At 37.8% G+C, this 72089-nt stretch overlaps 1 protein-coding gene across 1 annotated transcript; it reads left to right on the forward strand.

Moving 5' to 3' along the window:
* Positions 1–15792: 15792 nt before the first annotated feature.
* On the forward strand, positions 15793–35400 carry LOC140804930 (clathrin heavy chain 1-like). Its single transcript, XM_073161088.1, has 30 exons — positions 15793–16079; positions 16333–16537; positions 23317–23405; positions 23536–23614; positions 23727–23854; positions 24210–24308; positions 24398–24506; positions 24629–24708; positions 27896–28123; positions 28203–28268; positions 28712–28828; positions 28932–29129; positions 29251–29367; positions 29475–29534; positions 29674–29760; positions 29910–29993; positions 30085–30219; positions 30300–30362; positions 30433–30537; positions 30691–30803; positions 30899–31151; positions 31232–31368; positions 31458–31736; positions 31829–32831; positions 32959–33444; positions 33531–33701; positions 33832–34017; positions 34271–34393; positions 34571–34681; positions 34928–35400. Exons 1-30 carry the CDS (start codon positions 16035–16037, stop codon positions 35072–35074), a joined length of 5103 nt encoding a protein of 1700 aa, XP_073017189.1. The 5' UTR covers positions 15793–16034; the 3' UTR covers positions 35075–35400.
* The last annotated feature ends 36689 nt before the right edge of the window (positions 35401–72089 follow it).

A 72089-nucleotide genomic window follows, 5' to 3' on the forward strand; every position in this document is an offset into this window, starting at 1 on the left:
CATGCCAATTTTTAAATCAAAAGTAATCCCCAACTCTTCACCTCCCAAGCATGCAATTTGAGTGGGCTTGTAACAATTACAAGGCCCATGGACTTTAATTTAATTGTCTCAAACATATTTGAGCCCAATTAAACTTTATTTGATTTTACTGAAGCCGACTAGTTAAATAATTATTTACAATTGGGCTCTACAAGGCCCGATGTTATTTAATTAATTCAACACTTGAATTAATTTAATTATTTGGACTCTACTAGGCCCACTAGTGTTAAATTAATTCAACACTTGAATTAATTTAATTTAGTCCATAATAATGTTTATGAAAATCACAATTTTCAAATACATTATTTATTTGGCCAACTTTTAATTTAAGAACACTTCCATCAATTAAAAGTTACATTTCTCTCATAGAAGTCATACTTCTATTTTTCCTTATGCTTATAAACTCATTTATAAGCCGTTCAATACATTGAACTATTTTAACTTCTCAACGAGATCTAGAAAGCTAATACTTGTGTGGCCCTCAATGGTTCATTGATACAACTAGCCGTGGGTTTACGTCTCCATGTGATTCGGACTAAACATGCCCTTATACGAGCATACCCCAATTGCTCCATTATTACTTATCAACTCCTTGATAACAAAAATGTCAGAAATCAAGTCTGATAGTACCCAACCGATCATGTTAAACGCCTAGCAGCATCATTTACATGATTCCCTAGGTATCAAATGATAGCGCCTGCAAGAACCATTCAAATATGGTTAGCGTACCATACAGTCCCTTCAACTCATATATCCCGACCGATTCGACAACCCTTGGTATATCGAGAATTGTCAATGAATCGATACTATGTGTCATGTTGTAGTGCATCGATGGTACAATCTATGAAACTCCTTTCATAAATACCACCATATTCTGATCAGATATTTCATACTACACATACATGAGAACACATAGGATATCCATACCCGAAGGTAAGCGGTGAATCCCCGACTACAATGCATCGACTCCTATATGTTTCGACAGAACACCCAACCTTGCCACCTGATGACCCCATGAGAGTCGGTAAACAAGTCAAAGTGTAATTCTAGCACATAAAGTCTCAATGTTGTCCCGGGTCATAAGGACTAATGGTGTACAATCATAAACTAGGACTTTTCCACTCGATAAGTGAGAACCACTTGGAAAGTCCTTTATGGAGAGTTGTTCAGTGCACTCTACAAGGAGCACCTATCTGCATGCTCGGACATCATAATGTACCCTACCAATGAAACATGATACTCACTTCGCAGATACTAGTCTCGAACTCGAGCGGCTTATATCCTTCTTAGCGGCGGCTGAATCGACTAGGAACTGTTTAGAATATACAATAATCCAAATATGAGTTTCATGATACTCATCATATGAGCATCTCATATTCTTTCTACTATTTGTATATTCAAGGACTTTATCTATGCAACTAACATTAGAATACAGATTAAGAAGTGCCAAAACAATAAATTCAAATATTATTAAAATAAATACTGTTCATACATAGAGTTTAAACATGAAACCTCGGCCAACACTTGGCTCGACGGGCACCTACTCTAAAAATCTCCACTTGCACTAGAGCCAACTACCCATATGCTTCAAACCCATCGATTCGCGATGCTTCTCAAACAATGGTCCAGGTAAAGGCTTAGTTAGCGGATCAGCAACATTATCTGCGGAGCCAACTTTGTCAATCGTGACATCTCCTCTTTCCACGATCTCTCAGAGGATGTGGTACTTTCTCAATACGTGTTTGGACTTCTGATGAGACCTCGGCTCCTTTGCTTCAACAATGGCTCTCGTGTTGTCAAAAAGCACCGGGACAGGAGCAACTCCATTAGGAATGACGCCCAACTCTTGGACGAAATTCCTTATCCAAACAGCCTCCTTTGCTGCAGCTGATGCAGCAATATATTCTGCCTCAGTGGTGGAATCCGCTGTATTGTCTTGCTTGGAATTCTTCCAAGAGACAGCAGCACCATTGAGCATGAATATGAATCCAGAGGTTGACTTCGAGTCATCGATATCACTTTGGAAGCTAGAGTCGGTATAGCCTTCCAATTTCAGTTCTCCACCCCCATATACCAAGAACAATTTATTGGTCCTTCTCAAATACTTGAGGATGTCTTTCATAGCTTTCCAATGTGGAAGACCGGGGTTCGATTGATATCTACTCACTACACTTAGTGTGAAAGCCATGTCAGGATGTGTAGATATCATCCCATAAATGATGCTACCAATCGCAGATGCATACGGAATGCGTGTGATCGCCTCTATCTCTGCATCAGTCTTGGGAGACATAGACTTGGATAGGGACACGCCATGATACATTGGTAGATGTCCTCTCTTGGACTCATCCATTGAGCACCGCTTCACGATGGTATCAATGTATGTGGTCTGGGTGAGACCAAGCAATCTTTTTTATCTATCTCTATAGATCTGTATTCCCAATACAAAAGATGCTTCACCCAAGTCCTGCATCGAGAACTTACTTGCTAACCATGTCTTAGTTAATTGCAACATTCTTACATCATTCCCAATGAGTAGAATGTCATCAACATACATCACCAGGAATTTCACAGCACTCCCACTGACCTTCTTATACACAAAGGGTTTCTCAGGATTCTTAGCAAAACCAAACTCTTTGATTGTACTATCGAATCTAAGGTTCCAACTCCTAGATGCCTGCTTTAAACCATAAATAGATCTTTGAAGTTTGCTTACCATATGCTCACTTCCGATAGATGTAAACCCTTCAGGTTGAGACATGTAAATCTCTTCCTTAATATACCCATTAAGAAAGGCTGTCTTGACATCCATCTGTCATATCTCATAGTCATACCATGCAGCTATGGCTAGCAATATCCTAATGGACTTGAACATTACAACTGGAGAAAAGGTTTCCTCAAAGTCAACTCCTTGTCTTTGAGTATATCCTTTTGCTACCAATCGCGCCTTGAAGGTCAATACCTTCCCATCCGTCCCAAGTTTCCTCTTGTATATCCATTTACACCCTATGGGAACAATTCCCTCATGTGGATCCACGAGATTCCAACTTGATTCGAATGCATGGAATTCATCTCAAATTCCATTGCTTCAAGCCACTTGGATGAATCGGCATCAGATAATGCTTCCTTGAAGGTCCTTGGATCACATCCATGGTTAGGCTTATCATGGCCCTCTTCAAGAAGCAGACCATACCTCATAGGTGGTCTCGAGACTCTCTCGGATCTTCTAGGAGCTTGTATCTCTTCTCTTGGCTCTTCGGGTGTGGGTTCTATAATTGTGGGTGTCTCTCGAACCTCTTCGAGTTTTATCATCTTCCCTTTTCTATACAATAGAAATTCCTTTTCCAAAAAGGTTGCATTCCTATAAACAAACACTTTTGTTTCTTGGGGATGATAGAAGTAGTATCCAACCGAATTCTTTGGATATCCCACAAAGTAACATAAAATGGATCGACTATCTAATTTATCTCCCACTACCTGCTTCACATAAGCAGGGCACCCTAATATTCTAAGATAAGAATATTTGGGTGGCTTACCCATCCATATCTCATATGGTGTCTTGTCAACTGCCTTTGAATGGACATTGTTCAACAACAGTGCCGCTGTCTCAAGCGCATATCCCCAAAAGGATGGCGACAACTCCGTGAACCCCATCATAGACCGAACCATGTCCATCAAAGTCCGGTTACGACGCTCCGAAACACCATTCAACTATGGTGTAGCGGCCGGAGTCCACTGCGAGAGAATCTCATTCTTCCTAAGATACTCTTGGAACTCGGCACTCAAGTACTCACCACCTCGATCCGATCGAAGTGTCTTGATGCTTCATCCCAACTGTTTCTCTACTTCACTTCTGAACTCTTTGAGCCTTTCAAAGGCTTCAGACTTGTATTTCATCAAATACACATACACATACCTCGAAAAGTCATCGGTAAAGGTGATGAAATAAGCATGTCCATGCTTAGTGGTGATGCTAAGCGGACCACACACATAGGTATGGATCAAATCTAATAACCCTTTGGCTCGCACCACATGGCCCTTAAAGGGAATTTTGGTCATCTTTTCTTTCAGACAGGATTCACAAGTCGTGAGAGCATTAATAACAGATATATCAAACATGCCCACTCCCACTAGCTTGTTCGTCCTTCTTAGAGAAATATGTCCTAATCGAGCATGCCATAATTGTGCCGAATTTAGAGTATCTTGTTTTCGCTTGTTTGTTGTTGTTATTGCTTGGACATTGTTCAGTGGAATATCTTTCATTTTAAGTTGTAGATATCGTTTTCAAGTTCTCCAGTACCAATTAAACATTCATTCTTGTAAATGTTGCAAACACCTTTGCTAAATAAACAAGAATATCCATCTTTATCTAGCACAGAAATGGAAACAATGTTTTACACCAATTCATGTACAAACAAAATATCTTTTAAAATTAACTTAAAATATTTGTTCAAAAGCAAGTAAACATCTCCTATGGCCTTGGCAGCAACTCTTGCTCCATTGCCCATCCTCAAGAAGGTCTCACCTTCCCGAAGCCTCCTACTTCTTCCCATCACCTGTAACTCATTACAGAGATGTGAGCCACAACCGGTATCTAATACCCAAGAAGTAGAGTTAATTGAAATGTTTACTTCAATATAGAACATACCGTTTCCAGAACTCTTCTGGGCAAGATATTCCCTACAGTTACGCCTCCAATGTCCAGGCTTCTTGCAGTGATGAAATATGTCAACAGTCTTGTCAGCCGTTACTGGTATGGCTGCCACAACGGGACTCGGAGATTGCCTCTTCAAGGGCACGTTCTTCTTGTTGGAAAGAACGCTTCATTCTCTTCCCATGTGGACCAATCTTCGTATCAGATGAAGATCCCACATAAAGAACCGACTTCTCATCTTTCATAGAAGCCTGCATATAACACTTGGATTTCAAGTCATGGTCACACCATTCCTTGTAAGTCTGCAATTCCTCAGGAGTACAGTCAGTCGGAGCCTCAACAGGGGGCGACTTAGTAAGTGTATACGCTATCCTTTCCGAATTCAAGACGATTTTTAGATTTCTTAGCCAATTGAGGTAATTAGGTCCGGTTAATACGTGTTTGTCGAGTATTACAGATAGCGTATTGCGAATCGAAGACATTGTCAAAAAGTATTGAAAAGTAAAACAGATAAATGTTAATGACTATTTTAAAATATTTAGTAAGATATAAAGTATAGACTTTTACTTTATAAATTTTCGCTCCCACTGTTTTGACATTTCACTACCTTCTAGTGAAAATGGGAAACTCCTTTCCTCGGTAGGTACGCAATGTCCAATTAGCGAATTATGATCCCGAATAATATCAGCCAATCACAATCCCTACAAGGTAGTTTCCAGTTGCATCACCATGCAACCCTTTACGTAAACTTCTGTCTCACGTTTGATTAGGGCCCAATAATATGACGTCGTTCATCTTCACGTGTCAAGCCTTATCCATCGATGTTGAACCTTAATGGACGGTCGCCATGAGTTCCCCCAATAATATGAGCCGAAATCATGGGAGTTCCACGTAGTTCTCATCACCATGTCAATGGATGTCACAGCTTTCCGGCACCTAGGGCCCCCCAATAATATGAGCCGAGCCCCGAGCACGGGTAGCGTTCATCATGCACCCATTGTCGATGGAAGACATGGAAATTATAAACAAATTTATAATTCCCCTTTTCAGGCTTGATATTAATTTTGAATCTTATTCAAAATGAGGGTTTTTAATTTTGAAAGGCCTCATCATTAATTTTATTTAAAAATCGCCATGTTTGATCGTATGTTAGCCGGATTAATGCAACTTTGTTATTATCATAATAATAACACATATACTCATTATTTATAACATATCATACTTATATTATAAATAGTAAACAAAACAAGGATGATAAATCGCCCCAAAACTAATGGCCCGTGTGAGCTAAACACAGGCCTAGGTCTAATCCTAGGGAAATGCATGGAATGCAAATGCAACTATTATATTAGCTTCCAATATTTACATGTCTTCAATCTTCATAATCATCATGGCCACCATCTTCCAATCTTGATCATCCACTATACTAATATTTACAAATAAATATCCATGGCAAATAGGGATACATCTCATGGGGGTGGGAACGGGCCATAAACCAAGCACACTTTATAAATTGATAATTATTACAATTATTCAACACAAAATATCTTAGCATACACCTAGCAAATTGAGCTTGGGCTTTTAATCATCTTTCATGCATAATATCACATATCATACACCATCAATTAATTATCACAATAATTAATTGATCCAATATTATATATCTTGATCCAATCACTAACTGCCACGATTATAAACTAAATTAACAAAGTATACAAACACCTTTGTATACTTTCTAATTAATTTATTTATAACCGAATTTCTTGTAAATCACAATTTACTATAAATAACTAAAGTCCAACTTCAATTATTTATTTCATGAGAAAATATTTGCAACTTTTGTAAATTTAAACTTAAGGGCCCAAAAAATCATTTTTCACCAAAAACATTTTGGCCCACTTAAATTTCACAAATATGTTAGCCATCTCATTGCCCAACAACTTCAAGGCCCATGACACTTTGATAATCCAAAACACTTTTGGAAACCCTAGTCGTCAGCCGTCGCCAGAGCTCCGTCGTCGGATTCCGGCCAACAAAATTTTTTTATTTATTTTTGAGAGGGACGTTCGGGCAGCCCCTCGGGCTGCCCTTGCCCGAAATGGGCCGCCCCTCGGGCTGCCCGAGCTGCCCGAAACAGGCAGCAACATGTTGCCCGAAATTTTCCCCAAAAATGCCTTGAATTTGTTGCAAAAAATTTTATCTCATGCGGTTAGAAATCGACCTCAATATAATATTATGTATATGCTACATAAACTAGTACCCTTAGCTCTGATACCACTTGAAAGGGATCGATTTTAGGTGCCCGAATGCGCAAAGGAAGCTCAAAAATTTTGATTTTTACAAGAAAAATTCGAGCACCTCTTGTACTAGTATGTAACATATACAAAACACAAACTATGACATTCATAGGATGTTGAGAAATCGTTACCTATCAATCTCTTGAGATTGATGATGGCTCCAACTTAGTTGATATACAACTAAGCTCTTCAAGGCAATACATATCTACAAGCTCTTCTTGTTCTTGAGTCCTTCCTTCAAAATCAAGCCCACCACCAACTAGGAAGGTCCCGTCATATTTTGCACTAGAAAAATATGAGGATTTTTCTTTGAGAAGTGCAAGAATTCCTCAACAATTGAAGAACAAAATTGGGAGAAAAATGAGATGCAAATTTCAGCCAAAGTGAGATGAATGGGATGAGTGAATGAGTTGTCTTGGTTGTGGGAAAAGCTAAAGCTAGCAAGTGCATGCCATGCCAATTTTTTAATCAAAAGTAATCCCCAACTCTTCACCTCCCCAGCATGCAATTTGAGTGGGCTTGTAACAATTACAAGGCCCATGGACTTTAATTTAATTGTCTCAAACATATTTGAGCCCAATTAAACTTTATTTGATTTTACTGAAGCCCACTAGTTAAATAATTATTTACAATTGGGCTCTACAAGGTCCGATGTTATTTAATTAATTCAACACTTGAATTAATTTAATTATTTGGACTCTACTAGGCCCACTAGTGTTAAATTAATTCAACACTTGAATTAATTGAATTTAGTCCATAATAATGTTTATGAAAATCACAATTTTCAAATACATTATTTATTTGGCCAACTTTTAATTTAAGAACACCTCCATAAATTAAAAGTTACATTTCCCTCATAGAAGTCATACTTCTATTTTTCCTTATGCTTATAAACTCATTTATAAGTCGTTCAACACATTGTACTATTTTAACTTCTCAACGGGATCTAGAAAGCTAATACTTGTTTGGCCCTCAATGGTTAATTGATACAACTAGCCGTGGGTTCACATCTCCATGTGATTCGGATTAAACATGCCCTTATACGAGCATACCCCAATTGCTCCATTCTTACTTATCAACTCCTTGATAACAAGAATGTCAGAACTCAAGACTGATAGTACCCAACCAATCATGTTAAACGACTAGCAGCATCACTTACATGATTCCCTAGGTATCAAATGATAGTGACCTGCAAGAACCATTCAATTACGGTTAGCATACCATACAGTCCCTTCAACTCATATATCCCGACCGATTCGACAACTATTGGTATATCGAGAGTTGTCAATGAATCGATACTATGTGTCATGTTGTAGTTGCATCGATGGTGTAATCTATGAAACCCCTTTCATAAATACCACCATACTATGATCAGAGATTTCATACTACACATACATGAGAAAACATAGGATATCCATACCCGAAGGTAAGCGGTGAATCACCGACTACAATGCATCGACTCCTATATGTTTCGACAGAACACCCAACCTTGCCACCTGATGACCCCATGAGAGTCGGTAAACAAGTCAAAGTATAATTCTAGCACATAGAGTCTCAATGTTGTCCCGGGTCATAAGGACTAATGGTGTACAATCATAAACTAGGACTTTTCCACTCGATAAGTGAGAACCACTTGGAAAGTTCTTTATGGAGAGTTGTTCAGTGCACTCTACAAGGAGCACCTATCTGCATGCTCGGACATCACAATGTCCCTTACCATTGAAACATGGTACTCATATCGCAGATATTAGTCTCGAACTCGAGCGGCCTATATCCTTCTTAGCGGCGGCTGAATCGATTAGGAACTGTTTAGAACATACAGTATTCCAAATATGAGTTTCATGATACTCATCATATGAGCATCTCATATTCTTTCTACTATTTTTATATTCAAGAACTTTATCTATGCAACTAACATGGGTATATAGATAAAGAAGTGTCAAAACAATAAATTCAAATATTATTAAAAGAAAATGTCTAAGTTTATGTTGATACGATGAGCTGTTTTGTTACGTATATGATGACATGAAATGACATGCTTTAATACGATATGATTTTACACGACACGTTTACAAATATGATGACATGCTTTGACACGATATTATTTTACACAACACGTTTACGTTATTTTTTTAAGTTCATGAAATATATGTTGAGTATGATATTTTTCATTGTTGTGTGATATGTATATGTACTTGTTATTCCTCGTACAGGTTTGTTGAGTCCTTAGACTCACTAGGCGTGTTTGATGCATGTGAGCTTAATGATAAGGAGACTGGAGGTGCCGTACTCAGAGTAGGCAGACCTGGTGCGGTTACACGACCCGAGGACCACATGTTTTCCGCATTATGTTTTATGTATTTGAGAGGAGATAAACATTTTATATACGCCGAGGATATTACGATATTACTCATTTACTTTTACGTTTGATGTTGGTCATTTTAAACTTTGAGATTTTTATTGTCAAATAAAGACGATTATTTTAAATGTTATTTTGTAATTATGAGCTTCGAAAAAAAATTCTGCACTTTTAAAACAGTAGATGTCACAGGCGCAATATCAGAACATGGCATAAAGGACTATGACATAACAACGACGACATCTGCTTTTGGAAACAAATATATTTTGAAAATATTACCGTCGCAGATTAAAATTATAAATAAATCAGTTGAACATTCTCTGAAGGTTCCATCTATCTTTGAATTACAAAAACAAACTGATCTTTTCTGAAAAAGCTTTCCGTGAGCCAAACTGAAATAGTCAGCACACATTGATAAATCGTTATTCGATCATTTTGAAGATCAAATTTATACTTAGAATTTCTTTGTGAAATATGTGTAATTGAGAGTAAGAAGTCTTATTCATCAAAGTATTTATATCGAGGTTTTACTAAGAGTTTAAGTTAACCATTGTTAAGTCCTACTGAAGTTAGCGATTTCAAAGTATTTGTAATTATCAAAGTCTTTTAGTGTAAACATTCTGTGAGAAAAAAAGGTGAAGTAGGAGTTTTGAAATCTTTGAACATCCAAAAACTATTTTGTGTTTATTTACTTTTCAGTCTACCTACCTTTTTACATTTCAGCAAACTCCAACTGATCTTCTTGATAAGTCATTGTTCAACTGGTTTCATTAAGTCTACTTTCCATAGTTCACAATGATTTACTTACTGAAAACAAAGACTGACAAGAACAAAATTTTAGTTTTGTTAATCCCAACCGAAATATTTTTGAGCTAAATTTATTCACCTATCTAAATTTTAGTTTCGATCTTAACAATTTTATATTTTTTTGTTTAGAAAAATGAACATTATTTTGATTTTCTTACCAAAACCTGGCATAAAATATAAATACATTACATTTTAAAATAGATATATTTTTTGTTATTTTATATATTTTTATATGTGATAAAATATTATGAAATTTTTTAATAAAAAATTTAGTTGCTAACATAAAAAACAAAAATAGTGTATTTGAACTTTCTAAGGCAACAAATTTTTTATTATATATACAAGCAAATATATTATGAGGGCAATCATGTCTAATAATAAATTAATTAAGGTGAAGTGTTATTTACACTCCACTCCCCGGTGTTTTTCATTATTTTCTATGCTTTATGAGCATGTGCTAATTAACATATATTACATTTCCTAATGGTAATAATTATGCACCATTAGTGTAGTCTTAATCCATACAATAGAACAGGAGGAAAATATTATATGGACATACTAATTAATATGGTAAAAATTTTAAGTTAGGCGTGCTAAAACCCCAACGAATGGAGCAGTGTTTGCAGTTTCAGCGTCAGCTTGCTGATAATTCTCCCTCACGTCTCTGTACTCGTCGCTTTGAACTTGTCCTCCGACAATCGCTCCATCAATAACATTTAAAGGTACAGCTGGCTAGAGAATTTGATACGAAGGACTTGGGACCAACAAAAAAGATGATGCAAGCTCACCGAGACAGAAGTAACAGAAAAATTTGGCTTTTTTAGAAACATTATTTGAAGAAAATATTGCAACGCTTTAACATGAAAGATAGTAAGCCAATTTCGACCCCTCTTCCTGTTCACTTTAAGTTATCCTCCAAGATGTGTCATAGCAGTGAAGCAGAGAGGAAGGAGATATTTCGAGTACCATATGCATCAGCAGTGAGAAGTTTGATGTTCATTATGATCTGTACAAGACCAGACATTACTCAAACAATGGGAGCAGTTAGTCGGTATATGGAGAATCCTAGAAGAAAGCAATGGAGCACGGTTAAGAATATACTTAGATACATTAAGGGTACCTCAAATACTGCATTATGTCATGAGGATCAGATTTTACACTCAAAGGTTATGTCGATTCAGATTATGCAAGTGATTCTGATAAGAGGAAATCTACTACTGGTTATGTGTTTATACTCGTAAGGGGAGCAGTAATGTGAGTTTCATACTGCAAATAGTTGCGGCATTATCTACAACGGAGGCAGAATACATGACAGCTATAATGACATGATGTTTATAGTGTTTAGTGTATTGATGTCTGTGGGGACCCGGACGCTAATCATCTTCTTAATCATCTTTGGGATTTAATTATCAATTAAGATAAACAGGGTCTAAATTTTTTTTTTTAAATGCGGAAGGTAATGGAATCATTCTATTATACAAACCAGTATAATAATACAAATCTTGTACAACATGCATCTAGTTCAAACTAAGGTTCAACTACTACAATCAAGTAATGAAACCTATCTATATCCAAGTCCAGAATCACCACTCTAATCTCGATACCTCATCATCTTCTTGACCCTGATCTTGTCCCACCTGTTGTCATGCACACATACAAAACAAGACAACAGCCGGATACTCCGGTGAGATATAAATATCCCAGTATAAATAATGTATACATGCAATTAACTGAATTAACATAAAAGCATGAATTATATCTTTCACATGTATCATAATCAAACAACATGTATCAATATTAATCTGTAAATAAAACATGAATCGTAATCTACGACACATAAATCAATACGAATCTGTACATAAATCAATACGGATCTGTAAATCAAATTCTAGTCTCAATATCTAAGACTTAACTCATCTCTCATTATAATCTAGGGATCCCGATCTAAGTTAGACTTTTGGTATGCTGTATCGAGTGTCTACAATAGACGTCGATCTACATCTAAGCTCATCGATACACCGTAAGTCTAGGGTCTGAGCAGTTCTGACAAAGACTTAGACTTGGGCATGCTATATCGAGTGTCTACAATAGACGTCGATCTACATCTAAGCTCATCGATACACCGTAAGTCTAGGGTCTGAGCAGTTCTGACAAAGACTTAGACTTGGGCATGCTATATCGAGTGTCTACAATAGAAGTCGATCTACATCTAAGCTCATCGATATACCACAAGTCTAGGGTCTTAGCAGTTCTGTCCAAGACTTGGCGTTTCTGCCCTAGCTAGGCTGATCTGCCCTAGACTCAACCTCTGGCTCGGCTATAATTCAATAGACTAAACATATCAATCTGATAATCTGTAAATATCAATGCAATAAAATAAAGTATGTGATTTAGGGAAACTCAAGTCAAACCTGACTCGAGTTGTGCAATCCCGAATCAACATTTATTTATACCTTTGTCTTCCCGGTCTGATGAAGACGAAGTCTTGTATTCTGATCTGTCCATACCCAATCTGGCAATGACAATCGTATAATTATAATATCAGTAGATAACTCCATTCAAAACCTGTTCTGATCAATACTCAAATCAGGATATAATCTGATCTGTATCTGAATGAGGTACAATCTAATTCATATCAACGATATCACGATACAATCGAAATCATTACTGAATCTGATCAATCTAAATCAACTGATATTTCGACGGTATAATAATACAGTCTCGGTAACCCCGTCAATCTCAACATCACAGATATAATACCAGAATTCATAATCAGTATCATTACAATTCATAATCTGAATAATAACACAACTCTGATATCACATCTCAACTAAATCAATTCTGAAATTCATAACAATTTCATAAACAGTCTGTTCTTTAATCTGACTTCAATTGTACAATATTTACGGTAGCAAAACATCATATCTGATTCATATTCAATTCTGACAATATCATAAATTCAAATCTTGTCTAAACGTAATAAAACTTACGTCCAGTTATAGCTTGCGTTGATAGGAACACAGTACTGAAGTCGGATTTAAAATCGGATGGGCGGATTTTGTGAAATCTTGATTTAGAATTTCACGAAGAAATTCCTCAAAGTTTCCTTCGATTCTACCTTTTTCCTTCTGAATAAGGCTTGTCTTATATATATATATATATATATATATATATATATATATATATATATATATATATATATATATATATATACACACACACACGTAGCATGAGAGAAGCCAAATGTCAAATGCTTGTTCCGCATGCCTCGCGCATATGCGCGCACAAAGCCGCGCATATGCACCGGTAGTTCTGCTCGGCTGCCTGCTGCATTTCTGCCTCTCGCGCATATGCGCGTATCTACTCGCGCATATACGCCGAAGCTTCTGGCCATGTCGCGCATATGCGCGTGTCTACTCGCGCATATGCGCCGCAGCTACTGTCTTTTTCGCGCATGTGCGCCCATACATGTCGCACATGTGCGCGCATGGTTCTGTCCTCCTCGCGCATGTGCGCCCATACATGTCGCGCATGTGCGCGGGGACTTCTTTTTGCACATCTTTTGATTTTCTTTCGTCTTTTCCCAGTCCGATCCGTTCAGTCTATAATCATATCAATTATCACCAATAGATTATAATAATAATCGCAAAATCATTTCGGATTAACAGGATAAATTTCTCGGCCCTTACAATGTCAGTCACCAACCTTAATATATATTTAATTCTTTAATTTTTGAGAATTTATCTATGATTATTTTTTAACATGTGATTTTTTTTTTAAAATCACATTCAATAAAATTAATGAGAATTTTTTTAAAAAATTCAGTAATTTCGTCTAAATCTACATTCACAAACAATTTGTGACATTACACGTGTTTGACACATTTGAATGATAACAATAATTGTTTCATCAATATCTTTATCCAAATGAGTTGTGATTTTATTTACAAAATCTTTTCATATTATACAGCCTATTATTCCGAAAGAAAAATGAAACATGTAATCATGAGTAAATTATGTATAAATCAGAAAGGTTATTTAATTACATTTATTATGTGTATTCCAAAACAATGTCAATAAATTTTATAAGGTGTCTTCTAATAAGATGTTTACTTTGTTTAGAATTGATTTAATCATTTCCATTACGGTAAATTTTATAATATCATGTATTCGTGAAATTTGTAATATAGAAGAAAATTATCATATTAATAATACGTAATAATTAAAATTTTGTACAAATAGATGAATAATATTTTTTAATTCTGATCATAAAAGACAGATTTCAAAGTGTCTTGTCATAACAACGAACAAATCTAAATTTAAACGAACATTGCATCTTGGAAGGATTCAACTCATATATGATGCTGAAAAGAGGAATCATTTTAGAATTCAATTTTGGAGTACATAAATTTAGTAAGATAAATAGAATAAAAAAAGGTTTCTAATATAATATGAAATATTGCATTATTTATTTAAATTCAAATAAGACATCCCAAGGGATAAAAATATACATTGATTGCTTTTGACAGAATTATATCATACATTCACTATTTCAAATTATGGAAATCTCGAATTGCATGCATTGGGTGTCAAACATTCTGATTATTGAAGGTCATATAAATGTTTATTGAGAATAATTTAATATCGATTTGAAACTCTTTTGAATCTATCTATTTTAATTTTTTTGTGTTATCTTATTTGAATTTCTAAGAAGACAATTCAAGATATACAATATACATATGATTTTTGAAGAAAACTACAACACAATAATTCTTTTAAATTAAGGTAATTTCGAAATAATATGTATTTGACATAAAAAAATTTATGATTATTAAATGGTAAATTAATGTTCATTTGGAAAACCTTTTTGTAGTGATAACTTTTAACACTCAACCAATTTTATTTTCAGAAAAATTAAATAAACTAATTAAATATTATATTTATTTTTTAGTAAATAATTTGGATAGGAAATTACCTAAAATAGAATAATTTATTTTATTTATCTCATGAGTGATACTGAGCGTTGCAATCATTTGTATTTTAAATTTATTTACACGGTTTTTAATTAAACTGACTGATATAATCAATGCAAATTTTTTAATATAGTTTGTGTTTTCAATAGAGTTTAGTTTTAATTTGAGTAAAAAAAAACATATGATACATAAATTACATTAAAATTGAATTAAATGAATTGATATAATCAATGCAAAGAATAATTAAAGTGATCATTTATTATAGTAAATATATGTCAATATTCGCGGTAAATATTTCTTTTTTTAGAAATGACATTTTGACGGGAAATTACTATTTTTGGCAAAAACTCTACTTTTATATATATATATATATATATATATATATATATATATATATATATATATATATATATATATATATATAGATTTATCGGTAACAGAAAAACATAACAAATTGAATACTCGTATCCAGTCTATTAATATCGATTATCTAAAAGGTTAATACTTTATTAAATAATAATGTGTCCTCAAATGTATATTTTTGAATGTTTTTCATAAACATTTTTTGGATAATATACATTTTTTGAAATTTCAATAATTTAATTTAGACCAAGAATGGATGGCACGAGCAAGTGAAAATAGCTTTCCTAGTGTATGAAGAGGTTCTTGCTGATTGTTATGCACTATATAGAAAAGAAGGCGACTGAATTGTGGCTTCCATTTTCGAAGGTCTTATACATATATCTGTATCCGCTCTGTCTCTTTCTAGTTTCTCTTCGCTTCTCCTAGGGCTCGAGGATTTCCCTAGCTACTCCAGATCTCGGAAGTTCTAGCTGAACCGTTGTTTTTATCCTCGATTGTTTGCCAGAACCCGAGCTCCGATCTCGAAGCTTTGAGTTGTCGCCAGTCATGGCGGCCGCTAATGCTCCGATCACCATGAAAGAAGCCCTCACGGTATCAATTAGGCTAAAGCTCTTGCAATTTTTTCGAATCGAACTCTTGGACTGCTTAATCTAATAGTTTATTTCATTATGGATCGTTGATTGCCTGATTTGATTCGCTGAATGTGTTGTGAGTTGCAGGGGGAATTGTATGATGAAATTCTTGATTGGACTTGTCTATTCCAATTTTAGATATGTTTATTGTGTTCTGAAGTTTTTTGTTACTGGAATTGTATTTTGATTGCCTGATGATTTGGTGGTTGCAGTTGACTAGCATAGGGATCAGTCCTCAGTTCATTACGTTCACGAATGTGACTATGGAATCTGATAAGTTCATATGTGTTCGTGAGACAGCACCTCAGAACAGCGTGGTGATTATTGACATGAGCATGCCGAATCAGCCGTTGAGGCGGCCCATCACTGCAGATTCTGCTCTAATGAACCCGCATACTAGAATTTTGGCGCTGAAAGGTAAGATGCATTTCTAACACATTTCTCGTTGTTGACTTTTTTTCAGTGATTTTGGGCCTCAAGAGTTTAGATAAATTTGTAGTTAGGATGCTCGCTCAATGGTCCTGATAAGTTGTAGGTTATAAAAACACGTTCCTCACAAATTCCCTGACTTGAGTGCATGTAGATGTGGGTTACTGGTTACTGCAAGAAGATGTATTTTTGGCCATTTCAGGTTATCCAAAAAAATTAGATATCTCATTGAAACAGGAAAATAACTTCTCGAAGGACAGAGTAAAAATAATATGAGCAGAGTTCCAAATTATAAAGGATTTAAATATGAAGGGTAGACCTTAATTATATCAAAATTTGCTCCCACATGATTGTTACTTTGAGAAAATTTTCTTCCAGAAGTGTAGGAAGGTTATTTGTATGAGAAATGTCACAGTTAAGTTCCCATGCGCATGCTCGAACCCTTTTTAGGGAAAGACCTATGTTCTTGGCTGACAAATGTGCCTTTCTCCCGGGTGCAAGCACACTGAAAGTTGCTCCTTAATCAACGAGACCGACCCCCCCCAACCCCATACATCTATCTCTTATTTTTCAGTGACATTCTTCTGTTTTTATCTTATTCTCCCTTTTCTTCATAGACACGAGGATATTTCTTCACAAATCTTATATTTTTCTTCAGCTTGCATATGTTGAAATTAGTCACATATACCTCAAATTTCTGAAATCCAACATAAAGTTGCTGAAAATACCGTTAGCAAGTCTTGCTGTTAATTGATTTTATGTATTACGAATATGCTAAAATTAACTATGATTTACTGAAACATTTTGGACGGTTTTGTGAATTTGAAAACATTGAAGTATTATTTTTCTCTATCATTGCTATTTGCTGTGTGGGTAAGTGCAAAAATCTAAGTGCTTGTATGAATAAGGTTTGATATTTTCTTCAATGGTTTTTCTCTCTGAGCCTCTGCTCACCAAAGGTTACAATTTCTATCTGGTGCCTTCCTTATTTTTTTTATTTATGTCTTGCATTTTTTAAAATTTTCAGACATTATTATGATCTGTTTGAAAACCATCCTTTAAGTGCCTATGCTTGATGAGTCAATCACATGTTGTTTACACCTAGCGCTCAAGTCACTTTTTTGGATTGGGGAAACTTATGGGAATAATCAGGTTGTGAATGCAAGGATACAATGATTGGCCATTATAGCTGTTAAGGAAGCAATGAAACTTACACAGAATTCCAATCTTATTAATGATATAAGCTTATGAAGATCATGGGGCCATCCTAGTTTCTTTTTAAGCTATCTCAAAGGCGTGCTTTTATCGAAAACAATGAAATAATATAGAGGAGGATGATGGGTCAGTAATTTCAGATGATGTGCAGATTGAGTCTACAATAATACAGTTCTTCAGTAACTTATATACAAGGTTGTAAATGGCGGGAGGCGGTGGCGGGGCGGTCGGTGACCGCCTACCACCTCGGCCGCCTATACGGTGCCTAGGCGGTTGAATTTTTTAAGTAATTTTTTTATAGAAAATCATGTAATATAATCACAAATAGTCATCATTTTTATGTAAAATATGCAATTAAATAATATTTAAGCACAAAAAAGTTTAATACAATATAATATCATCTAGATAATGTGCAATTAATAAAGATTTATCATCATATTAATGATATTATGCTAACAAAGTAATATAATTACTTTTACCAAAAAACTAAGTTTAAATTTGAAAGTTTCAATCGATTATCCATTATTAGAACAAGTAGTCTCTTAATATTTTTTTGTCCTCATCGGATGCTTTAAGACATGCTTCAACTTGTCCTACAATACCCGCAATATGATGCTTCATTCTATAAACTCCTCCTTTAATAAGCCTCTTACACAACTTGCATGTGATCCAATCCCTTTTCTCTTTATTATACAACACCCCATATTTCCAAACAATATCATTATACTTTAGCTTAAATTCCAACTCCAGTTGTTTATCTTTTTCCGCCATTAATCTTCAACAATAAAAAAATAATAATAGGAAAAAAAATTTAATTTTTGAAATCACAAAATCTGAAATATTATAAAAAAAGTATGATAAGTGTGCAACGCCTAACCTAAATATTCTGACTGCTGGCATGCAGTGCCTAACCAAAATATTCTGACTGCTAGCTATGTGTGGTGGTTGAGACTTGAGAGTGAAAAAACTAAAAATAAAGTACAGAAAGTGAGGTATGCTAGGGTTTTGATATTTAAAATCAGTTGACTTTGACTAGGTTTTTAAAATTGTTGACTACAACTTCAAAATCTTGACTGCCCGCCTCGCCGGCTTGCTTGCCTCCTTGCCTGCCTAGCTCGCCTGCTCGCCGCCTCGCCCGCCTGCTAACCGCCTCGACCCGCCTCCCCAACGCCATATAGCTTGGCCCGCCTAAAACACCCGCCTCATGTATAGGCGGTGCGGTCGAGGGCCGCCTACTGCCTAGGCGGCGGCCGCATCGACGCCATTTAGAACACTGCTTATTTAGAAATCTGATGTATGGGGTTGAGGCATAGAAGGAATGGATTGAAGTCTTATTGATGGTGAGTCTGGATTAAACTGGAGAGACCTTTTTCAGAGGATGAGATAAAAATCAATGTTTGAGAGTGATGGATCGAATGCTTCTAGCCCAGATGATTTTACAGTGACATTTTATCAGAAATGTTGGGATACTGGCAAAGGAGATTTGCTGAAGGTGTTCAATGAATTTTTTGAGGGGGTATTCCATAGTTGTCAAAGGCGAGTGCCTCTCGCCACCAGGCGAGGAGGGTGCAGCGATTCACTAATGTGAGCCCAGACGCTCGCCTGGACTATCTTTAGAAGTTCACTTAGGCGCGCTTAGTGATATTTTTTTAATCTCGCCTGGACCAGCTTTGGAAGTTCATTCAGGTGCACTTAAAGCACCTTAGTGAATTTTTTTAATCACTTGTTTAAAACAAACGCTCAAATCCAAACCCTAGCAACCCAATGCTCCAACGTTGGAATCAAAAGAAGACAGCGCTGAACAAAAGAACGAGGTGAGGGCATCTATATGTAAAAAAACCAGAAAAAGACTGATTTCACATCTTTTGGATGAAGAGAGAAGAAATTGATGTTGATAAAAAAATTATGAAAACCAAGAAGAATACAAGTCCGAAAGTTCCGGGGACTCTGATAATTCGATGGAAGACTATGAACTTAGATAATTGAAATTTTTTAATCATGTTAATAATTACTATAAACTTTTATTATTTTTTTTGTTTTGAGTGACACTGTAACTTAATTATTTCATATTTAATATACTTATTCTAACATAAATATATATTTTAAAAATTTAAAAACGCACGCTCTGCTTTGGTGAGACGTGCACTTCGCCTTGCACCTTGCGCCTCAGGCTCCATGGCGTTGTGCGCCTCAGTGCACCTTGCGCCCTTGACAACTATAGGGTTTTGTAAATGTATCACCAATCAGGCATAGAAACAAGTTGCTGCTAACGTAAAAGACTTTAGGCCTATCGGTTTGATAATCAATTTGTCGAAGATTATTGCTAAAGTTTTGTCAATGAGATTGAAGAAAGTTTTAAACACCACCATCGCAGAGGCTCAATGTGCTTTTATCGGAGGGTGACATATTTTTCATTGTTGTCTTATAGCCAATGAAGTGGTGGAGGAGATGATATGTAATAAAAAGAAATGGTGGGTGTTTAAAGTCGATTTTTGAGAAGCATATGATAATTTGGATTGGAGCTTTTTGGAGTTTGTTCTACAAAAATAAGGGTTCGGAGAGAAATGGAGAGCATGGTTTAAGGGATGTGTTTCGAATGTTTCATTCTCAATCCTTATCAATGGTAGACCAAGGGGTAAATTCAAGGGAAAGCAAGGCCTAAGGCAAGGGGATCTACTTTCCGTCTTTCTGCTTAATATGGTAATAGATGAGTTGGGTAGATTGATGGATAAGGCCAAAGCAATGAACCATAAAGTGGACTGGAAGTTGGTAGAGAGAAAGTTGAGATTTCACACATTCAATTTGTGAATGATACGTTGTTTTTTTTAAGAATGAGAGTCATCAGTGTTTTTTGGTGGAGAAATTGAATTCATTTTGCCGAATGTCAAGACTAAAGACCAATATGTACAAGGTTCGCATTGTTGGGCATCAATTGTGGAAAGGTAAAAATGGAAAGGTTAGCTTGAGAGATTGGGTATCGGAGGGAGAATTGGCATATTAGATATTTAAGGGTTCCACTAGGTGAAATTATTTGAAAACTCCGTTATGGGAACCTGTTTTGTCCAAGACGTCGAAAAAGTTAGCGAGTTGGAGGAAAATATTTTTGTCCAGGGGAGGGGGGAAAGAATAAGTGTGATTTCGACAGTGATGAATGCTTTTCCAATGTACGTCATGTCTCTTTTTAGGGTACCAAGAGTTGTAGCAGTGGTTATGGAGAAGATTAGGAGGGATTTTTATGGGAAAAAGATGACATAGATTTATATTGTCATTTGGTTGTGTGGGAGCATGCCTGTAAGTCGAAGAAAAACGGGGTTTGGATATTGGGAATATTTGTCTGAGGAATAAGGTCCTCTTGGGTAAATGGTGGTGGAGATGTTCTGGCGAGGAGGAGCCGTTATGGAAAAAAGGTTATTGTTAGCAAATATGGGATGCAAGATAATGGTTGAGACGTGGGTTTACCAAGTAATGTTACATTTGAAGCTCATGGAAGTTTATTTCTTGAACATCTGGCTTTTCACCAGTTAGTGAGGACCGTGGCTAAAAAGGGTAACAAAATCAGATTTTGGGAGGTTAGGTGGTGGGATATTCGTTTTTAAAGATCTTTATCCTTATTTATTTCCGATTTCTTCGCTTCACAACAAGCCTATTTCTCACTTTATTCTGTCGGTAGAATCTTCTATTCCTTTCTCTTTATCTTGGTTTTTTCACTTTCGGAGGGACCTCAGGGATGAATGATGAAGTGAATGATTTGAGTTTTTTGATAGGGTCTTTAGAGAGGGTCAATTGGATGAGGAATGTGTATATTTTAGGTTTTGGGAAGGCGATTCTTTAGGGTTTTTTGTTAATTCTTTCTATGAGTCACTCTTTCGTATCTATGATTTTCCTCTCTTCTTCTTTTCATGTTATTTGGAAATCACCGATCCCACCAAAGGTTCAAATATTCTCGTGGACTGCGGTTTTGGGTAAGTTGCCAACTTGTGATATGTTGCAAAAGAGATGACCTACACGTGCTCTTTCTCCGAACTGGTCTGTATTCTGTCGGAAAGAGGTGGAGACTTAGGATCACATACTCATGTGTTGTTTTTTCATGAGATGTCTTTGGTACAAAGCTTCGAAGGAGTTGGGTCTGCTTTGGGTAGTTCCAAGATCTTCACACAACCTGTTTGCTTCAGATCTTGGACGCTATCTTGGCAGGTGGATGGAGCAAAATAGAAGGATTTTTGACAATATAGAATAGCCAGCTGAGGATTGTTGGGAAACATTTAAGTTTTGGGCATCTGGTTGGATTGAGAAGCATTCAAAGTTTAAGAATTTCTTGATTTCAGATTCAGTGCGATACTGAAGTTTTATTTGTTGTTATGATTAGTTATTTTACTTTTCTCCCTCATGGATCTCTTGTCCGCTTTTTGTAATTATTAAATTTAATATTATAATATATTATCGTTTCTTATAAAAAAAGATAGAGGAGGATGATTATGCGAAGACCTCCTTGTTGGCTAGAACAACGAAAAGAAGATTACAGGTAGAATAAATTTTAGAGAACAAGCTCCTTAGATTCTTGACTTGACTTCAAGCTGCCTTGTATTTGCCACCTCGAATTATTAACAAGATTTTCTAGAATAGCTTCTTGACTTGGCTTCAATTTACCCTGCAGTTACTGCCTTGACTTTTAGAAACATAAGAACCATATTCCGTGAGGTTATCCAATGATACACTCCTGCTCAATCTTGGTCGACAGAAAGATTCAGGTTTTCTAGGTTCACATTTGGACTAAATTGAGGACCATCTGCATGTCTTGTTCCATTTCCTTAATTTCTTCAGCCAACAACTTTTTCCTTTTTCCTTGACTAACTTGGCAATACTCCCCGAATCACTAGATTATTTCTTTGTGGACAGAGATGAACTAGGAAGCGAGGGGACTTGAAAAAGGAATTGCTGTTGATTTACTAGATTGATTATCGACCACTAGTTTATCTGAAGATAAAACATGAGCACCATTCAATAGCACTTGAACGTCCATGGAACATATTGAAGAATCCCCATCTTCCCCTTTAGTTTAAAACTGGTTAGAAGAATTAGCCATAGAAGATTGCTCTTGGGCTGAGAGAATCAATGAGGCCCAGGTCAGAATTTGTAATTTGGGCCGATGCACTAGGGAAAAGTACATGGGCTGTGGGTTGAACCGATTCTGAGAGTTTATGTTGGACTGGCTGTTCCATGTTTCTAGGTGATTTGGGCCACACAAAGCAAGCCTGGAATCACCCTTTCCAACAGCCGTGGCAATCATTTCTTTCAAAGTTTTGGGATGAGGAGTCGTGCGCCAAATGCCGTTCCTAGTTGTGTTAAGGGTCTTACAAGTTTTCATCTCATGGAAAATCTCACCTTTTTGTCCGTTGATAATACGACCACGAGAAGTGTTAGCCTTAGCAATTTGGTTCAGAACATATTCAGTAATTATTATTAACGTGTATTGCTGAAGTTAGTGAACTTGCTGGTATGGGATCCTACGTTCTTTTAGTCTTCACCAAAATATTGATGTTTATTTGATGAAGCTCAACTTCCTGGAACCACTCAAGATCACTTGCAAATTTTCAACATTGAGGCCAAAGCAAAGATGAAGTCTCATCAGATGCCGGAGCAGGCAAGTATATCAATACCTGTTGATTGTTTTATGCTTTGATACTTCAGGTTGTGGACATATAAATTAATATTATATACAGCATTCAAGTCTTCTGAAGTTGGTTGTTCTGCACGTTATACTTCTATGGCAGGTTGTATTTTGGAAGTGGATTTCTCCCAAGATGTTAGGTTTAGTGACCCAATCCTCGGTTTATCACTGGTCAATTGAAGGCAAGATCAAAACCATTTGGATTCTCTCTTATGTTTAGTACATTTTCTGCATTTCATTTTCTTCAAGGAGATGCACTGTCTTTCCTTAATAATTTCCTCTCTTCCTGAGTAGGTGACTCTGAACCTGTAAAGATGTTTGAAAGAACTGCTAATTTAGCAAACAATCAAATCATCAATTATAAATGCGACCCTTCTGAAAAGTGGTTGGTTTTGATCGGGATTGCTCCTGGTTCACCCGAGGTGAGTGGATGGCAATTTTTCCTTTTCAAATTTAAAATAAAGATTTTGGCCAGAATCAGAGTAATTCACATTGTTAACGATAGAAAATAATTGTTGTCCACAAGTTTTTTCTTTCGGGATCACCTTCCTTAACAAATCTATTTTTATATCTTGCAAAGTTTCCTTGCCTTTGTCAATATTCTTCAACAATGTCACACTTATATTTTTTGGTCAAAATTTTATGATGGTGATAATGATGATAGATCATATGCAGATATTTTGTGTTTACTAGTTTTTGGAGACATTATTTTTACTTTCATAGTTCTGCGTTTTGTGTTTCATTGCCAACAATTGTACTGAGATGTTCCTTCTTTAGCGGCCACAACTCGTCAAAGGAAATATGCAACTGTTTTCTGTAGACCAACAACGCAGTCAATCTCTTGAAGCACATGCTGCATCTTTTGCCTCTTTCCGGGTACTTTGCTCCTTGCTTTTGATTTCTATGCTCTATATACTGTTTCTGTGGGCAAAGCTGTTGCTAACTCTTCATATATTCTTATGCAGGTTGCAGGAAATGATAAAGACTCCATTCTTATTTCTTTTGCAACAAAGTCCTCTAATTCTGGTCAGATTTCATCGAAGTTGCATGTTATTGAGCTTGGTGCTCAGCCAGGTGCATGTCTTTCATGGTTTTTTGATTTTGATCTCCTTAGTCATATTAAACAAAATTACCGGTTTTGATGTCATGTTCAGGATATATTTATTTATTGGCCTAACGCTTGCACGTCTTTACAGGGAAACCAACTTTCACCAAAAAGCAGGCGGATTTGTTCTTCCCTCCAGATTTTGCTGATGACTTCCCAGTGGCTATGCAGGTATTTCTTCTTGAAATATCTTTCCCCCTCTTGCAAATGGGTTAGTCTTTGCTAAATTTAGAAGGCGTATGTGTAACGTACCATACTTTTACAACTAAAAAAAATTTGCGGAAAAATTTAAAAATTTTCTTAAACATAAAATAATTTTCAACGTTTGCCATAAAATAACACAACCAAGTCTCCTATAAGATATGGTTGTTCAAAACATCAACTAGTAAAATTTGCTTCACAAAATAATTGCTCAAAGTAATTCCCATCAAACATAAAAATCCGAGTAATTTAACATTTGCATAAAAACGTAAACATGGCGGTCCTCGGGTTTAGCCTTCCGCTCAGTCCAAGCCTGCCCCTCGGTCGCCACCTCCTGTCTCCTCATAAACGTCCTCACCTGCATCGATCAAGTCTAGTGAATCTAAAGACTCAACACGTAAAAACTGGGAGTAACAAGTACTACATAAATAAAATCACATGCAACTTTAAAATAGATCATACATACTTAAACTTGAACTTGCATACTTGAACATCATGAACTTAAATTAGACGTGCCATCAACATAAAGCTTTTCTTAAACATACTTGCATCATAAACTTGAGCGTACGTAACGTTATTTTGCGTGGAGGCATGTTTCAAAGCGAGTGACCTATAACATAATAAAGCCTGATCAGACACACCACAGTACTGGGCTGACAGGGACGTATCCACTGCCGCATACATAAGATCCTCGTTCATAAGTTTAACGGGTGGATTGGTCCCTGGTCATAAGTTTACCGCTTCCCAATCCTGATCTGAACCCGTTCATAAGTTTAACGGGGCAGGAGAGGTCCTTGGTCACGTTCACCGACTTCCAAACCCATTCATACATTTGGTCACAAGACAATTAGCATACCTCAAAACTTGAAATATTTTCTTTTGCGCGTCGTCATACTTACTTGGCGTTGAGGGATTCGTTGGACTTCGATTGGGGCCGTTGCTGTACAAACTAACATGAATTTTAAATACTTAACTTGCATGTCTTAGACGTAGGTACTTGAGCTCACCACCAAAGTGAATAAGTAGCTTATGACATTCTAGCTCTCTCCGGACTTTATCTCGTATAATCATCGTACTAAACCATGACATAAAACCACAAAACAAATCCTATATTTTTACATAAATAAATTTTAACCATGGTGCTAAACCATGATATAGAACCCCGAAGCAAATCCTAAAAAAAATTTTTTTTTTAATTTTTTTTTTTAAAGCTACACGGGGTCCGTGTACGAGTCCGGATAAGTTCTGGAATTTCGTATTTTTGAAGGAAAACGGACACGGACTCCGTGTAGGGGTCCGGAAGGGGTCCGGGTAGGCACTGGACTTGTAAACTCACGAAAATTCACTAACTTATTCATTCACCCTTTCAATCCAAGACTAAGGACCATGAACCAACACCTCAAAACTCATCCTAGGATGTTATTACATTGATTCAAACTCATACAAACACCCGAATGTTCCCAAACATCGACAAGTAACTTCAATTCAACAATAACCCGTAATTCGGCATCGTTTCGCTTCCTACGATTTCTTTTACATCCCAAGCCAATCCCGACCCAAACGAACCACCAATTAACACCTAAATACATCCCATAACATATCTAGACGCAGCAACGATCACCCGTCGATTCCCAACGAAGCCTGCAACAATAAAATTTCGAAAACGCATCAACACATAATTTTCTGAAAAACGAAGTTTGAGCAGTCCCACGAAAAACATCATAACTCACCCAATTTTTATCCAAATATTTCGAATTTTATATCAAATCGAAGGTATTAAAAAGTTCTACAATTTTCGTATTACAAGTTTTCTCAGAATCTCGACCGAAAAATCGCAGTTTTCCAAAGAACTGAAAAAAACGGTACTTGAGATCTAACACTTACTTCAAAACTGATCCAAATCGTTTTCTGCTCAAGCGACGAACATCATACATAAAATTTTACGCATAAAAATAACACGACACATAATATGACGAGATCGATGCAGAAATAACAGAATATACGTGCCTTGGATAATTTGAAATACCGTAACGGCGATACCGAAGCGGAGACGGAGTGAGGGTCGATCCGGGACGAGCGTGGCACGATTTTCTTTGAATAAAATCCAACAAAATCTTGCTAGAACCGAAAGGTAGGGGCGGCTGCACACTTGGGAAGGAGACCCTAGGTTTTGCTCTTTTTTTTTAAAATAAAAGAAGTGGAAATCTGAATGTGTGTGTGTTTAGGACGTTTATTAGTGTGTGTAAAAGTGTGTGTGTGTGTGACTAGTAAATTAGGAAAAATTGCTTAATTAAATAATAAATAAAACTATTTAAAATACTAACACTCTTTAAACTTTAATAAATCTCTCAATTAAAATAATGCACACAGAAATACTAATTTTAAAAGTTTTAAACTCTTAAATAACTAAACACCTAAATAAAGCTTTAAAATGCTAAACTAAATAAATTATATAAAATGTCCCTTCCTAACTTTTAAAATAAAATACCGCATTTTAAAATTGCCAAGAATCGTCCCCGATCTTTTCTTCGATCTCGCCTCGAATCATCGCCTGAAACATGAAACTCGAAAAACATTTTAATGTGCATCGTATAAACATAATTAATTTAAAATAATGCATTTAAATAAATCATGCACTACTAAGACTCGTTTTAAAATTAAATAAATGCTTTAATAATTAAATAAATGCATGGGTTATACGTGTACTGAATTTGGGCACTACAATATGTTGAATTTAACCAGCTTACTAGTCTGTTGAACTCAAGGTCAAGTTCAAATTTATTTAGTCAAATATGAGCATTTTATCTATTTATATTTTTATTAAAAGATAGAATATATTAATCAATATTGTTTTTAAATATTTATTGGTAAAATATCATCATTATTCTAAAATGTTATTATTAATTCTACATACAAAGCTCGTGAATATAATAATTAATGGAGTTAGTGTGCCAAATTCGTTATTTGAGTGCATGCGATGGTCAGAGATCCAAACTTGTGAGCTAAGCCCATGAACCAAATTTACTAGAATAAACTTGAGCTCCAACTCGGACGAGTTTGAGAGTTAGCTATCGAATTTTACAAGTTTGTTATGTTTAGCTCTCTATGTTTGAATTTTTATGTCTATTTAACAGGCTAATTGTATGGTTTTGCGCAGATATCCCATAAGTTTAGTCTTATTTATGTTATCACGAAGCTTGGGCTGCTCTTTGTGTATGATCTGGAATCTGCTGCTGCCGTATACAGAAATAGAATCAGTCCAGATCCCATTTTTCTGACATCAGAGGCTTCATCAGTTGGAGGTTTCTATGCTATTAACAGGCGAGGTCAAGTTTTACTTGCAACTGTTAATGAAGCAACTATAGTGCCTTTTGTCAGCGGCCAGGTATGCTAAGCTTCTGCAGTTTCTGTAATATTCATGCTTCTTTTTAACAGATATTTAGAGTCTTAATGATTATTGCTAGTTGAACAATCTGGAGCTTGCTGTCAACCTTGCAAAAAGAGGAAACCTTCCTGGTGCTGAGAATTTGGTAGGTTAAATTTGGCTTTTGATGGTCTAAATGTTTTAATGTAGCTGTGTGGAGAAAGAAATTTACATTTATTCCTATGCTTGGTGTGCATGAATGCTTTTTACAAAATTGTTTTGACGCTGAATGGTTTCCCTGGGGTGGAATAGAATTAGGCTTGGGCTGTTTCCTGATTAAAAGCTGGACTAGATTTTTGTCGTGCCAAAATTTTGATCGGGTCTTTTTGTTTATGACAAGAAAAGCATGTGTTTGATTGCACGTTCCTATATCATTTCCGAGTAAAGTCTAGAATATTTTACTGAGCTGTCAAATCGAACTTTTTAATCGGCTTTTTGCAGTTGTTTTTCTGGGTGATCAAAGCAGATGCTTGCTTATGTTTTTGTTTAATAATTGTGTTCTTATTGGATGCAGACGATGTAACTTTTTGCCATCTGAAAATGTGTTAGGTTGTTCAACGTTTTCAAGAATTGTTTGCTCAGACAAAGTATAAAGAGGCTGCCGAGCTTGCTGCAGAATCTCCTCAAGGCATACTAAGGACTCCTGATACTGTTGCTAAATTTCAGGTGCCTGTTATTCATTAGCTTTCATGTTTAGAAATCTGATTTGGAATCCTGTGTATTTTCTTTTGTTGGGATGAGAGTTTGATCAGATAACATGTATTTTCAGAGTGTACCTGTTCAAGCTGGGCAGACACCGCCGTTGTTGCAGTACTTTGGGACATTGTTAACTAAAGGAAAGCTTAATGCGTTTGAGTCTCTGGAGTTATCACGGCTAGTTGTTAACCAGAACAAAAAGAATTTATTGGAGAACTGGTTGGCTGAAGATAAACTTGAATGCAGTGAGGAACTTGGAGACCTGGTGAAGGTAATTCATTCAGTTTGGAACTTCCACCACTTTCAGATTGTTTATTGTTTCAAATCTGATTTTTAATGTGTCCCATTTTATTGTGCAATTTTTATTTTCAGTTTCCTTTTTTATCTTGTAGACTGTTGACAATGACCTTGCACTGAAAATATATATCAAAGCTAGAGCTACACCAAAAGTCGTGGCAGCTTTTGCTGAGCGTCGGGAGTTTGACAAAATCTTGATATATTCAAAGCAGGTCAATGACGCTAGTTTATAACGGAGTTGTTGCCTTTTCACTTGTTATCGTTTTTAACATTCTGTAATACTTGATTCCAATGAAAAATCATGTTTAACTTGAAACAGGTGGGATATACACCAGATTATCTGTTTCTTTTGCAAACCATTCTCCGGTCAGATCCTCAGGTATACAGGGATTGACATAAAACTAATTTTTGAAGTCTTCTACAATGTTATCTATTATGCTTGAGTTGCTTGTTATGTTGAATTATGATGGAACCTGATATTTGGAGGCACATTTTAATGATTTCATCTGGTTATACAGGGAGCAGTTAATTTTGCTCTTATGATGTCTCAAATGGAAGGAGGTTGTCCTGTTGACTACAATACTATTACTGATCTCTTCCTTCAGGTATGTATGTTTTCTTGTATGTTTGAATATTCTGATTTTATGGTCATTGTTCTTATGTGTTTTTCCGATTTCATCTTTGAAAACCTTATCATCTTATGTTTTTTAGATGATTAAATTTAAAGTCTTTCTATTTTGATAATTTTCATCAGAGGAACATGATCCGTGAAGCAACAGCGTTTCTGTTGGATGTCCTGAAACCAAATCTACCAGAGCATGCGTTCCTGCAAACTAAGGTCAATATTGATTCATGCTAATCCTCTTGTAACTCAACATCAATCTTTTATTTGTCCACAGAGGCATCATGTATTTGTTCTTTTTTTTCAGGTCCTGGAGATCAATCTTGTGACCTTTCCCAATGTAGCAGACGCTATTTTGGCTAATGGAATGTTTAGTCACTATGACAGGCCTAGGATTGCCCAACTCTGCGAGAAAGCTGGCCTTTATGTTCGAGCTCTACAGGTTACATCCCACCCATTTATGTACCCAAGACTTACATGTTACTTCTAATTTTTAATCAAACATTTTACTTGTGTCTGCAGCATTACTCTGAGCTGCCTGATATCAAGCGTGTTATTGTCAACACTCATGCAATTGAGCCACAGGTTACTAAAAGTAGTATTGTTTCTCCATTCAACTGGTCAATATCAGTGCTTAATGATGCGATAATTTCAGGCACTTGTGGAGTTCTTTGGTACACTTTCCCCAGAATGGGCTCTGGAGTGTATGAAGGATCTTTTGGTAGTCAATTTAAGAGGAAACCTTCAGATAATTGTCCAGGTAGGGTGAAGGCATAAAGATTTAGATGTTGAATTCATTGAAAGATGCCTTTCTGAAACCAAGGCCCCACAATTGTGAAGTATATTGTTTTCATTTAATTGAAGTGACTTTATAATTCATATATTGGTTACAAATTTTTTCTAAAATACGTAGGTTGCTAAAGAATATTGCGAACAATTGGGTGTTGCGACTTGTATTAAGCTCTTTGAGCAGTTCAAGTCATATGAAGGATTATATTTCTTCTTGGGATCATATTTGAGCTCCAGGTAATTTGCTAGGAAAGGAATGGATTTCTAATTGCTGTCCAATGACCTGGTGATTTTGTATTTTATCTATCTGTATGATTATTGGTTTCTGGCAGTGAGGATCCTGATATTCACTTCAAGTACATTGAGGCTGCTGCCAAGACTGGACAAATTAAAGAGGTTGAGCGTGTAACCAGAGAATCAAATTTCTATGACCCTGAAAAGACAAAGAATTTTTTAATGGAAGCAAAACTTCCAGATGCCCGACCATTAATCAATGTTTGTGACCGCTTTGGTTTTGTTCCAGACCTCACCCATTACTTGTACTCGAACAACATGCTTCGCTATATTGAAGGTTATGTGCAGAAGGTATGATGATCTTTTGAAAAGTTTCTTGCCTATAGGGTAAAGCTTGTCTTTCATGCAAGTGATTGTTATTTGCTTTATAGGTCAATCCTGGAAATGCTCCATTAGTTGTTGGTCAACTCCTAGATGACGAGTGTCCTGAAGATTTTATTAAAGGCCTGATTCTATCTGTTCGTTCTCTGCTTCCAGTCGAGCCACTGGTGGATGAGTGCGAGAAAAGGTACCTTTTATACACCATGCCCTCTAGCTTAGCTTTGCATCGAGCAAGCTTCTTCCTTGATATCTTTACTTGTGATACGTGGTTTGCAGGAATCGTCTTCGCCTGCTCACTCAGTTTCTGGAACATCTTGTGAGTGAAGGAAGCCAAGATGTGCATGTCCACAATGCTTTGGGTAAAATAATAATAGATAGCAACAACAATCCGGAACATTTTCTCACCACCAACCCATATTATGATTCTCGTGTTGTTGGTAAATATTGTGAAAAGCGTGATCCTACCCTTGCCGTTGTGGCTTACCGGAGAGGACAGTGTGATGATGAACTTATTAATGTGACAAATAAGAATTCTTTGTTCAAGCTGCAAGCAAGGTTTGTGATGTGTAGTTCTATTGAATGTTACACATTAGTTAATTAATTTCATGTGTATCAGAAGTTGATCCGCTTTTTGTTTATAATTTCAGATATGTAGTTGAAAGAATGGATGCTGATCTCTGGGGAAAAGTTCTTGATCCTGAAAATGAATTCAGAAGGCTGCTTATTGATCAAGTCGTATCTACTGCGTTGCCTGAAAGCAAGAGCCCAGAGCAAGTTTCTGCTGCTGTTAAAGCTTTTATGACTGCTGATCTCCCTCACGAACTAATTGAATTGCTTGAAAAGATTGTTCTTCAGAACTCTGCCTTTAGTGGAAACTTTAACCTGCAAAACTTACTTATCTTGACAGCAATCAAGGCAGACCCTTCTAGAGTTATGGACTATATTAATAGACTTGATAACTTTGATGGCCCTGCAGTTGGAGAAGTGGCTGTGGAAGCTCAATTGTATGAAGAAGCTTTTGCTATTTTCAAGAAATTTAATTTGAATGTCCAGGCTGTTGATGTTTTGCTGGATAATATTCGAGATATTAATCGAGCTGTAGAATTTGCTTTCCGTGTTGAAGAAGATTTTGTTTGGAGCCATGTTGCTAAATCTCAACTCAGGGAAGGACTGGTGAGCGATGCAATTGAGTCATTTATTCGTGCAGATGATGCTACTCAATTCCTGGAGGTCATCCGAGCTGCCGAGGATGCAAATGTTTATCATGACCTGGTGAAGTACCTTCTCATGGTCAAGCTGAAAACTAAGGAACCAAAAGTCGACAGCGAGCTCATTTATGCATATGCTAAGATTGATAGATTGGGTGACATCGAAGAATTTATTCTTATGCCAAATGTTGCTAATCTGCCGAATGTTGGTGATCGCTTGTATGATGAAGCTTTGTACGAGGCTGCAAAGATTATTTTTGCTTTTATCTCTAACTGGGGCAAATTGGCAATCACACTAGTGAAGTTGAAGCAATTTCAAGGTGCTGTTGATGCAGCAAGAAAAGCCAACAGTGCAAAGACATGGAAAGAAGTCTGCTTTGCTTGTGTTCATGCTGAGGAGTTCCGCTTGGCTCAGATATGTGGTCTGAACATCATTGTACAGGTATTTCACAGATTTTCATTTTTCAAGTGTAGTATTTTACTCTACTACAATCAAGTGATTTGATTTCATAATCCAAGATTTCTGAACTAAAATTATATTGTGGCACATTATTTTGGGATTCTTGTAGGTGGATGACCTGGAAGAGGTTAGCGAGTATTATCAAAACAGAGGATGCTTTAATGAGCTTATATCTCTCATGGAAAGTGGTTTAGGATTGGAACGTGCACATATGGGGATTTTTACCGAGTTGGGTGTCCTGTATGCTAGATACCGTCATGAAAAGCTTATGGAGCACATCAAATTGTTTTCTACACGTCTGAATATTCCCAAGCTTATCAGAGCATGTGACGAACAACAGCATTGGCAAGAATTAACTTATCTATACGTTCAGTATGATGAGTTTGATAATGCTGCTACAACTGTGATGAATCATTCCCCAGAAGCTTGGGAGCACATGCAATTTAAAGATATTATTGTCAAAGTTGCCAATGTGGAGCTATATTACAAAGCTGTGCATTTCTATTTGCAAGAACATCCTGACCTCATCAATGATGTCCTGAATGTTCTTGCCCTTCGCGTTGATCACACTCGTGTTGTGGACATAATGAGAAAGGTTGACACTTCTGCTTGATATGTTTTTTCTTATTAGCGTTCACAATTGTTTGTAAGTTTTTAATTGTTTTATGTTAATATGTGTAGGCGGGTCATCTACGTCTTGTTAAGCCTTATATGGTTGCAGTTCAGAGCAATAATGTGTCTGCAGTGAATGAAGCTCTCAATGACATCTATGTAGAGGAGGAGGATTATGACAGACTTCGCGAATCAATTGACTTGCATGATAACTTTGATCAAATTGGTCTCGCTCAAAGGGTACGCTGAAGTTACTGCAGTTTCTGTTCCTTTTCTTCATTTCTTTCTTTCTTTTTCTTTTTCTTCTTTTCTTTTTTCTTTTTCTTTTTTTTTAGAAAGTTTAGAATTACTGATTAACGTGCTTGAGTAGGTTGAGAAACATGAGCTTCTGGAGATGAGGCGTGTTTCAGCCTACATTTACAAGAAAGCAGGCAGATGGAAGCAATCAATTGCATTATCAAAGAAAGACAACCTCTACAAAGATGCGATGGAGACAGCTTCACAATCTGGTGATCGTGAACTTGCTGAAGAGTTACTTGTTTACTTCGTTGAACAGGTTCGCTATATTAACAAACAATATCTAATCTAATATTATTTCCCTTAAGAAAATATATGGTCTTTCTTTTCAAATCCAATCGAAGTCCTTTTCATATTGCAAACGACGTTAACTATTTTTTAGTAAGGTGGTGTCTATTTTGCATTTATAATAACATTAATATCACTATGCTTTCAGAGGAGTATGAGTATTATGATTACATCAATATTTAATGGTTGACTAGGGTATCTAATTGGTTTTTTCTTCTTTTTAGGGCAAGAAGGAATGCTTTGCTTCATGCCTCTTTGTTTGTTATGACTTGATTCGCCCAGACGTTGCGCTTGAACTTGCCTGGATGAATAACATGATTGACTTTGCCTTCCCGTATCTATTACAGGTGATTTCTCTATATCTTTCCTTTCCTTCCTCTCCTGTCATCGTGTACTTGTCTTTGGGGTCCTTATTTTGTATTTTCTGGTCAAATAAAAAGTAAATTCTAGAATAGTTCTTGGGACCTTTTACTTTCATTTGCTCTGTTTCATAACAAGCATATGCGTCTTTGTTTCTCGCTCAGTTTATACGTGAATATACCGGCAAAGTGGATGAACTAATAAAGGACAAGATTGAGGCTATGAAGGAAGTGAAGGCTAAAGCTGAGGAGGAGAAAGATGTTATCATGCAGCAGGTATATATGATGCCCGAAACAAATTTTTTTCTCTCAAGTAATTAGACATTTTTATTCATTTAATTTAGCTAAGCATGTTTCAGTTTACAAATTGATATACTTGGTACGTCCTTTCTGGACCAAAATTTGATGAATTCACATTGCAGAAAAAGTACTTTCAACAGCTGACTATGACTCGTCATTATTTTCCAAACCATATCTTAAATTACTGGGATCTCTAACTGCTAATTACGACTAATTCTGCAGAATTTGTATGCCCAATTGTTGCCTCTTGCTTTGCCAGCGCCGCCTATGCCGGGTATGGGAGGGGGTTACCCTGTACCGCCGCCAATGGGTGGCATGGGCATGCCGCCGATGCCACCATTTGGCATGCCACCAATGGGTTCCTATTGATTTTTTTATGGTTACCTTGTCAACATTTGCTACAAGTAGTCACATACTGAGTATGCACCCAAGGTTTGGCAGCGACAATGCAATGTAGTTTCTTGTTTGTATCATATTCGCTTCTCAGTTCTGGAAGATGGCTAGCTGAGGCATGAGACGATCTAGCCTGTAATACGGTAAAAATTTATATAAATATTTTCTTGTAATATTCTTTTGTAGCTGAGGCATTTTTTTTGCAGCTCTAGGCAGCAAGAATATGACAATTTTACAAATAATGATGCTGTAAAAAATGTGTTTTGTTTTATATTGATTCTTGGGTGTTGTTTTCTTGTTTAGTTTCACTTGAGAATTTTACAATCGTCTCACGTTGGTATATATAAGAGTTTTGGATTCTGCATTGAGTCTAAATTTCCTCTCTTCTTTTGGATTCCGATTCCCTTTCTCCCTTCTGCATTGGGAACGCTCAACTGGAGGGGAAATTTTGAAAGATGATCTTCTTTCCATATCTATTTAAAAGAATGACCTTCAATTATAAAAATAACATAATGTAATTGGTTACATTACCTGTTTTTAGAATGAGATTGATTTTAAAAATAAATGTGTCCGGAGGGTACCTCAACGGAGAGAAATATTGGATGTGAAGCCATTTAAATCTCATGTAATAGAAGTTGAGAATAACATAATTACTTTTTTACTCCTCCAATTCTAAAACTTAAATATGTATTGACAAAACATGTAAAATCTAACACTTTTCTGTGTGTGATCTCAGTCTACGAGTCTACACCAACGCACCACTTTGACGTATAAATTTTAATCGGGCTGGACATTATATTCTAAATTTAGCAATTTTCTTCGAATAACATTTGTTTTTTTTTTCCTCATTTACTGTCTTTGTATTTAATATCTACCCTCTTTATCAAGTCGAAAAATGATAATATATAAAAGATATTATCGAATACATTAATTACCTCCTAGAAAATGAAAAAATTCAATAAAAATAGTTAAATATTATTAGAATTAAAGATTTCGGAGTTTGACAAATAAAGAATTGATATTTGAAGAACAACTAAAGCTAAACTGAAATTACATATAACAGATCATATAACATGGAAAATGAAGTAATCCGAACTGAAGATTACTTAGATAAATGAACGGATGTGGTCGGACATAATAAAGTTAACTGAATCAGTAAAATCAACTGAACTATCAGTTAGAATTGACCAGGACGTTTAAAATCAGTTCAACTCATCAGTTGAATAGTCTAACTTCAGATCAGTTCGACATGTCATCAGTTAAGACAGCTTTAAACCGACAAGTCATACTAAGCAGACTGCAACTAACAGAAGGAATGCCGCACAGCAGTCTGAAACATCGTATTATTGTCAGAAGAATTTTGACACGCTTTGAAAGGACGAATCAACAGATATGTATTAATTAATGCATTCAATGTTCCCGTTGGAAGCAAAGCCTATAAATAATTGAGGAGTTCAGTAAGAAGAGGTGATTGAAATTTTTTGAAAGAGAGAACACTTGAAAGATCCAGTTACTCAAGATCAGTTGCGATATTTACACAGACAAAAGGCTCACATTTCAAAGTCATATTCATAGCAGTCAAGCTATTATTTGAGCAAAAAAACATAGCACATTGCATTATTGTATTCGATCTTTTGAGATCAGTTGATCTATGCTACGAAAGATAATCAGTTTGTGTACTGATAAGTTGTTAGAAACTAAGAGTTTCAGTTTGACAGTGTTTAGGTCCAACCTGAATTAGGATATTACAGTTTCTGTAATCAATCAAAGTCTTTTAGTGAAAACCTATCCTTGTGATAGAAGAGGTAACGTAGAAGCCTTTGAAGTCGCGGAAAAAATTTTTGTGTTCATTGTTTCATTTATTCCTCGAGTATTCAATCTATCATTTAGTTTATTTCCGCACTTCAAACTAGTTAACTGACTGATATCGACAACAAGATTCTTAAATTCAGTTTATCACCAAATTGATTCATATTTTGAAAAGAGCCAAAAATCACCAAGTGTTTATTCGACCCACCTTCTAAACACTTTGACCTATCAAACCGATCATAACAAGTGGTATTAGTGTGGTTTCAATCTTGTTTCTGAATAATTTCTGTCTATACACCTGATCACCATGTCATCAGTAAACAAAATCCCTATGTTCTCAAGAGAGGAATTTGATGACTGGAAAATCAGAATGCATGCTCATTTAGCTGCACAAGATAACGATATGTGGTACATTATAATTGACGGACCTATGAAAATCATGAAAGCTAACACAACTATTTCTATAACTGAAAGGATCGGTTAATCGAATAAAGAGTGTTTAGAAGGGGGGGGGGGGAGGGTTTGAATAAACATTGCTCGAATTTAAATATTCTTCGACAATATGAGTTCAGTTTTGTTACAAACTGAAACTAGATATCCCGTCGGTCAATAACAATCAGTTAAACTGAATAAAACAGTTGCGGAAAATGAACTAACTGAAAGATAGAGTATCTAACTGAAAATAACAGCTGAAGTAATGACACAATATGTTTCTGGATGTTCGGAGACTTGAATAACTCCTACGTCTCCCCTTCTATCACGAAGATAGGATATCCACTAAAAGACTTTGATCAAATACACGACACTGTACTGACCCAATTCAGTTTGGACTTATCACTTTGCCAAAACTGAAACTCTTAGTATACAACACTTTTATAGATCGTAACTGATCTTAGCACAACTTAGAAAATCTATGAACGATTACAAAGTGTTATTTAAGCTCGAGAATGTAGTCTTGAATACTACTGATATGACTGATAAGCGTGAGCTTTGATTTCTGAATGCAAGTAAATATTTCTGCAGCGTAACATCAAGTAGAATGATATAACTGAAAGTCGGGGTTGTATCTTCAGTTGCTGTCTTCGACTATTTATAGGCTCTCCTCTCAACGGTAACATTAAAGAATGTTTGAATATTCTAACCGTTGATAGCCACGTCGATATATTCTGACAATCGTACTCTGTTCATTCTGTAATGCGGCGTTCCACTATTAGTTGCAGGTATATGTACTATTTTGTCGGTTGTCGCTTTCAACTGATGACGTGTATTGCTGAGAGATCAGCTGGTAAGGAATCAGTTGACGAGAATGAACTTCATTTGTATCGATCAGTTAACTAAGTTCAGCAGATGATGTGTTCAGTTGATGATCAGTTCAGTTGCTTAGTTCAGTTGGTAAGTCTTTTTGTCAAAACACCGGAATTAAGTTTCCAACAATTTCCCTCTTTATGGTGTTTGACAAAACTTAGAGTAAAATATAACTGAATAACTGAACTCTTGTAGATAAAATAAGATATATATTCAACTGAACTCATATTCTTCACAAATACAAGAATTTAAGATTCTTCTGCTTTTCTAAAATCAGTTTAAGGCTCTTCCCCATTTTTGTCAAACAGCTCCATCTTAGTAGATAATTTCCGAACGTCAACTGATAGGAGCTTAACAGAGTCGGAAATATTGCTGATAGCAGTAGTCATTGCGACTTGAAGCAAATCTATCTTTCTTGAGACAAGAGACTCCACACTGTCAACTCGTTTGTCGATAGAGTCTTGAGTGGCAGTGAGACTGGAAAATATCCCTCTGTTTTTCTGTATATCTTCAACTGCGAATGTCAAAGAGGTAACAGCAGTTTGTATGGCGTTCAGTTTTTCTAAGTTGAACTGATGAGAATGGTCCAACTTCAGAGTGTGTGACAACTGAGTGTTCTGAATCTTTGAAATGGCAGTAATCATTTGTTGCATACTGTTCTGCATATTCTGAACTTCTTCAAAAATGAGATCAAAATCTGATGAAGATGGAGGAGGAGACTGATGAGAGGTTCCTGGTTCTCCTGAGTTGTGTTCAGAAATGACTAAAGCTTGTTCAGTTGAGACGGTAACAGCAACATTCCGAACTGGAATATCAGTTTCAATGATTTCTCCTTGAACGGGAGGCGGTGATGGTGGATTCTAATCAGCAGATGAGCTGGCTTGATGAATAGCAGATGGTGATGGAACCAAAACTCGTGCCTCTAAAGGATGAACTTGAGAATCAATCGGCACATCAGTTGAAATAGCTTGTTCAGCAGATAGATCTTGCTGAACTGGTTCTTCTGAAGAGATGGTGACCTCTGGATGGATTTGATCAGCAGATTGATCAACTTTGTCAGAAGTAGGTTCGATCAAATGGGATTCTTGTACCACTGCTTGTATGATTTCATCAATATGTGCGAAAGAAAGCTCAGCTTCAGTGTACAATTGCTGTTCAGCAGGAGGTGGTTGAGGTATATCCTGAACTGGCTCTTCAGTTGGAACAAGAGCCTGTACTGAGGATGATTTTTCAACTATATCCTCTTCATCATTATCTGAATCTCCTTGATGAAGAACCAACTCCTGATCCATTTCCCAAAATTTTATCTGAGATAGCAACCGAACCAAGTCAGTGTCTAGCTGAGTAATTACTGCTTGATCTGCATAGGCAGTTGGATTTGTGGGTACGTAGTTGGCCTTCAGTTTATTAAGAATTTGTGCCAGCTTCTTTGCTCTCATCTGATCAAATAAATAAGTTTTTCTTTCCATGGCCTGAGCAATTGTGGCAGCTTTTACCGTTCTCAGGACAAATGCTTCCAGTTTGATGAAGGTGTTCAGCTGTGATTTCTTCTTCAGTTGCTTGGCAAAAACTTGTGTACGAAAAACTGTCCAAGCATCATAGGACTGAACTTTTGAAGCCGCAAAACTATTTACCTTTGCCCAAACAAGGTCAATATGTGTCTGAATGACATTGGAAGGTCTGGGCTCTTCAATCAGCTTACCCTTGCCTTTATCAGTACTCAGAATGTGAGGGATTTCCAATCCTGTTCAAGTTGATTCCACCACCTCTATGAATTTTATGCCTTTGGGTCGAGCAGGTGCCACATCAGTAGGACGAGTGATTTGAAGCAGAGGAGCTTTGGTCCTAACTGATTATTTTTTGGCACCAACTGAAGCTTCTGGTGGAATGATTTTCAAAGGGACTGCTTCTATTGGTTGATGAGCATCTGAAGAAATAATCGCATCAGTAGGAATGGATACCTCGGCAGTTGTTGATTTAACCCTTTGGGTTCTTGGTTTCTTGGCAATCTGTGGAGATGGAGTTTTCTCTGAGTCAGATGTACTCAAAACTAATTTCCTCTTTGCTACCTTCAGTTGAGCCAAAGTTTTGGCCTTCTTTACTGATTTTGGGGCCGCTTTATCAGTCCCAATCTCCTGTTTGATCTTGAAAAACTGAGCAGGAGAGATGTCCAGTTTGGTCCTCAGTGGCATAGTGTTCTTCGCATTAAAAACTTCAAACTTTGATGATCTTTCTGAGTCATCAGCCACTAACCCTTTCATTTTCAGCAGATAACTGAGTTGCACAGCAAAACCCTTTGACTGTTTGGAAGACAGAAACATATTCTTCAGAATATTAAATATAAGATGCTTCCAGTTGAGTGGACGATCAGCCATAATAACATAAATGGCTTGAAATTTCTCCAAAGTAAGGGCAGTAAATGATCCAGCTTTTTCCAAAAGCCCTTTGGCTACAACATCAGCAAGTAATTGAACTTCATACTTCAGTTCTTTCTTTGGATCGGAGACTTTGATCTTCCGTCCATCAGCAGAGAGTTCGGTTTGCATTTCTTCAATATCAGAGGCTTTAACATCCGAGAGTTGTGCCAATCCATCAGAGGGTAGAGAGAAAATTTTCAAAGGATTCTTCAAAGATGGTCAGAGACTGATTATTGACAGTAGAAACTATGTTGCCATCAGAGTTGACCATACCGGTGGAGTAGAAATCCTGAAGTTCTTGTCGGTAGATATTTTGAGATGATTTTCCCAAGAACGTCCGTAATCCAGCAGTCTCAAGTTTTTGAAAAACTTTCTTGACATCAACATCACCGAAGGATAGGATTGACCCAAAATTGATAGCCATAGCATTTAGCATATAAACGGGAATTTGAGTTGCCATTTTAGAACTGAATAAATTCCTGAGAAAAAAGTTGAAGGATGAAATTTGTTCTTGCTCTCAAAAGATTGTGGATAAGCGTAAAGAAAAACTGAAATGGAGCGGGTAAAATCCTTTTGTAAGTGGCTGTTCGAATTTTTGGACACGTGTCAGTCCAAGAAAATTTTAAACAAATTCGTGTGTACGTGTGTCAAATGCGTGTGTATTTGAACGGTTTCAAAGGTGTCCACGTTGACACTAATCATTTACTGAAACGCGACATTTAATGCTTGAAAGACAGTCACGTCGCTTGATTTAGAATATAATAGGTATAATTAGTTAACTTATACGAGAAGATTAGTGAGAAGCTCAACTGAATGATCAGTTGTTACTGTGTCCTTTCAGTTGAGAACTGACTAATCAGTTGTCTTCTCAGTTAACCTCTTAAAACCAATATTCTCCCTAAATAAATGCATTAAGGAAAATGACGATAATATAAGCAAGATTAATTAAAGGAAATCCTGATGCTTGGTAGAGTAATCGTCATTTTAAAAAGACATTGTCCTTTCATCTTCCTCATCTTGTTCTATAAAAAGAGTTAAACAGTTAGTCACAAGTATATCTGCAGATAACATTCAGCAATATAAAATGGCAGGTGCCAGTGGTTCAAAATCTCCAGACATGGCAGAGGAGTTTATGAATGCAGCACTGGAGAACAGAAAGATTGAGATGGAAGATGATGTTTTCCATCAAATACTTCGATACTGGGAGAGTCTCCAAAATCTCCACTTTCTTTGGGAGAATGAGATGGCCACTACTCCCACTTTGGTGGCAAAGCTGAAGAAATACCGGGAGCGTTTGCACGAAACCCATGCTGGGTACATTTTCAAACCAGATAACATCTACGAACTGATGCTTCACAAGGAGAAGAAGATCCTGGAGGGCATAGCTGAGTCTACCAGATTCTCCAAGACTAGTTCTGGAGAGTTAGGAAAGATTAACTGACAGCAGTTGAAACCAAAAGGAAACTGATTAGGATAAATCAATTAATCCAAGTATATTGCGAAAATGAGAAAACTTAGTCTCGCCCAATGGTTTGGTGAAGATATCAGCAGCTTGCTGCTCAGTTGATACGTATTCCAGTCTGATGTTCTTCTTCAGGGCATGATCTCTGATGAAGTGATATCTGACATCTATGTGCTTAGTCCTGGAGTGAAGAACTGGATTATAGGTAATAGAAATTGTGCTTGTGTTGTCACAGAATATAGGAGATTCCTTTGCATCAACACCATAATCTTTCAGTTGTTGCTGAATCCAGAGCAGTTGAGCACAACAGCTTCCAGCAGCAAGATATTCTGCTTCAGTTGTGGAAGTTGCTATGGATGTTTGCTTCTTACTGAACCAAGAGATCAGTCTGTCTCCTAGAAACTGACATGATCCACTTGTACTTTTTCGATCAAGCTTGCATCCTGCATAATCTGCATCTGAATAACCAACTAAATTGAAAGATCAGTCTTTAGGATACCATAATCCAACATTTTGTGTGCCCTTAAGATATTTCAAAATACGCTTGGCATCAGTAAAATGTGATTGCATAGGATTTGATTGAAATCTAGCACACATGCATACAGCAAATACAATATCAGGACGACTAACAGTTAGGTACAATAATGAACCTATTAAACCTCTGTAAAGTGTCGTCTCAACTGATATTCCCCCTTGATCAGTGTCTAATTTAACTGATGAGCTCATGGGAGTGCTTGCAGCTGAACATGATTCCATACCAAATTTCTTCAGCAATTCCTTAGTGTATTTGGTTTGACTGATAAAAGTTCCTGAATCCAGTTGCTTCACTTGTAAACCATGGAAGAATGTCAGTTCACCCATCATGCTCATTTCGAACTTATCCTGCATTAACTTGGCAAATTTCTCGCATAATTTGGGGTTAGTTGACCCAAAAATAATGTCATCAACATAAATTTGAACAAGTAGAATATGATCATTCTTAGACAAGGTCTTATCAACTGATCCAACCAGGAAATCATGATCAGTTAGAAATTTTGAAAGAGCTTCGTACCAAGCTCTTGGAGCTTGTTTAAGACCATATAAGGCTTTGTTCAAATGATATACATGATCAGGAAGGTGATAATTGATAAAACTTGGAGGTTGTTCAACGTAGACTTCTTCTTGCAACTGGCCATTCAGAAATGCACTCTTTACATCCATTTGATAGACTTTGAAGTTTTTGAATGAAGCATAGGCAAGGAATATTCTGATTGCTTCCAGTCTTGCAACTGGTGCATATGTCTCATCATAGTCAATTCCTTCTTCCTGCCTATATCCTTGTGCTACTAGCCTAGCTTTGTTGCGCACAACTGAACCATCTTCGTTCAGTTTGTTCCCCTATAACAGTTTTCGAAATTGGTCTTGGAACTAAGTTCCAGACATTTTTATGGATAAACTGATTTAGCTCCTCTTGCATTGCATTTATCCAGTTTGGATCAGCAAGAGCTTCATCAGTCTTCTTGGGTTCTAGTTGTGATACGAAAGCTGAATGAATAAATAGATTGAGCATCTGATTCTTGTTCTTACTGGATCAGATGGTTTACCTATTACCAACTCTGGAGGATGTGATTTCTTCCATCTGAGTTCAGCATTTATTGCTTCTGAATCAGCAACTGCTTTTGTGGGTAACTGAACATTTTCAGTTTCAGTTGGAGCAGTTTCAGTTGGTAACTGAATGTCATTTGGTTGCTCTATTAATTGATCATTAGGAACAGCTTCTGCTTCTTCTGGTTGATCCAATACTTCTGGTTCAGGTGTTTGGAGGTTGCTTTGATTGATATGGACGTCTTCTTCATCATCATCATCCAAGCTTATATCTGTAAATCTATCAGCTAGCTCAACTTGATCAGTTGACTTATCAGTTAGTACAGTTTCATCAAAACATGGATAGATTTCTCAACATTTAAATAATTTTTGTTGAAGACTCTATAAGCTTTACTCACTGAAGAATAACCAAGAAATATTCCTTCTGCAGATTTAGCATCAAAGGCTTTTAAATGAGTTTTACCTATTGACAAGTATAAAACATCTGCAGCCGAATATTTTGAAGTAGGAAACCACACTTTTTCTTCCATGCCAGATCTCATAAGGTGTTTTCATATGATTCTTATTAATCATTGATCTGTTTTGAGTGTAACACGCAGTGTTCACTGCTTCTGCCCAAAACCTTTGAGAGATACCAGAATCAGCAAGCATTGTTCTAGCAGCCTCTTTGAGGGTCCGATTTCTCCTTTCAGCTACACCATTTTGCTGAGGAGTTATAGCTGCTGAAAGCTCATGCTTGATTCCGGCATTCTCTAAATAATTTGAAAGAATTTGATTGATAAACTCAGTTCCTCGATCGGATATGATTCTATCAATTCCAACTGATTTTTCATTTAATAATCTTTTGAAAAGCTTAATCAGTTGAGCAGCAGTTTGTTCTTTGGACTTGAGAAATATAACCCAAGTGAATCTTGAAAAATCATCTACAACCACCAAGGTGTATTTCATTCCCCCTAAGCTCATGACTGGTATTGGACCAAATAGATCCATATGTAACAGCTCTAAGCATCGGGAAGAAGATTTACGACCCTTGTTCTTAAAAGAAGATTTGATTTGTTTACCAAACTGACATGCTGAGCAAATTTTGTCTTTGATAAAATCCATTTTGGGCAGTCCAGTAACAAGATCGTGGTTACTCAAATATGCAATAGACTTGAAATTCAGGTGGTTTAATTTCTTATGCCACAACCAGTTTTTAGAAGATTTTGAAGCAATAAAACATATTGGTGCATAAGGTTGATCATTCCAACTGACTTTGTAAGTGTTTCCACACCTTTTGCCAGTTAGGATGATCTCTTCAGTTGAGTTTTTGACTGAACAGGAATGTTTGTCAAACTAAACTGAGAATCCATTATCGCATAACTGAATGATGCTAATCAGATTATACTTGAGATTCTCAACTAATAATACATCATTAGTAGTGAAGTTACCATGGATAATCTTACCCTTACCCACAGTTTTACCTTTAGAATTATCTCCATAACTGATGTTTGGTCCAGTGTAATTGACCAGTTGAGATAATAAATTTGAATCTCCTGTCATGTGGCGTGAACATCCACTATCCAAGTACCATATAGATTCAATGCTTGTACCTGTTACCTGCAATTACACACAAGATAAGATTCTGGTAACCTTTTTCTATTTGGGTCCAAAGTTGATTAGTCCTTTGGGAATCCAGACTTGGATCAGTCTAACTGACCGTCCAGTTGCTGTATTCCAGATGATCTTTCCCTGTTTTTGTGTGCTTGGTGTATGGTGTGTAGAGATACAATATGTGATTTGCCCTTTTTCAACTGATTGTTCAGCCAGTATCTTTTCTGAACTGGCTTACTGTTGTAGTAATTTGAGTAGCCATTTGAGTAATTTTTGCTGAAAATTTTTGGTTGCTGACTTCGAGAGTCAGTCACAACTTTTGAGCTATAACCAATTCCACATCTTTTGCCCTTGTTCATACTTTGAGTTGGATATTCAATCAGTTATTCGGCTCAGCTTGTTCTTGTACCATAACTTATTTTACAAAGTGAATGTATTTCCCTTTGTTTATATTCAATTTTGGCTGAGTATCTTTGGAAGACGAATCATCTTTACTACAGAATCCTAAACCAGTTTTATCAGTAACTGATTTATGAGAATTCTGTAAATCAGTTAAAGCATCAGACGATTTGTTCCAAGCCTGAATAAGCTCAGTGTGCTTTGAATTTTCAAGCAACAACTTTTGAATCATTAATTGATCCCTGCTTCTTTCATTTCTGAGCTCAGCAATTTCCCTTCTCAGACTCAACATATCAACTGATTCATCAGTTTTTGTTTTATCGTCTTTGGGATCATTTTGCTTTGCTCTGGCTTTTTCAAAAGATAAAGCGAGCTTTTGATACTCATTAACCATGTCATGAAGAGTTGAGATAAGTTCTTCTCTTGTAAAATCAGTTGAGCTAAAGTCAAATACTTGTTGACTGCTTGATTGATCTTCTGTGTCATCAGCCATCAGGCACTTACTTCTTCCTCATCTTCATTAGAGCTGCAAGAGGTTTTTGGTTCTGACTCTTCGATGTCACTCTCTGCCCATATGGCTTTGCTATCTTCAGCTAGGAGTACTTCATGTTTCTTTCTGTAAGGTTTCTTGTCGTCCTTAGATCTCCTCTTGTGCTCATACACTTTCTTCTTTCTTTCAGTTGAAACTTGACTGTCCTTCTTAGGCTTGGGACAGTCAGCAATATAATGATCTGGTTTGCCACAGTTGTAGCAAGCATTTGACTCTTCTATGGAGTTGTTTCTTTGATATTGCTTCTGAAAATTCCCTTGATTTTTCCTCATAAATCTTCCAAATTTCTTAATGAACAATGACATGGCGTCATTGCTTAGTTGATCAGCAGCTTTCTCAACTGAACCAGTTGGTTCTGTTCTTACAGCAATTAAGGCAGTAGTAGCTGTTGGAGTAGATGGTTCTCCTTCTCGAGTTTGTAGTTCGAACTCGTATGCTTTCAAATCAGCAAATAGATCATGAAGCTCAACTTTGTTCAGATCCTTTGATTCCCTCATGGCCATGGTCTTCACATCCCACTCCTTGGGAAGACCTCTGATTATCTTCAATGCAACTTCTTTGTTTGAGTACACTTTTCCAAGTGCATTTAGTTCATTGATGATGCAGCTGGTTCTTTCATCATAATCATGCATCGTTTCACCAACTTTCATTGTGATGTTGTCGAACTTCTACATGGCAAAAGAAAGTTTGTTTTCTTTGGTTTGTTCGTTGCCTTCGCAAAGCTGAATTAACTTCTCCCAAATCTCTTTGGCTGTCTTGCACATCTTGATTTTACTGAACGTTACTTTGTCCAGTGTTTTATACATTATGTCCTTTGCTACATTGTCTAGATTTGCTTTCCTCTTGTCCTCAGTAGTCCACTCATCTCTGGGCTCTTCTATACGTTGAGGTGCCCCATCAGTAATGGCAACAGCTGTATTGGCTTTCAAAATCTTCATGGGTCCGTCAGTTATAACATACCACATATCATCATCTTGTGCAGCTAGGTGAGCCTGCATCCTGATCTTCCAATCGTCAAAGTATTCTCTTGAGAACATAGGAATCTTGTTGAATCAAGACATAGTGAACAATATGAGAGTAGATAATCTCTGATAGGATATAACTTGCTCTGATACCACTTGAAAGGATCGGTTAATCGAATAAAGAGTGTTTAGAAGGGGGAGTTGAATAAACACTGCTCGAATTTAAATATTCTTCGACAATATGAGTTCAGTTTTGTTACAAACTGAAACTAGATATCCCGTCGGTCAATAACAATCAGTTAAACTAAATAAAACAGTTGCATAAAATGAACTGACTGAAAGATAGAGTATCTAACTGAAAATAACAGCTGAAGTAATGACACAATATGTTTCTGGATGTTTGGAGACTTGAATAACTCCTACGTCACACCTTCTATCACGAAGATAGGATATCCACTAAAAGACTTTGATCAAATACACGACACTGTACTGACCCACTTCAGTTTGGACTTATCACTCTGCCAAAACCGAAACTCTTAGTATACAATACTTTTACAGATCACAACTGATCTTAGCACAAATTAGAAAATCAATTAACGATTACAAAGTGCTATTTAAGCTCGAGAATGTAGTCTTGAATACTACTGATATGACTGATAAGCGTGAGCTTTGATTTCTGAATGCAAGTAAATATTTCTGCAGCGTAACAGCAAGTAAAATGATATAACTTAAAGTCGGGGTTGTATCTTCAGTTGATGTCTTCGACTATTTATAGTCTCTCCTCTCAACGGTAACATTAAAGAATGTTTGAATATTCTAACCGTTGATTGCCACGTCGATATATTCTGACAATCGTACTCTGTTCATTCTATAATGCGGCATTCCACTACTAGTTGCAGGTATATGTACTATTTTGTCAGTTGTCGCTTTCAACTAATGACGTGTACTGCTGAGAGATCTGTAATGCCTGAGATTCTTGTAGATAGTTGAATACGAAACGTAAGAACAGACGGGGCGAAACGATGTGATAAGATATGAAATTTGGAATGTGCAACACCGCACCCGCGGTAGAATTAGACCGCACCTGCGGTGCATGGACAGTAGGGTGCCCAAATTTGAGTTTGCAAGACCGCACCCGCGGTCCTAACCATACCGCACCCGCGGTGCTGAGACCGCACCCGCGGTGTTTACATGACCGCACCCGCGGTCGACTATTTTGGAAAATGCTAGGGCTGCCGAAGGCACAGCGCACCCGCGCTCTTGCTGATACCGCACCCGCGGTAATGCGTGTTATGCAAAGACATTGTACATGTGTTCGAACCATGCAAGATATATATAGATTGCTTCGATTCTTTCTTCATTTCAGCAGAGAGAGGGTCGAAATTCAGAAAGAAAGCTACCATTTCTTTTGATCTTTGGCTTGCGATTTTGTAGGAGTTAGTTATCCAAATTTGAATCTGACTTCGGTTTTGAGCTCCTCTCGTTATTGGCTACGAAGTGATGTAAGTTTTGTTCAGTTCTATCATGTTTCAAGAACTTCATGTAAGGGAAATGCTATTATGATGGTATTTAGTTGTTCTAGTGAAGATTATGAGTTTATAATCGTAAACGGAACGAAGAAATGATATCATATGCAATTCCTATGAGTTTCAGTATGTTTGATGAATAGTTGGGGCAGAATTATTGTGTTTTAGATTGATATTGTAATGTTTATGAGTTGAGGATGGTATATGTTGTTATCTGTTGAGATTTGGACTGACCGGTGTTAAGAATATACGTCGTTATGCCGTCAAATTGTATCGAGATCACGTAGTGACTTGGATATGTGTTGATTAGATAAGAGATTGATAGATTTTGTATCAACATTTCCATTTCAGATTCGTATTGTCAACCGTGACAGCAACTGTGCGACGAAAGGTATAGTACATGTTTTGTTTGGGGAATTACGACTCAAGTGAGATCACATTTGAGTTTCCCAACCAAAATCACATACTTGTTTTATTGTTTATATCGAGATATGATTATGATTGTTTATAGATTTGTTTATAGAACGTGTATACAAATCTTGCTATGCTTTGTTTACAGATCATGTGGCATTGCATTAGAATGATTATGCTTGTTTACAGATTGTGTATTCATGCATTAAGATAGGACAGTCTGGAGATCAGGCAGACTACTAGACGTTCGGCGATATCACAGCTTAGGGGAAGATCACCGCCCCTATTGTAGACGCGGATACAGATCAGGCCGAAGTCTAGGAATAAGACGGTCAGCACCTCGATTGGTAGGGTAGGTGACAGACAGTGCCATCTTATTCACAACGGGATCCCTAGAGTTCTAGTCGAGTCGCGTCTAGACATGATTAGACTCGCATTGCATGATTATATATGAATGACATTCATATTAGCATGTTTCATGTTTTAGATTGTTTTAATGCATATATACATGTTTATACTGAGGTTGTTCTCACCGGTTTTCCGGCTGTTGTTATGTCTGTATGTGTGCATAACAACAGGTGGGGCAGGATCTGGTCGAGACAGAGATGATCGGGTTAGCGTGGAGATCACGGGCGTAGCAGATGAACCAGTAGTTGTCTTTTATTATGTACTGTATTTTAATACTGGTTAGTTGAGGACATACAGAGCAAGACATGTATTTTGTGTTTGTATGTTGTAAATTTAATAAAGAATTTATGCTTGTTTAGTTACATTTGATTTAATGTAAAAAGCGAAAAATTGACCCACATGTTAGAATAATGATCCATTTAATCCCAAGAAAAAGAATTAGAGCCCGGGTCCCCACAACAGGTGGTATCAGAGCAAGAGTTCCTTTAGACTGAGATAAGATAGAATGAGCGGGGTAGATTGAGTCTTCTTCCTTGCTTTATGATGTGCTAGCATGATTAGTGCTTTCCTTATTGCGTGTGTGTTATCTGATTTGATTATGACATGTGCTTAACTGAATCAGAACAGATTCTAGATCAGAGGTAACTGACTAGAGGAGGGCTGAGACGGTCGTATATTTGGTATACTAATCAGTTGGATTATTAGATACATGCCTCCTCGAAGAGCAGCAGTGCCTCTACGACCCACAGCACCAGAACAGGGTAGCACATCCGGAGATCCAATGGACGTTACTGCTACGCCAATGGAGACGCTGCTTAAAAGATTTCAATCCTTTCGACCGCCAACCTTGAAAGGTACAAAACTGGCAGTGGATTGTGAAAGTTGGCTTGAAGACATTGAGATGTTATTCGAGTCCTTGGAGTATGGTGACGAGAAAAGAATAAAGCTTATTGGCCATCAACTCCAGGATGTAGCTAAGAACTGGTGGTTCAACATGAAGAGAGCACTAGAGCAACGTGGTACCGAAATTACATGGAAAGTGTTCAAGACGGAATTCTATCTGCGTTTCTTTCCTGTATCCTATCGTAAAGATAAAGGCGCTGAATTTGCAAACTTGAGGCAAGGGCAACTGAATATTGAAGAGTATGTTGCTAAATTTTCTTCTTTGCTTCGCTTTGCACCTCACGTTTCAGGTAATGATGAGGCCATGGCGGATCAATTTATAAATGGCCTAAATCCAGATATCTTTACGTTGGTAAACACGGGGAGACCGAATAATTTCGCAGATGCGTTAAATCGGGCCAAAGGAGAAGAAGCAGGATTGATAAGACAGCGGAGTGCTCCATATGTGAAAGCGGACCGGTTACGGAGGCCAGTAAACGCAATGGAAGCAAAAATTTTCAAAAATAAGCATGAAATTTTCGGCCCCCTTTGATAATGTGCAATATTTACAAAATAAAACATACATAGGATGTTTTAGAATTTACCTATCAATCTCAAGAGATTGATGAGTTGCACCAACTTTGTTGTAAACAACAAAGCTCTTCTTTGGCAAGATAAATCTACAAGCTTCCTTCCCCTTCAAGAATTAGGCCCACTACTCAACAAGGTAAATCCCCTCAAGTTTTGCACTAGAAAAACTTGAGGATTTTTCAAAGAGAAGGGTTTTATTCTCCAAGAAAATGAAGAACAAAACAAGAAAAATATTTGAGAGAGAGGACCTTGAGATTTCGGCCAAGTGAGATGAAAAATGAGGGAGTGAAGTCTAGTCTTGGTTGTGGGAAAAGTTGGGAGAAAAGGTGCATGCCCTTTTGAATTTTTTTAATCAAAAGTAATCAAGACTCTTCACCTCCCAAGCATGCAAACCCTAGCATGTCTCACATATATTATATGGTTTTTAACACATTAAAAACCATAGACTAAATTTTAATTATCTCAAACACATTTGAGATTAATTAAATACTACTTGAATTTATTCAAGTCCCACTAGTTAAATAATTATTTTAATTGAGCTCTACAAGACTCAATATAATTTAATTAATTCAACACTTGAATTAATTTAATTATTTAGACTCTACTAGGTCCACTAGTGTTTAATTAATTCAACACTTGAATTAATTTAATTTAGTCTACAATAATGTTTATGAAAATCACAATTTTCAACTACATTATTTACTTGGCCAAATTTTAATCTTAGGAACACTTCCATAAATTAAAATTTATATTTCTCTCTTAGAAGTCATACTTCTATTTTCTTTACGCTTATAAACACATTTATAAGCCGTTCAACACCTTGAACTATTTTTACTTCTCTTCGGGATTTACAAAGCAAGTACTTGTGTGGCCCTCAATAGTTCATTGATACAACTAGCCGTGGGTTCACATCTCCATGTGATTCGGACTAAACATGTCCTTATTCGAGCATACCCCAATTGCTCCATTCTTACTTATCAACTCCTTGATAGTAAGAACGTCAGAACTCAAGTCTGATAGCACCCAACCAATCACGTTAAACGCCTAGCAGCATCGCTTACGTGATTCCCTAGGTATCACATGATAGTGCCTGCAAGAACCATTCAATTATGGTTAGCGTACAGTACGGTCCCTTCAACTCATATATCCCGACCGATTCGACAACTATTGGTCTATCGAGAGTTGTCAATGAATCGATACTATGTGTCATGTTGTGGTTGCATCGATGGTGTAATCTATGAAACCCCTTTCATAATTACCACCATACTCTGATCAGAGATTTCAACCCACATATACATGAAAAACACATAGGATATCCATACCCGTAGGTAAGCGGTGAATCCCCGACTACAATGCATCGACTCCTATATGTTTCGCCGTAACACCCAACCTTGCCACCTAATGACCCCATAAGAGTCGGTAAACAAGTCAAAGTGAAACGCTAGCACATAGAGTCTCAATGTTGTCCCGGGTCATAAGGACTAATTCTGTACAACCATAAACCAGGACTTTTCCACTCGATAAGTGAGAACCACTTGGAAAGTCCTTTTATGGAGGGTTGTTCAGTGCACTCTACCAGGAGCACCTATCTGCATGCTCGGACATCACAATGTCCCCTACCAATGAAACATGGTACTCACATCGCAGATACTAGTCTCTAACTCGAGCGACCTTTATCCTTCTTAGTGGCGGCTGTATCGACTAGGAACGGTTTAGAACATACAGTATTCCAAATATGAGTTTCATGATACTCATCATATGAGCATCTCATATTCTTTCTACTATTTGTATATTCAAGGACTTTATCTATGCAACTAGCATGGGTATAGAGATAAAGATGCGCCAAATTAATAAATTCAAATATTATTAAAATAAAGATCGTTTATACAAAGAGTTTCATCGTGAACAGTCGGCCAACATTTGGCTCGACGTGCACCTACTCTAACAATCTCCCACTTGCACTAGAGCCAACTACCTATATTCTTTAGACCCATTGATTCGCGATGCTTCTCGAATGATTGGTCCTGGTAAAGGCTTAGTTAGTGGATCAGCATCATTATCTGCGGAGCCGACTTTGTCAATCACGACATCTCCTCTTTCCACGATCTCTCTGAGGATGTGGTACTTTCTCAATACGTGTTTGGACTTCTGATGAGACCTTGGCTCCTTCGCCTGAGCTATGGCTCCCGTGTTGTCGCACATCACCGGGATAGGAGCAACTCCATTTGGAATGACGCCCAACTCTTGGACGAAATTCCTAATCCAAACAGCCTCCTTTGCTGCAGCCGATGCAGCAATGTATTCTGCCTCAGTGGTGGAATCCGCAGTACTGTCTTGCTTGGAACTCTTCCAAGAGACAGCACCACCATTGAGCATGAATATGAATCCGGAGGTTGACTTCGAGTCATCAATATCGCTTTGGAAGCTAGAGTCGGTATAGCCTTCCAATTTTAGTTCTCCACCCCCATAGACCAAAAACAACTTATTGGTCCTTCTCAAATACTTGAGGATGTCTTTCACAGCTTTCCAGTGTGGAAGACCAGGGTTGGATTGATATCTACTCACTACACTTAGTGCAAATGCCACGTCAGGACGTGTAGATATCATCCCATACATGATACTACCAATAGCCGAAGCATACGGAATTCGTGTCATCGCCGCTAATCTCTGCATCAGTCTTGGGAGACATAGACTTGGATAGGGACACGCCATGACACATTGGTAGATGTCCTCTCTTGGACTCATCCATCGAGAACCGCTTCACGATGGTATCAATGTATGTGGACTGGGTGAGACCAAGCAATCTTCTTGATCTATCTCTATAGATCTGTATTCCCAATACAAAAGATGCTTCACCCAAGTCCTGCATTGAGAACTTACTTGCTAACCATATCTTTGTTGATTGCAACATTCCTACATCATTCCCAATGAGTAGAATGTCATCAACATAAAGAACAAGGAATGTCACAGCACTCCCACTGACCTTCTTATACACACAGGGTTCCTCAGGATTCTTAGTAAAACCAAACTCTTTGATTGTACTATCGAATCTGAGGTTCCAGCTCCTCGATGCCTGCTTAAGACCATAAATAGATCTTTGAAGTTTGCATACCATATGCTCACTTCCGATGGATGTAAACCCTTCAGGTTGAGACATGTAAATTTCTTCCTTAATATCCCCATTAAGGAAGGCTGTCTTCACATCCATCTGCCATATCTCATAGTCAAACCATGCAGCTATGGCTAGCAATATCCTAATGGACTTGAACATCGCAACTGGAGAAAAGGTTTCCTCATAGTCAACACCTTGTCTTTGAGTATACCCTTTTGCTACCAATCGCGCTTTGAAGGTCAATACCTTCCCATCCGCCCCAAGTTTCCTCTTGTAAATCCATTTACACCCTATGGGAACAGTTCCCTCAGGTGGATCCACAAGATTCCACACTTGGTTCGAATGCATGGAATTCATCTCAGATTCCATTGCTTCAAGCCACTTGGATGAATCAGCATCCGATAACGCTTCCTTGAAGGTCCTTGGATCACATCCAAGATTAGGCTCATCATGGCCCTCTTCAAGAAGTAGACCATACCTCATAGGTGGTCTCGAGATCCTCTCGGATCTCCTAGGAGCTTGTATCTCCTCACTTAGCTCATTGGGTGTGGGTTCTACAACTGTGGGTGCCTCTCGAACCTCTTCGAGTTCTATCATCTCGCCTTTTCTATCTAATAGAAATTCTTTTTCCAAAAAGGTTGCGTTCCTAGAAACAAACACCTTTGTTTCTTGGGGATGATAGAAATAATATCCAATGGAATTTCTTGGATATCCCACAAAGTAGCATAAAATGGATCGACTATCCAATTTATCTCCCACTGTCTGCTTCACATAAGCAGGACACCCCCATATTCTTAGATAAGAATACTTGGGAGGCTTACCCATCCATATCTCATATGGAGTCTTGTCAACTGCCTTTGTATGGACATTGTTCAACAACAGTGCCGCTGTTTCAAGCGCATATCCCCAAAAGGATGGCGGCAACTCCGTGAACCCCATCATAGACCGAACCATGTCCATCAAAGTCCGGTTACGATGCTCCGAAACACCATTCAACTGCGGTGTAGCGGGCGGAGTCCACTGCGAGAGAATCCCATTCTCTCTAAGATACTCTTGGAACTCGGCACTCATGTACTCACCACCTCGATCCGATCGAAGTGTCTTGATGCTTCGTCCCAATTGCTTCTCTACTTCACTTCTGAATTCTTTGAACCTTTCAAAGGCTTCAGACTTGTATTTCATCAAATACACATACCCATACCTCGAATGGTCATCGGTAAAGGTGATGAAGTAGGCATGTCCATGCTTAGTGGTGATGCTAAGCGGACCGCACACATCGGTATGGATCAAATCCAATAACCCTTTGGCTCGCTCCGCATGGCCCTTAAAGGGAATTTTGGTCATCTTTCCTTTCAGACAGGATTCACAAGTCGTGAAAGCGTTAATATCAGACATATCAAACATGCCAACTCCCACTAGCTTGTTCATCCTTCTTGAGGAAATATGACCTAATCGAGCATGCCATAATTGTGCCGAATTAAGAGTATCTTGTTTGCGCTTATTTGTTGTTGTTATCGTTTGGACATTGTTAAGTGGAATATCTTTTAATTTTAAGGTGTAGAGATTGTTTTCAAGTTCACCCGTACCAACTAAACATTCATTCTTGTAAATATTGCAAACACCTTTGCTAAATAAACAAGAAAATCCATCAATATCAAGCATAGGAATGGAAATAATGTTTTTGATCAAGTCTGGTACAAATAAAACATCTCTTAAAACCAAATTAAAATCATTGTTCAAACATAAATAAACATCTCCCACAGCCTTGGCAGCAACCCTTGCTCCATTGCCCAACCTCAAGAAGGTCTCACCTTCCCTGAGCTTCCTACTTCTTCCCATCACCTGCAAATCATTACAGAGATGTGAGCCACAGCCGGTATCTAATACCCAAGAAGTAGAGTTAATGGAGATATTCACTTCAATGTAGAACATACCTTTGCCAGAACCCTTCTGCGCAAGATATTCCCTGCAGTTACGCCTCCAATGTCCAGGCTTCTTGCAGTGGTGACAGATGTCAACAGTCTTCTCAGCCTTGGCTGGCACGGCTGCCACTACGGGACTCGGAGTCTGCCTCTTCAAGGGCTCGCTCTTCTTGGGGCGCTGGAAAGAACGCTTCTTTCCCTTCCCATGTGGACCGGTCTTCGTGCCAGATGAAGAGCCCACATAAAGAACTGACTTCTCCTTCTTGATGGTGGACTCAAAGGTCACAAGCATGTTCACCAACTCTTCAAGGCTGGGCTCGAGCTTGTTCATATTGAAGTTCACAACGAAAGGATCGAAAGAGCTAGGTAGCGACAGCAGCAACACATCAGTGGTCAACTCCGAAGGCAACACCAAATCCATGCCTACGAGCTTGTCCACGAGCCCAATCAACTTTAGGCCATGCTCATGGACCGAAGTCCCATCTCGCATGCGTAAAGTGATGAGCTCCTTTACTGTGGCATGCCTCAAAGGCCGAGTCTGCTCACCGAAGAGCTCCTTGAGGTGCATATGAATGTCAGCAGCATTCTTTGCATCCTCGAATCGCCTTTGCAGCTCATCGTTCATCGAAGCTTGCATGTAACACTTGGCCTTCAAGTCATGGTCGCACCAATCCTTGTAGGTCTGCAGTTCCTCGGGACTGCAGTCAGTCGGAGCCTCATCAGGGGGCGACTCAGTCAGTGTGTATGCGATTTTCTCCGAGTTTAGGACGATCTTTAAATTTCTTAGCCAAGTGATATAGTTTGGTCCGGTTAGAACGTGTTTTTCGAGAATAACGGAAAACGGGTTGCGAATTGATGACATTGTCACAGATTTGTACTGAAAAGTAAAACAGATAAATGTTAATGACTATTTTAAAATATTTAATAAGATATAAAGTTTGGACTTTTACTTTATAAATTATCGCTCCCACTGTTTTGACATTTTCACTACCCTCTAGTGAAAACGGGAAACACTTTCCTCAGTAGGTACGTAAGGTCCAATTAGCAAATTGTGATCCCGAATAATATCGGCCATCACAATTCCTAAAAGGTAGTTTCCAATTGCATCGCCATGCAACCCTCTACGTATACTTTTGTCTCACGTTTGATTAGGACCCAATAATATGACGTCGTTCATCTTTACGTGTCAAGCCTAACCCATCGATATTGAACCTTAATGGACGGTCGCCATGAGTTCCCTCAATAATATGAGCCGAAATCATGGGAGTTCCACGTAGTTCACATCACCATGTCAATGGATGTCACAGCTTTCCGGCACCCAGGGCCCCCTCAATAATATGAGCCGAGCCCCGAGTACGGGTAGCGTTCATCATGCATCCATTGTCGATGGAAGACAAGGAAATTATAAACAAATTTATAATTCCCCTTTTCGGACTTGATATTAATTTTGAATCTTATTCAAAATGAGGGTTTTTAATTTTGAAAGGTCTCATCATTAATTTTATTTTAAAAGCTCGCCATGTTTGATCGTATGTTTGCCGGATTCATGCAACTTTGTTATTATAATAATAATAACGCACATACTCATTATTTATAACATATCATGCATATATTATAAATAGAAAACAGTACAAGGATGATCAATTGCCCCAAAACTAATGGCCCGTGTGAGCCAAACACGGGCCTAGGTCCAATCCTAGGGTAAATGCAGGGATGCAATGCAACTAAATTATTACATTAGCATCCAATATTACATGTCTTCGATCTTCATAATCACCAAGGCCACCATCTTCCAATCTTGATCTTCCCCTATTCTAATATTTACAAATAAATATCCATGGCACATAGGGATACATCTCATGGGGTGGGAACGGGCCATAAACCAAGCCCACTTTAAATTGATAATTATTACAATCATTCAACACAAATATCCTAGCATACACCTAGCAAATTGGGCTTGGGCTTTTGATCATCCTTCATGCATAATATCACATATCATACACCATCAATTAATTATCACAATAATTAATTGATCCAATATTATATATCTTGATCCAATCACTAACCGCCACAATTATAAATTAAATTAACAAAGTATACAAACACCTTTGTCTACTTTCAAATTAATTTATTTATAATCAAATTTCTTGTAAATCACCATTTACTATAAATAATTAAAGTCCTACTTCAATCATTTATTTTATGAGAAAATATGTGCAACAATTGTAAATTTAAACTTAAGGGCCCAAAACTCATTTTTCACCAAAAATAGTTTGGCCCATTTAAATTTCACAAAATTATGTTGACCATCTAATGGCCCATCAACTCAAGGCCCATGACACTAAGATTGTCCAAAACACTTTTGGAAACCCTAGCCGTCATCGCCGTCGCCGGATTCCGGCAACAAAAATTTTTTTTTTTATTTTTAAAAACCTGCATTTTTTCGGGTAGCCCCTCGAGCTGCCCTTTGCTGCCCGAAATTTCCGGGCAGCTCGGGCAGCCCTCGGGCAGCAACATGCTGCCCGAAAAAACTATTTTTTTTTTTTTTGTTTTTCTTGCAAAAATTTCGGCCTTCATGTTATGCTTGCACAAAAATTTTTTTCAAGCGGTTAGAAATCGATCTCAACATAATATTACGTAAATATAGCACAAAATCCGTAACCTTAGCTCGGATACCACTTGAAAGCGGACCGGTTACGGAGGCCGTAAACGCAACGGAAGCAAAAATTTTCAAAAATAAGCATGAAATTTTCGGCCCCCTTTGATAATGTGCAATATTTACAAAATAAAACATACATAGGATGTTTTAGAATTTACCTATCAATCTCAAGAGATTGATGAGTGGCACCAACTTTGTTGTAAACAACAAAGCTCTTCTTTGGCAAGATAAATCTACAAGCTTCTTTCCCCTTCAAGAATTAGGCCCACCACTCAACAAGGTAAATCCCCTCAAGTTTTGCACTAGAAAAACTTGAGGATTTTTCAAAGAGAAGGGTTTTATTCTCCAAGAAAATGAAGAACAAAACAAGAAAAATATTTGAGAGAGAGGACCTTGAGATTTCGGCCAAGTGAGATGAAAAATGAGGGAGTGAAGTCTAGTCTTGGTTGTGGGAAAAGTTGGGAGAAAAGGTGCATGCCCTTTTGAATTTTTTTAATCAAAAGTAATCAAGACTCTTCACCTCCCAAGCATGCAAACCCTAGCATGTCTCACATATATTATATGGTTTTTAACACATTAAAAACCATAGACTAAATTTTAATTATCTCAAACACATTTGAGATTAATTAAATACTACTTGAATTTATTCAAGTCCCACTAGTTAAATAATTATTTTAATTGAGCTCTACAAGACTCAATATAATTTAATTAATTCAACACTTGAATTAATTTAATTATTTAGACTCTACTAGGTCCACTAGTGTTTAATTAATTCAACACTTGAATTAATTTAATTTAGTCTACAATAATGTTTATGAAAATCACAATTTTCAACTACATTATTTACTTGGCCAAATTTTAATCTTAGGAACACTTCCATAAATTAAAATTTATCTTTCTCTCTTAGAAGTCATACTTCTATTTTTCTTTACGCTTATAAACACATTTATAAGCCGTTCAACACCTTGAACTATTTTTACTTCTCTTCGGGATTTACAAAGCAAGTACTTGTGTGGCCCTCAATGGTTCATTGATACAACTAGCCGTGGGTTCACATCTCCATGTGATTCGGACTAAACATGTCCTTATTCGAGCATACCCCAATTGCTCCATTCTTACTTATCAACTCCTTGATAGTAAGAACGTCAGAACTCAAGTCTGATAGCACCCAACCAATCACGTTAAACGCCTAGCAGCATCGCTTACGTGATTCCCTAGGTATCACATGATAGTGCCTGCAAGAACCATTCAATTATGGTTAGCGTACAGTACGGTCCCTTCAACTCATATATCCCGACCGATTCGACAACTATTGGTCTATCGAGAGTTGTCAATGAATCGATACTATGTGTCATGTTGTGGATTGCATCGATGGTGTAATCTATGAAACCCCTTTCATAATTACCACCATACTCTGATCAGAGATTTCAACCCACATATACATGAAAAACACATAGGATATCCATACCCGTAGGTAAGCGGTGAATCCCCGACTACAATGCATCGACTCCTATATGTTTCGCCGTAACACCCAACCTTGCCACCTAATGACCCCATAAGAGTCGGTAAACAAGTCAAAGTGAAACGCTAGCACATAGAGTCTCAATGTTGTCCCGGGTCATAAGGACTAATTCTGTACAACCATAAACCAGGACTTTTCCACTCGATAAGTGAGAACCACTTGGAAAGTCCTTTTATGGAGGGTTGTTCAGTGCACTCTACCAGGAGCACCTATCTGCATGCTCGGACATCACAATGTCCCCTACCAATGAAACATGGTACTCACATCGCAGATACTAGTCTCTAACTCGAGCGACCTTTATCCTTCTTAGTGGCGGCTGAATCGACTAGGAACGGTTTAGAACATACAGTATTCCAAATATGAGTTTCATGATACTCATCATATGAGCATCTCATATTCTTTCTACTATTTGTATATTCAAGGACTTTATCTATGCAACTAGCATGGGTATAGAGATAAAGATGCGCCAAATTAATAAATTCAAATATTATTAAAATAAAGATCGTTTATACAAAGAGTTTCATCGTGAACAGTCGGCCAACATTTGGCTCGACGTGCACCTACTCTAACAATATGTTGCTCCTGCGCCAAGACCACCACAACCTTCAGTGCAATCTCCTCCTCCTAGATTTGAAAGCGGCGGTAGTAGCAGTGGCAGAAAGGAACAGCTGAAGGCGAAGGGGAAACAGTTTAAAAGACCTGGGAGCAGCTCTTCAAGCTCCAGTGGATCAAGACAGACTGGTTTTGATCAGAGTACCAGGTATTCAGGTGTTTATTGTAGTTCCTGTGGAGGAAAACATGCGACTGAACAGTGCCAGGGAGTTACAGGCCGATGCAACATTTGTAGCAACCGGGGCATTTTGCCAAAGTCTGCCCGCAGAGGAGTGTACAGCCAGCCCAAAGTGGACGAGCATCCGGGCCAGTACCTCAGTTTGAGCGGCAGGCATCATCGGTTCACTCTTTCCAGCCTCCACCAGCACCGACTCAACCCAGAGCTCGAGGGACAGTGAGTCAACCTCCGAGGCAACAGGCTCAAGTGTTTGCATTGACAGAAGAGCAAGCACAAGATGCACCAGATGATGTTATAGCAGGTAACTGCTCTCTTTATGGTTATCCTGCTTATATTTTGATAGATACGGGTGCATCGCATACATTCATATCAGAACGATTTGCATTGTTGCATTCATTGCCTGTTGAGTCTTTGTTAGAGGTTGTATCTATTAATTCTCCGTTGGGAAGTGGATTGATATCTGTAACTACGGTTAAACATTGCATTCTACAGTTTTAGGGGCATGAGATTGACCTAGATTGTATAGTATTGGGTCTAGCTGATTTTGATTGTATAGTCGGTATTGACATGCTAACGAAGTACAGAGCTACCGTGGATTGTTTCCATAAGATTGTCAGATTCAGACCCGAGATGACAGACGAGTGGAAATTCTACGGGAAGGGTTCCAGATCTCGGATTCCCTTGATTTCAGCTCTTACTATGAACAAATTGTTACAAAAAGGAGCAGATGGTTTCTTTATTTATGCTGTAGATATGCAGAAGTCGAGCCCGGCATTGGCGGATTTTCTAGTAGTACTGGAATTTCCAGATATTTTTCCAGATGAAATCCCAGGATTACCTCCAGTGCGAGAGGTAGATTTTAGTATTGATCTTGTACCAGGTACCGTCCCTATTTCGAGAGCTCCGTATAGGATGGCACCCATCGAACTAAAAGAATTGAAAGCACAGCTAGAAGATCTTCTGGCCAAGGGATATATCAGACCTAGTGTATCTCCTTGGGGCGCTCCGGTGCTATTCGTGCGAAAGAAAGACGGTTCGATGCGATTGTGTATAGACTACCGGCAACTGAATAAGGCAACAATCAAGAATAAATATCCTTTGCCTAGAATTGATGATCTATTTGATCAGTTGCAGGGATCCTTTGTCTATTCTAAGATTGATTTACGTTCTGGGTATCATCAGCTCAGAGTTCGAGATGTAGATATACCGAAGACAGCATTTCGAACCAGGTATGGACATTACAAATTTATTGTCATGCCTTTTGGTTTAACAAATGCTCCTGCGGTATTTATGGGCTTGATGAACCAAGTGTTTCAGAGGTATTTGGATGAATTTGTGATTGTCTTCATTGATGATATTTTGGTATATTCCAAGAACAGAAATGAGCATGCAGAGCATCTCAGAATTGTCTTGCAGACGTTGAGAAACGAGCAATTGTATGCAAAATTATCAAAGTGTGAGTTTTGGCTGAATCGAGTTGTATTCTTGGGGCATATCATTTCTGGTGATGGTATTTCTGTTGATCCGAGTAAAGTGGAAGCTGTAATCAATTGGCCAAGACCGACTTCGGTACCAGAAATACGCAGTTTCATGGGTCTGGCAGGATACTATCGTAGATTTATCCAAGATTTCTCCAGTATTGCAATGCCAATCACACAACTGACACAGAAGAATATGCCATTCGTTTGGTCAGAGGAATGCGAGTCTAGCTTCCTAGAACTGAAGAAAAAGCTGACTAGTGCTCCAGTGTTGACGATACCTTCAGGTACGGGTGATTTCGTTGTATATTGCGATGCTTCTCACAGAGGTTTGGGATGTGTTCTTATGCAACAGGGGTCATGTGGTCGCATACGCCTCAAGACAATTGAAGCCACATGAAGTTCGATACCCATTCATGATATTGAATTGGCGGCTATCGTATTTGCATTAAAGATCTGGCGTCATTATCTCTATGGCGAGAAATTTGAGATTTACTCCGATCACAAAAGCCTGAAGTATCTATTTTCTCAGTCAGAATTGAACATGAGGCAGCGTAGATGGCTTGATCTATTAAAAGATTTTGATTGTGAAATCAAATATTATCCAGGAAAGTCAAATGCAGCAGCGGACGCCTTGAGTCGAAAGGTTTGTTCTCTATCCTTATCGACGATAGGTGTTACAAAACTCGTTGAAAATTGCTGTTTCTCTGGACTAGAATTTGATACAGGTAGGAGGCCACTACGACTTGCTGCTATTCAAGTTGAGCCAGATTTGATCATGAGGATCAAAGAAGCACAGAGAAGAGATCAGAACGTGCAAAGATCGATTCAAATGGTCAGATCAGGGCATATGTCAGAATATCAGGTACATGATCATGTGCTGTACGTGAATAACCGTCTTGTTGTGCCAGATATTACAGAATTGAGACAGCAGATTCTGTCAGAGGCACATTGTAGTCGATTAAGTATTCATCCTGGTGGCAGGAAGATGTATAATAACTTGAAGACACAATTCTGGTGGAAACATATGAAATCAGATATTGCAGAATTCGTGTCTAAGTGTTTGAACTGCCAACAGGTAAAAGCTGAAAGGAAGAAGCCCGGAGGTTTACTTCAAATTTTAGCTATTCCAGAATGGAAATGGGATCACATTTCCATGGATTTTGTGATGAAGTTACCTCGATCATCTAAAGGCTGCGATGCGATTTGGGTCATTATTGACAGATTGACCAAATCTGCTTGTTTCATTCCGTACAGAATGACGTATAGACAAGATCAGATGGCGGAGATATATATTCGAGAGGTAGTCAGGTTGCATGGAGTGCCGAAGTCTATCGTATCAGATCGTGATCCACGATTCACTTCTCACTTTTGGCACAGTTTACAGCAGGCCTTAGGTACGACATTACACCTGAGTACTGCTTACCATCCTCAGACAGACGGACAGTCAGAGCGGACTATCCAGACATTAGAGGATATGTTGAGAGCCGTTGTGCTAGATTTTGGCATTAGTTGACAAGATTCCCTACCTATTTGCGAATTTTCTTACAATAATAGCTATCAGACGAGTATCGAGATGGCACCGTTTGAAGCTTTGTATGGCAAGAAGTGCAGATCTCCGCTATATTGGGATGATATCTCAGAAGTACCAGAACTGGGGCCAGACATGATTCGTGACATGACTGAGAAGGTGAAAGTTATTCAGAAAAGAATGAAGACAGCACAGGATAGACAAGCAAAATACGCCAATGTCAGACGTAGACCGTTGGTATTCGAGCAAGGAGACAGAGTATTCTTGAAGATTTCTCCTTTCCGAGGCGTTGTTAGATTTGGCAAACGAGGGAAGTTGTCTCCTAGATATGTCGGTCCTTACGAGATCCTAGAGAAGATTGGCGATCGAGCTTACAGACTTGCTCTTCCTCCTTCTCTATCCGGTATACATGACGTGTTTCATGTATCAATGTTGCGAAAATATATGCCAGATATTTCTCATGTCATTCAACCCGACGAAGCTGAACTTGATCAGACTCTAAGCTATGTGGAACAACCGATACAGATTCTTGATCGGAAAGATAAGCAGCTCAGAACGAAGATTATTCCACTTGTGAAAGTTCAGTGGAGTCGTCATGGCATCGAAGAAGCGACTTTGGAAACAGAGGCAGATATGAGACAAAAACATCCCGAGTTATTTCAATAATGTAAGTATTTGTTTAGTTTTGATGTGATTACTTTTATACTTGCATTGATAGAATAACATGCGATTTCGAGGACGAAATCATTTCTTAGAGGGGGAGAAATGTCATGCCTGAGATTCTTGTAGATAGTTGAATACGAAACGCAAGAACAGACGGGGCGAAACGATGTGATAAGATATGAAATTTGGAATGTGCAACACCGCACCCGCGGTAGAATTAGACCGCACCTGCGTTGCATGGACAGTAGGGTGCCCAAATTTGAGTTTGCAAGACCGCACCCGCGGTCCTAACCATACCGCACCCGCGGTGCTGAGACCGCACCCGCGGTGTTTACATGACCGCACCCGCGGTCGACTATTTTGGAAAATGCTAGGGCTGCCGAAGGCACAGCGCACCCGCGCTCTTGCTGATACCGCACCCGCGGTAAAGCGTGTTATGCAAAGACATTGACATGTGTTCGAACCATGCAAGATATATATAGATTGCTTCGATTCTTTCTTCATTTCAGCAGAGAGAGGGTCGAAATTCAGAAAGAAAGCTACCATTTCTTTTGATCTTTGGCTTGCGATTTTGTAGGAGTTAGTTATCCAAATTTGAATCTGACTTCGGTTTTGAGCTCCTCTCGTTATTGGCTACGAAGTGATGTAAGTTTTGTTCAGTTCTATCATGTTTCAAGAACTTCATGTAAGGGAAATGCTATTATGATGGTATTTAGTTGTTCTAGTGAAGATTATGAGTTTATAATCGTAAACGGAACGAAGAAATGATATCATATGCAATTCCTATGAGTTTCAGTATGTTTGATGAATAGTTGGGGCATAATTATTGTGTTTTAGATTGATATTGTAATGTTTATGAGTTGAGGATGGTATATGTTGTTATCTGTTGAGATTTGGATTGACCGGTGTTAAGAATATACGTCGTTATGCCGTCAAATTGTATCGAGATCACGTAGTGACTTGGATATGTGTTGATTAGATAAGAGATTGATAGATTTTGTATCAACATTTCCATTTCAGATTCGTATTGTCAACCGTGACAGCAACTGTGCGACGAAAGGTATAGTACATGTTTTGTTTGGGGAATTACGACTCAAGTGAGATCACATTTGAGTTTCCCAACCAAAATCACATACTTGTTTTATTGTTTATATCGAGATATGATTATGATTGTTTATAGATTTGTTTATAGAACGTGTATACAAATCTTGCTATGCTTTGTTTACAGATCATGTGGCATTGCATTAGAATGATTATGCTTGTTTACAGATTGTGTATTCATGCATTAAGATAGGACAGTCTGGAGATCAGGCAGACTACTAGACGTTCGGCGATATCACAGCTTAGGGGAAGATCACCGCCCCTATTGTAGACGCAGATACAGATCAGGCCGAAGTCTAGGAATAAGACGGTCAGCACCTCGATTGGGAGGGTAGGTGACAGACAGTGCCATCTTATTCACAACGGGATCCCTAGAGTTCTAGTCGAGTCGCGTCTAGACATGATTAGACTCGCATTGCATGATTATATATGAATGACATTCATATTAGCATGTTTCATGTTTTAGATTGTTTTAATGCATGTATACATGTTTATACTGGGGTTGTTCTCACCGGTTTTCCGGCTGTTGTTATGTCTGTATGTGTGTATAACAACAGGTGGGGCAGGATCTGGGTCGAGACAGAGATGATCGGGTTAGCTTGGAGATCACGGGCGTAGCAGATGAACCAGTAGTTGTCTTTTATTATGTACTGTATTTTAATACTGGTTAGTTGAGGACATACAGAGCAAGACATGTATTTTGTGTTTGTATGTTGTAAATTTAATAAAGAATTTATGCTTGTTTAGTTACATTTGATTTAATGTAAAAAGCGAAAAATTGACCCACATGTTAGAATAATGATCCATTTAATCCCAAGAAAAGGAATTAGAGCCCGGGTCCCCACAACAGGTGGTATCAGAGCAAGAGTTCCTTTAGACTGAGATAAGATAGAATGAGCGGGGTAGATTGAGTCTTCTTCCTTGCTTTATGATGTGCTAGCATGATTAGTGCTTTCCTTATTGCGTGTGTGTTATCTGATTTGATTATGACATGTGCTTAACTGAATCAGAACCGATTCTAGATCAGAGGTAACTGACTAGAGGAGGGCTGAGACGGTCGTATATTTGGTATACTAATCAGTTGGATTATTAGATACATGCCTCCTCGAAGAGCAGCAGTGCCTCTACGACCCACAGCACTAGAACAGGGTAGCACATCCGGAGATCCAATGGACGTTACTGCTACGCCAATGGAGACGCTGCTTAAAAGATTTCAATCCTTTCGACCGCCAACCTTGAAAGGTACAGAACTGGCAGTGGATTGTGAAAGTTGGCTTGAAGACATTGAGATGTTATTCGAGTCCTTGGAGTATGGTGACGAGAAAAGAATAAAGCTTATTGGCCATCAACTCCAGGATGTAGCTAAGAACTGGTGGTTGAAGATGAAGAGAGCACTAGAGCAACGTGGTACCGAAATTACATGGAAAGTGTTCAAGACGGAATTCTATCTGCGTTTCTTTCCTGTATCCTACCGTAAAGATAAAGGCGCTGAATTTGCAAACTTGAGGCAAGGGCAACTGAATATTGAAGAGTATGTTGCTAAATTTTCTTCTTTGCTTCGCTTTGCACCTCACGTTTCAGGTAATGATGAGGCCATGGCGGATCAATTTATAAATGGCCTAAATCCAGATATCTTTACGTTGGTAAACACGGGGAGACCGAATAATTTCGCAGATGCGTTAAATCGGGCCAAAGGAGAAGAAGCAGGATTGATAAGACAGCGCAGTGCTCCATATGTTGCTCCTGCGCCAAGACCACCACAACCTTCAGTGCAATCTCCTCCTCCTAGATTTGAAAGCGGCGGTAGTAGCAGTGGCAGAAAGGAACAGCTGAAGGCGAAGGGGAAACAGTTTAAAAGACCTGGGAGCAGCTCTTCAAGCTCCAGTGGATCAAGACAGACTGGTTTTGATCAGAGTACCAGGTATTCAGGTGTTTATTGTAGTTCCTGTGGAGGAAAACATGCGACTGAACAGTGCCAGGGAGTTACAGGCCGATGCAACATTTGTAGGCAACCGGGGAATTACACGATCTATTTGCAGATATCAGGGCATACAAATTCCATCAGTGACAACTGCTATCAGCGCCTTAAAACTTGAGCCAACTGGTTCAACTGAAAAATCTGTAGAGCAGCTGAGCAATGATGCCATGTCATTGTTCATCAAGAAGTTTGGAAGATTTATGAGAAAGAACCAGGGATCCTTCCAAAGACACTCTCACAGAATATCTCCAAGGAGGAACCAAATGCTTGCTACAATTGTGGCAAAACTGCACATTTAATTACTGAGTGTCCTAAGCCAAAGAAGATAGTCGACGTTCAACAAAAAAATAAAAAAAGTTATTTGAGAAGAGGATGAGAGCTAAGGATGATAAGAAATCATTCAAAAAGAAGCATGAAGTTCAATTAGCTGAAGAAAGCAAGCTCAAATGGGTTCAAACTGAAAGTAAAGAATTAGAATCTGAGAGCTCGACCAGCTCCAGCGATGAAGAAGAAGTAAAATGCCTGATGGATAATGATACAGAGCTGGGATCAAGCAGCGAACATGCATTTGGATTTAGCTCAACTGATTTATGAGTATCACAAACTTGCTCTCTCGTTTGAGAAAGACAAAGCAAAGCAAACTGATCCCCAAGATAATAAAACTGAAACTGATGAATTAGTTGAACTGTTGAGTATAAAAAGGGAGATTTATGAACTAAAAGCTGGAATGAGTGAGAACCAATATGTGATTCAGGAGCTGAAACTTGAGAATTCAAGACAAACTGATCTGATTCAAGCTTAGAATAAGTCATCAGTCATATTGAATGAATTGCAAGATTTACAAAATTCATTTACTAAAAAAACTGGTTTAGGCTTTAATAGCCAAGATGAGTCTTCAACCAGTGGTACCAAGACAGAACTGAACATGTGCCAAGAGAAGTATTCACTTTGTAAAATCAGCTATTGTAGTGCCCAAATTCAGTACACGTATAACCCATGCATTTGATTAATCATTAAAGTATTTATTTAAATTTTAAAATGAGTCTAAGTAGTGCATGATTTATTTAAATGCATTGTTTTAAATTATTCATGTTTATGTGATGCACGTTAAAATGGTTTGCGAGTTTCATGTTTCGGACGATTATTCAAAGCAGAATCGAGGAAAAGACCGGGTGACGATTTTTGACAATTTAAAATGCGATATTTTATTTTAAGTTAGGTTTGGGGCATTCTAAATAATTTATTTAGTATTTAACCTTTTAAAGCCTTATTTATGTAATTAGTAATTTAAGAGTTTGGAGCTTTTAAAATTAGTGTGTAATCATTTACAATGGGGAGTTTGATTAAATTAGTGTGTATTAACTTTTGATTAGTATTTAATTTAGTTATTTTAGCAATAATTCCTCCTCAATTAAAAACACACACTCACACTCACTTACACGTTTTTACACACACTAAAACACACAACACATCTACACATTCATATTTTCAGATTTATTCTAAAGAAAAACCTAGGGTTCTCCTTCCCCAAGAGCAGACGCCCCTCCCTATGATTATTCCTAGCGAGTTTTGTTGATTTTATTGCAAGAAAAATCGAGCCAAGTCATCTCGGATCGAGTCTCGCACCGTCTCCGCTTCGATATCGTCGTTTCGGTAAAGTTTATCATCAAAAGCACGTATAATCTCTCTTTTCTGCGTCGATCATGTCATAGTATGTGTTGCGTTGTTTTATGCGTAAAATCCATGTGTGATATGTAGTAGTTGGACAGGAAATTTATTGATGCGTTTGCAATAGTTTTTAGATCTAAAACCCCGTTTTTCACTGTATTTTGGGTTACGGCGATTTTTCAGTCAAGAATCTGAGAAAACTTTCAACGCGAAAAATGTATAACTTTTCAGTACCTTCGATTTGATATAAAATTTGAATTATTTGGATAAACACTGAGTGAGTTATGACGTTTTTCGTGGGACTGCTCAAACTGCGACTTTTACGTAAATTGTGTTCTTGAAGTTTATTTGTTGCAGGCTTCGTTGGGGATCGACGGGCGATCGTTGCTGCGTGTAGGTATATTTTTATTGATTTGGGGATGGTTATTGACATTTCGTTTCGTGTCGTTAGGAATTTGGGAGATTGAATAGTCGTTTATAACCGTTTTGTTGTCAAAGATCGTGTTTACAGGTTTAGTGTGTGCTTGTAATTGCGGGGTTGTTTTGGAGACTTTTGGGAGGTTAGGTGGAGTCGAGTCAATGCCCTAGTATCCTAGGACGGGTCTCGAAGCGTTGTTCACTGTCGGTGTGATCGAATTTGGGGAGATTAAGTTTCTAAGTCGTAGAGCACAGTGCACTCGGCACCCGAGCGCTAATTTCTTACCGCCCGAGCGCCACTCCTTCGGTTCAGTGTAGGCGTCCAGTAGACCTGGCACCCGAGCGGTAATATATTACCGCCCGAGCGCGGACACTGGCGCCTGAGCGGTATAATTTCACCACCCGAGCGCCACCCCTTCTGTCCAAATATTTTGTTCCTTCGTCTTTTCAAATTCTAATAGTGAGTTCATGTCTTTTATGGTTGGGAAATGTTCACACGGCATCTTAGAGTTTGTTTCGGGGTTTGATGTCCTGGTTAGTATGATTAAACGAGGTCAATTCCCGAGTGATTTAGAATGTCATAAGCCGTGTATGTACTTCGGTGTGAGCTCGAGTACCTACGTCTAAGTTATGCAAGTTAAGTGTTGAAAGTCATGTTAGTGAGCAGCAGCGGCCCCAAATGAAATCCAACGAATCCCTCAACGCCAAGTAAGTATGTTGACGTGCAAGAAAATATTTTATTTTTGAGGTATGCTAAATGTCTTGTGACCAATTTATGAATGAGTTTGGAAGTCGGTGAACGTGGCCGAGGACCTCTCCACCCCGTTAAATTATGAACGAGTTAGATTGTGGTTAGAAAGCGTTAAATTATGAACGGGGACCAACCAGCCCGTTAAATTATGAACGGGGATATCATGTATGTGGCAGTGGATACGTCCCTGTCAGCCCAGTACTGTGGTTTGTCTGATCAGGCGTTTATTATGTATGGGTCACTTGCTTTGAAACATGCCTCTATGCAAAATTGAAGTCATGTATGTTTAAGTATGATCAAGTATGTAAGCATGTTTATGAAAGCTTTTAAGTTATGGCACGTCTATGTATGTATGCAAGTTCAAGCTCATTTCAAATCCAAGCTTCAAGTATGTATGTTCTATTTTAAGTTGCATGCGATTTTATTATGTATTACTCGCTATTCTCAGTTTATACGTGTTGAGTCTTTAGACTCACTACACTTGATCGATGCAGGTGAGGATGTCTATGAGGAGACAGGAGGTGGGGACCAAGGAGCAGGCTTGGACTGAGCAGGAGGCTAGACCCGAGGACCACCCATGTTATTTTAATGTTTTTATGCAAGTTTAAAATACTCTGCTTTTATGTTTGGTGCGAGATGTTATGAGCAAACTTTTCTTTTAACAAGATTTTTATTGGCGAATGGTTGATGTAGTGACAACCGTATTGATTTTATTTTTGTTTTCAAGAAAATTTTAATTTTTCTGCAAATTTTAAGTAGTAAAGAGTACGGTTCGTTACAGCTATGGTACATGAACAATCAGGGCCAAGTAAACTAGTTGAACACACGATTGAAAATAAGAACAAGGCTAAGAGGTATGGAATCAGATATAGCCATTCGAGTTCAAATGATTCACGAAGTTGGTCACCTAAAGGATTCAGCTATGAAAACTAGAACTTGAGGAATGCCTATTTCAATTATCGTAAGCATGTTCAGAAAAGATATTGGATGAACAACTAGGTGAAAAAGGCTAAAACACATATTCTCTCATCTTCACACAACGCATCAAGCACACACAAACCGAGAAAAACTATATGGAACACAACAACTGGAAAGTCAGTTAGACTGGTCCAAGTCTGGGTTCCTGAAGGACTAATTAGTTTAGGACCCAAATAGATGTGTGTACCAAAATTATTCATTGTGTGTGACTGCAGGTGACATGTACATAAACTAAAGATTCAATCTGGTACCTGGACAACGGATGCTCAAGAAACATGACAGGGGGATGCTGATTTGTTATCCCAACTGGTCAAATATTCTGGTCCAAAAATCAATTTTGCGATGAGTCCAAAGGTAGAATTGTGTATAAGGGTAATCTTATCCATGGTAATATTATTATTGACGATGTACTCGTTGATAATTTATAATATAATCCGATTAGAATTAGTCAGTTGTGTGATAATAATTTCTCAGTTCAGTTCAACAAGCACACCTGCACAGTCAAAAACTCAATTGATAATA

The sequence above is a fragment of the Primulina eburnea genome, chromosome 11 (assembly GCF_022965805.1).
Source record: "Primulina eburnea isolate SZY01 chromosome 11, ASM2296580v1, whole genome shotgun sequence".
Taxonomy (NCBI): domain Eukaryota; kingdom Viridiplantae; phylum Streptophyta; class Magnoliopsida; order Lamiales; family Gesneriaceae; genus Primulina; species Primulina eburnea.

Bases quoted from the DNA above. Each gene is read 5' to 3' on its own strand.
- LOC140804930 (XM_073161088.1), top strand. From the start codon at position 16,035: ATGGCGGCCGCTAATGCTCCGATCACCATGAAAGAAGCCCTCACG. The intron at 28,829-28,931 runs GTGCCTGTTATT...ATGTATTTTCAG, and splicing joins ATACTGTTGCTAAATTTCAG to AGTGTACCTGTTCAAGCTGG. The intron at 33,702-33,831 runs GTACGCTGAAGT...GTGCTTGAGTAG, and splicing joins AAATTGGTCTCGCTCAAAGG to GTTGAGAAACATGAGCTTCT.